Source organism: Dreissena polymorpha, chromosome 1 (assembly GCF_020536995.1).
Source record: "Dreissena polymorpha isolate Duluth1 chromosome 1, UMN_Dpol_1.0, whole genome shotgun sequence".
NCBI classification, from domain to species: domain Eukaryota; kingdom Metazoa; phylum Mollusca; class Bivalvia; order Myida; family Dreissenidae; genus Dreissena; species Dreissena polymorpha.
In genome coordinates this window covers 27,970,023-28,042,111 of record NC_068355.1, presented here as the reverse complement: position 1 = coordinate 28,042,111, position 72,089 = coordinate 27,970,023, and the positions used below count along the sequence as shown (strand labels likewise).

General features: G+C 35.8%; 1 protein-coding gene and 1 pseudogene across 1 annotated transcript; one reads left to right on the top strand and one right to left on the bottom strand.

The window, feature by feature from the left end:
- Positions 1-12,818: 12,818 nt before the first annotated feature.
- Positions 12,819-14,187, bottom strand: LOC127864958 (uncharacterized; annotated as a pseudogene).
- Positions 14,188-23,386: 9,199 nt separating this feature from the next.
- Positions 23,387-55,690, top strand: LOC127864942 (uncharacterized). Its single transcript, XM_052404834.1, has 4 exons — positions 23,387-23,457; positions 42,822-42,884; positions 43,880-44,689; positions 54,607-55,690. The coding sequence occupies exons 3-4, from the start codon at positions 44,355-44,357 to the stop codon at positions 55,673-55,675; spliced, it is 1,404 nt and encodes a 467-aa protein (XP_052260794.1). The 5' UTR covers positions 23,387-23,457; positions 42,822-42,884; positions 43,880-44,354; the 3' UTR covers positions 55,676-55,690.
- The last annotated feature ends 16,399 nt before the right edge of the window (positions 55,691-72,089 follow it).

Genomic DNA, 72,089 nt, shown 5'->3' with positions numbered 1-72,089 from the left:
AGCACTGGCGGATATATTACCATGGAACTGGAGATGTTAACTGACTGACCCTCGGGTTAAATTTTTGATGCGTCAAAATGACACACGGCAGAAAAAAGGGTTGCGTCAAAAATGAGTCATTTTTAATTTGCTCGCGTCAAATCGCAGGATTCTGCTTCTATTGAAATCGCTGGTCCAATATTTGTTTTGAAGTTAAATATGCATACCGATGTTGATGAAGATTAGACTAACAGTGTAACTTCTGTGGTATAAACATGCTTTTTGTTTGTTTAATATATTAACCAATTTTGTTAGCTCAAATGACCCAGTGTCAAACTTGGCTGAGATTTAATTTATACAAATCTTCTGACCAAACTTCATTAAGATTTGCGCATAAATTTAAGAAAGCGAAACAGTTTTTCAAATTCAGCCAAGTCATCATTAGAACAAATGACCTGACCAAGTTTCTTGAAGGATGCACAGTAAATGTGATTTCTAGAGTGGTAACAAGATTTTACTATAGCCACTGGCCCATATAAAGAAAACTGCTATGCCCTCAACGGCCATGGTTTTAAACCGACAGAACATTTTTAACTATACCCAGAATTAATAAAACCTTATCAAACATTAGTAATTTGAATGACTATACATGTATTAAACACCCCAAAAAACTCATGAATGTAAAATCAAACCCCGTTGTTGTTTACTTTTCAACCCCAGTTTGTGAGAAATAAATGGGTTTCTAAAATTTATCGCATGGAAATGGTATATACAATACTAATAATTCAACTTGTCATAAAAAATTCGAGTGCACAATTATACTTACAGAGTAATCTGTCATATCTATTACCTGTCAATAATACCCGAAAGGGAAGTTAGACAGTATACAGTCTTGGCCAAACATGGCCGGACCGACGGCCTGTCTGTCAAATTTACAGGACTGATTGTCCGGTAAAAAAAACAAAAACAAATTCATAGGTTTGTATAGGTTTGTTTATGGCGTTGAATGTTTTCTGAGGTGCAAAAATAGCAATAGCGTCTTTATACACGTGCTTTTCCGTACCAACGCTCTTTGTGCTGACGGAATTTTCCGAGGGCACCTGATTGGTCTATTTATGTGCATCTTAAAATGCGGGTCAGGACGGTCCAAATCCATGACGGCCTAGTCGCTTGACAAGATAATCATAAATCTGATTATTACAATTTAATCAATTTGTGTGGTTTTAATAGCAATAGTAATGTATAATAATGATCATTGTCATTCAAACCGTTATTATCTTGGCTATCAATGTCCATGCGTGAAACAGGCCGGTTGTCATTTATCGAGGCCGTTGTAAGTTTAGGCTGTATTGACCAGACTAATACCTGACATGCGCGCTAAGCATAGCTTAGACTAAAGCCACACACTTTGAAATGAAATACATGTTAATCAATACATAAAGATGCAATTTGAAAGTGTGCAAAATTGTCATTAAATCTATAGCCTTACATGTGTATATTCTAATTGGCATAGATAAAATTAAATCTATAGCCTAGTTAGAAAATAATATATTATTGTTTAAATGGTACCGCTTTTAAACCGAAAGTAGGATTTGTAGACATATATGTCTATTTCGACAAATGCAATTATTTTTAAGTTTTAAAGCGCAAAAAAGACTGATTTCTACCTTGTAATCACCAGATATATTCTAAATGGCAAAGATAAAAATATGTTTATTATTTATACATAAATTTACTATGCCATGCAGTTAATTTTTAGGTGTGTGGCTTTAAGTCATTTACAAAGTTGAGCATATATAATCATTTTTCTACAAATAAATCATCCTCTGAAGCCCCCACTGAGATTCAAACTCAGACCTCTTTCCTCTGTGAAGGAAAGTATTCTATCTTGAAATACAAGGGCATGTAAGAGGAAAGTTAGCTATTTTAAATCTATCAACAAATAGATTTGAACAATATTTATATGTTATTAAAATATGCAAACATCCCATAAGTTTATTTTTCACATGACCTTCAAAACAGAACAGACATCTCTGAATCTGCAATACATTACATTCTTAAGTGTTAACAAGGTAAATGTTACGACTAACAACAGACGACACACAAAAGGCGATCACAAAATCCAGAGTTTAAAAGAATTTACGATACACGAGATACGTATTTCATACTTGACAAGAGCGAAGGAGTCATAAAAAAACTTAATTTATTATTAACAACCAATTACCTCAATTTTAACTTAAACCCAATGCTTTAAACAATAAAGTTACAATGATATGAACTTCCATTTTCTGTTCTTCCTTCCCTTTCTCAAATTTTATTTAAAATCACACTATTTTTTAATTATAAAAGTATAAAATGCTAACCATTCTGACGTTAAACACAATATAGGAAACCGTACAACCAACTTGTCGTCATTAAAGTCCAGAGTTTACATGAAATTATGTTACACGAGATATGTATTTCATACTACACTACGCGACCCGTTATTTTTTCCGCGATTCTCGCATCACCGCATGTACATGTAACATATATTATGTATACACTTACATTATACATTGCAATAATAAAGCTTTTGTTGTTGTTGTATACAATGGGCGTATTAGCTAAAATACTCCCGTTCCGACATGAATTTGATGAAGTAATGTCGGAAGCTTTAACGGCTCCAAATTAATATAACAGCGCAGAATGATCATGCAATAATTATTGAACATAACATGTAAACATTATTTAAATATATTCCAGGCCCAAATACACTACCACTTTTCAAATTCCATATTGTTGCCATATACATGTAGCACTGTCTAAATTGAAAGTTGCATAGTGTTTCGTCATTGGTCGGTTATAAATACCTTGTTTCTCTATACATGGTATTTGATTTAGACAAAACTAATAATTTGGTAATTTACGAGAAATATGATATAAGCTCTTTAAATACGCTCGTCCCGCATTATGCACTGTACTCTTTACACTTCTGAAAAATGGCGTAGTCATATGGTTCTGTTAATGAAATTCTCAGACATATTTACCGATATAAATGTGACGAATCACACGAAATCGCGGTGATTTTCCACTCAAAAAGCAAACTGTCCGCCTTGACTCCGCAAATTAGGCAACAATCACGGGTCTCGTAGTGTATACATTGTATATACAGAAGCGAAGGAGTCATAAAAAAACTAAATTTAGTATTAACAACACGCTTACATGTACATCAATTTTAACTTTAATCCTTTGCTCAAAACAATAAAGTTACAAAGATATGAACCTCCAATTTTGGTCATCCTTCTCTTTCTCAAAATTTATTAAAAACCACACTATTTTTTTTTAAATTTGTGTATCAAATGCTAACCATTCTTACCTAAAACATGATTAAGGAAACCGAAATCTTTACGCAGCGAGTTATTTATTCTTATGGAAGATTAAATTATGCATGACAAAAATACAATCGGAAATATTTTACAATCTTTTGATGCTTTAAAAAATATTTTACTGTTAAATAAAATAACACGTCTGATTTGTCGTCATTAAAATCCAGAGTTTTAATGAAATTACGTTACACAAGATACGCATTTCATACCATATTAGAGCAAAGGAGACATAAAGAACTAAATTTAGTATAAGCAACACGCTTACCTAAATTTAAACTTTAATCCAATTCTAAAAACAATAAAGTTGCAAGATACAGTAACATGCACGCACTTCCATTTTCTGTGATTTTTTTGCGTTCCATTTCTCAAAATTTATTTACAACCACACTAATTCTTAATTACATTTGTATACGATGCTTAACATAACAAAGCCGTAATCCTGTCGCTGTAAGTTATTTTATTCCTATGAAAATTTAAATTATGCATGGCAAACACAAAATCCAAAATAATTTTGGATTCTTTCTATGCTTTAAAACATATTTAACTGCACGACTGACTTGTAGTCATTAAAATCCAGAGTTTAAATGAAAATACGCCACACGAGATATAGCTGTATTTCATATCAATTCATGTGTGCTGAACAAAGGGGCAATTATACACTAGGCTTACAATGCTCAAACCAAAAGGTTCCAAATTGTTGCAAACAAATAAATTAAACATTCACATTTATCAATTATAATTACAAGCTATTTGTTTTTGTACTGCTATATATTGTGGTGTGGTCAACTTATGAGAGAATCAGGTGAACCACTGCCCTAATCAGAAATCAGTCTGAATTAATGTTACTCAGCTTTACATATTCTACTAATTATTAATTAAATAAAAAAATTAAATCTTGACAGAACCTTGTCAAGTTGACGATGCTTATAATTTGAGAAGTTAATGATTTATAATCATCGAGGGGGGTATTCCAGACGTAAAACATTGCATCATTACATGGAAAACAGCTGCACAACTGTATGCGAAAAGGTAAAACAGTAGGGTTATGGAGGTTTCGGTAAATGACAAGTTCGGTAAATTGATTTATAGAGTAAAAGCCGTGGAGGTTTCGGTAAATTGATTTTATAGAGGAGGTATACCTACAACGAGGTGTTAATGACACCTATTATCGGCTTACAATAACATTAGGGGCATTTATTTGCAAACTGTGGATTAATTTTGATGTACATTAATTGAGTTGTTTGGCACTATTTAAATTATCTGTTTAAATGTACGATGTTTGCAAAGTGTTATTATTAATTATCCAGGCTTGCAACATATTAATATTCTAATCGATGGAGGTAAATTATATATTAAGGTCATGATCGTTTTGTAATTTATATATGTTTTTAAACAATTAGTTGATAAAAACCTTAATTAAAGAGTATTAGTTAAAAAAAATATAATAATGTGGCTCTTACAAGAGGTGGCCTCCACAGGATGGCATAGACGCATCAACGCACGAGCGTGTTCAGCCAACCTTGGTCTTTACAAGTTGGCCAACCTTCTCAGAGAGGAATCTGAGACAGTTGATCTACATATACGGCTGGTGAGCCAGCACCTTCTCACGAAGATCAGACGGAAGAAGTATGTTACGATACACTGCAGACTACATCAAGCATGGGATGACTACGAAGAGGAGAAGCTGACAACCACTGAACTTCTGAGGATCATCAGCCTCATCAATGCCCTTGGACCATCCACAGCGGTCCACCACATGCTCGACGACGACGAGTCTTGAACGATGAACAACTGATATGGTTGAAATGTAACATTAAATTGAACAGTGTCGTACATGTATTTCATTTGTATTTGAAAATCTGAATGATAATAATGTGTCTTATTAATATTGTAGTGCGTCAAAAATGTATCTAATTAATATGTGATTACTCCCTCATTTTTTTTAAATGACATGAAATATTCAAATATATATATTGTATCCAAGGTTTAGTTGTTGCTTATTTATAATATATGGTAAATAAAACGGATTACAAAGTAAATCAGTTATTATTTTTTTATTGAACCGATTTGTTTAGGCAAAAAATGATATCAATTATTTTGGCCGTAAAACCCATTGTTCCAGTACAGTAGCCAGGTGAATTAATTTGATAATATAATGATCATCACGGCAGCTTGCTATTACACAGTGTATTCATTCGGCTGACGTTGTGTTAGATGTCATTTTTATCAGTTTTCAATTATGTGTATCTCTTCGCTTAACTCAACGTTCAATGACACGCGCACTTAACATAATTATAAAACATAACGCGTATCATTATATTACTTTTTATTAATTAAGTACACGTATTAAATTTTATATATTGTTTTTTCTTGTGTTTTTCTCAATCAGAAAGAAATAATAAAACATATAAATAAATATAAAATTCAACATGAAATCATTTTTATTAAATCATAAGAAACTTTTTAAAATAGCATTAAACTTAATTGAAGAGCTTACATTGATTCCGCCATAAATCATTATTTCTTATTACTATTATGTTACTATTATGTTATTTAAATAAAAGCACCAATTTAAAAAACAAACAACAGTATTGCGTTATTTAAATCGTAAAATTAACTAGAAATTTCCTAACAGAATTCGTTTTTCAGAGGTAGCTCATTCATTTCCCTTAATTCTTTACCTTAGGCATAGCATTAATTACTCAACTCAAAAGTAATCCACAGTTTGCAAATAAATGCCCCCAATGTTATTGTAAGCCGATAATAGGTGTCATTAACACCTCGTTGTAGGTATACTTCTTCTATAAAATCAATTTACCGAAACCTCCACGGCTTTTACTCTATAAATCAATTTACCGAACTTGTCATTTACCGAAACCTCCAGCACCCAAACAGTATATTCTATCGAGAACTAACTTGCATAGCAACGTCCGAAATGTGCAAACTCCGACATCTATTTCGATATTTATAAATTCAAGATGTAACGTTAACTTAACTGTTGTACAGAAATCAAACTATAAAACTTGTGTTTTGATAAAAAAAATAAGCAAAGCAAACCAAAAAAACTTACCCTTTTAACGGCAAAACAATTAATTTATCCAATATTCAACACATGTATTTCCATTCAAATTATGCCCTTGAACTTTAACGGTTGATTGCCGTTTCGTTCCACTATCAGTTCGTGCCACTTATATTTGTGTTGTTTATTTTTCAAGTTAAGTTTCGTAAGAAATAAATGTGTTTGAAAACTTTCTTGTATGGTAATGGTATATAAAATTCAACTCATCGGACAAATTCAAGAACACAATGACACTTACCAAGTTTTCTGAACAACCGTACACAGCGCAAAATGCGGGAGCCGCGTGATGTCTATTTCCATATCCACGGGTGTGTTTATGTCAAATGCTAGTGTTTTTCAATAGATCGTATACTTATCTAAAAAACGGCGAAGTAGCGTTCACTTTAATTATTTTGATGATGTTATTTTGTAAATACTTTCTCGCTTTCTTTTCGAACGCATTGGCAGCCATTTTGAATGTTGGTTGTATACTTCCGAAATTATGTGTTTTAATGACTCTCAAAAATGTTTTAAGTGCAGAAATTGTAGTTTTAAGTATCGATTTCTCGGATTTATTTTATATATTTTGTTCGCTTATTTGCGTTTAAATTTGATTGTTTGTTGTTTACTTGCGAACTATTTTTCATGTGTACGCTAGTGGATATGTAATCAGGTTACCATATTTACATCAATGAAATTTAACTGTTGTTTGTTTTTGTTTGTTTTGTTAATATTTTCTAAACGGGTTCAGCTATGTATGTTAAACACAATATCAACTTATTTATTAATTTGGGAATAAAATCGCAATATGTATTAATTAAAATCAAATTTGAAGTGTCTATCGCGTGAATTGCCTCCTTGGGTTGAATTGTGTTTGGGTTGCTATTAACGCTATTAACGCTTCCGGCGAGAACTCATTTTATAGCGATTGCGCAATAAAAAACACCACTTTTTCGTAAATTTATCAAAAACTGGACTTTTCCCAGATATGACGAATACGCCATCGTGTAGATCGAGTTCTGGTCCATATACATGTCAAATTTCAGCACAAGTGTTGGGCCAGTTTTCAAGACTCCCAAATCGCTGCTATACGCTGGAGCTTAACGAATTTTAGCCCCCTTTATCATTCGTTCGATTGAACGTCATCAATGATGACGTCCAATACAACACTCATTCCATATTAAGAGTACTCGATTCATTGAATCCATACATATACACATTCGAACTTTACATCCCTATAAGTACTTGACTGTTTTGTGAAATCAAGTATCTAATTTCAACTATTATTGTACATGTATATGACAATTAAGCACCTTGACAACTGAATACAAATCCATTTTATAATCAATGATGTATAATATTAATAACAAGGACAAATATCAATTCACATGAATTGCAAAAATATCAATTTACTTGAATTGCAGACTACCTTGTCTATTAATCATTCAACCTTTTTAAAACAATATTGAATATTGTTTGACATAAGCCGAACCTAACTACAATGAGTCGGGTGGCGCCCGATGATACCCCTGCCACAGAGCAGCTAATACGAGTTATAACTCGGGGGACAAGGTGCCTGAGCTACTTTCAGCGATACAGGGATATTGAAGCATAATTCCCTATATGCCAAAACAATGTTAGTAATTTTAATAATGATGCCAGTATAATTTTCACGAGAACATCTCAGGAACAATCTGAAGATCAGTGTTGGAACAAGAAACAAGAAAACTGTAAATTAAATTTTGTATGTAAATAATTGCTGTACTTTGTTGCTAATGTCATTTTATTCTAATGTTTATGAACACTGCCTGTTTGTTTATATTGATCTTTTTATTATTCATGATCATAATGTTGTGTTCAAACTGGTTGGGTACTAGTAAAAATAAAATAAAAATTTATTGTTTATAGAAGGAAATGGAAAATGAAAAAAAATCATTAGACAACTCTATTTCTGTTTCTTCGATGACTTTACAATTTTGCTTACTTATTACTTGACTTTATTTCAAAATAAGCACTAGTTAAGATGTTTTTACCATTAATTAAAAGGAGAATTTGTGAAAAATCAGATGAAAAGGGATTATGCACATTTAATAATTATAATTAAGTTAGTTTCAACATGTTTTATTAAGGGAGGTAAATATGGTGAACTTCTATGTTTGTATAGTTGAGTTATCTTTCTTGAATAATTACTTGTTGAGTAAGTGATATGCATTTTTCAGATGTCAGTTGTCTGTGTTCGGCTTCTCCCATTTAAAGTTTAAAAATCCGAGTGTCACTTGTGTTCGGAGGCACAGCACTTTAAATGAACACACATTTTTTAGACTTTTTTTGTCTTTATCAGGTGTAAATGAACACACATTTTTAAGACTTGTTTTGTCATAATCAAAATAAAATGTACACACATTTTATAGACTTGTTTTGTCTTTGTCAGATGTAAATGGACACACATTTTTAAGACTTGTTTTGTCTTTATCAGATGTAAATGAACACACATGTTATAGACTTGTTTTGTCTTTTATCAGATGTAAAATAAAACACATTTTTAAGACTTGTTTTGTCTTTATCAGATGTAAATGAACACACATTTTTAAGACTTGTTTTGTCTTTATTAGATGTAAATGAACACACTTTTAAGACTTGATTAAAAATAACAATACATTTTATAACTTCATTTACCAGCACTTTAATAAAACAGGTCATAGCGTAACAAATATTTCAATTCAACCTGTGGAGCAACTTATTTTTAATAATAGTACTTCAAGTCAGTGCCAATTAAAAGAAAGGTGTCTGTCAGAATTTGAATGGATTAAACGTTTGCAATCAGCTTACCCACTTGGATTAAATGATAATATTCTAAATGTTGGAACAATTTCTAAAAATAAATTGATTAATTCATTTTCTCTGTTTAGTAAACGTCTAAGAAATAAACGTTCACATGGCATTAGGAAAAATGGTAACTTAAGGCGTAAATTTAAACGTCTGCTTTCTTTAAATGATTGCTACACAGTATTACAAAACGGGGGTAAACATAAATTACTAAGTGCACTTTGCTCTCTTTCTGTTTCTTCGTTGGCGCATATTGATAAGGAATGTAAACTTATTTTACTTCAATCTGACCCTCTATATGAATGTGCTTGTATTATTGAATCTTTCACTGACTACTATCTTAAACCTTTTATTGAAAATGTACTTAACAAAACTAGAAATCGTATCAAAATTGAGTTTTGTAACAAAGGTCTTGATTTAATTGACCTTCCTAAAATATTCAATGATAAAATTGTACGTCGGTTGATTCCCCCTTATTTCCGCAATACTGAATCACCACTTATTTGCTACAAATATAGTAAACCTGTAAGAAGTATCGTTTTTAATTATAATTCTATTTCCACAGATATAAATGTAATAAGAAAGTGTCATACATTATGTGACTGTACTAGTTCTGAATATATATATGGTCCAGTTGGACATGTAATTACTGGGGACCTTAATTTCATTCAAAATAAAAACCTTAGAAATTTGCTACGCAGAGGCCCTAAGTACAGACTGCCTATTCCTGTTGATTTTGATGCCTGCATTAAGAATATCGTAACATCCTTACATGATTATTGCACTAAATGGTGCAGGAAGGAAAATGCTGAAATTACTGCACTCAATGATAGGAAAACAAAAATATTTAGTATGGCCATGAATAAAATATGTTTTTTATGATCCACATCCTTTGGCCCTACCACATTCACCTAAATATAATAAACAAAATCTCTGTAAATTGCTTGAAGACTTAAAATCTAAATTCGTCTTAGTTCCTGCTGATAAGGCTGCTAATAATGTTATCATAATATGACGAGTGTTTTATGTTCAAACTATTTCACAAGAACTTTCACAAACTACATCATATTGTGAGTACAATAAGCAACCTAATGAAATTATTACCGACCATATTGCCCAATGCATAAAGTTAAATGTAATAGTCAATATTACTGACAAGAAATTGCCATCACTTTACTGGATACCTAAATTACATAAGACGCCATATAAAAGTCGTTTTATCGCTAATTCAGTGTCTTGTACCACCAAACAATTATCAGTGTATCTTACATCTGCATTGAGTGCTATTAGATATCATATAGCTAAATTTTGTAATAAAGTTTATGAAAATAGTAATATTAACCTATTTTGGTCAATAAAATATACTTTAGAAGTTATTGATAAAATTGAAAATAAAAAATATAAGGTGTCACAGGTAAGTACTTATGATTTTTCGACACTATATACAACGCTTCCTCACGCTTTAATAAAATCCAAACTTGTTTCTTTGATTGAAAAATCTTTTGCTAGAGAGAAATGTTTGTATCTAGCTTTAAACACTAAAACAGCTTTTTTTACTAATCAGATCTTAGATAATTACATCATTTGGACTGGTCTTGACTTTTGTGCAGCACTTACTTTTCTTTTGGATAACTTGTTTGTTGAATTTAATGGTAAAATATTTAAACAAATTATTGGCGTTCCTATGGTACTAATTGTGCGCCACTTATAGCTGACCTTTTTTTATATTGTTATGAAAGCGATTTTATGTTAGAATTATCTAAAACTAAGCAAGCAGATTTGATTAATTGTTTTAACATTACTAGTAGGTACCTTGATGACATACTTAATTTAGATAATCCATTATTTGAACAATATACTCACAAAATCTTCCCAAAAGAACTAGTCTTAAATAGATCGTGTATATCCAATAAAGACGCTGCGTATTTAGACTCACAATTAACTATTAATAATAATTTGATCAAAACTAGTTTATACGACAAACGGGACGATTTTAACTTTTAAATTGTGAATTTTCCGTTTCTAGATGGCAACATCCCTAAAGGACCTTCCTATGGTATTTACATTTCGCAGTTGGTACGTTATGCCAGAGCATGTTCGTGTATTAAAGATTTTAATAATCGTAATCTAATATTAACTAAAAAATTGCTAAAACAAGGCTTTTTGTATCATAACCTAAGAAATAAATTTGCTAGATTTTACTTGGTGCTTTAATTTCAAAATATAATGTTTCTTTAAAATGGAATTTAAATAATGGAATCTCCCATCCATCATTTTACAGAGATGTTTTGAAGCGTGTCCGCAAATTAAAATATGTTAAACCAAATGTTCATATTAAACTTTTCAATTTAATTAACTTGTTTTTATCAAAAGGATACGATGCTTATGTACTTAAAAACACGTGTTTGATGGTTTTCGATTCACTATATCTTTCTTCCCTTAAAATTTGGAATCATTAGTGATATTGTAGGCATTTTTCACTGTTGAATAAAATTGTGTCATTGTGTCGTATGAACAAATCTGCATGAATACTACATTATAGGCATTTTTCACTGTTGAATAAAATTGTGTCATTGTGTCGTATGAACAAATCTGCATGTAAACTACATTTGGACTCAAATCGTACATCAAATCATTTCTGTCTTCAGTTGTCAAAACACCTATATACTGTTTGATTCCAATAATGTCGCTTTAATGGAATTACCATTTGTATTCATTTGCTTCTTAATATTAAATCACCTAAACTTGTTTTATTAGTAGCACAGCCCCATTAATATTTTTATTTAGTACTGCCCTTGGAATTTGTTCACGTCATTATGTCATTATGGATTTTTGTGACGTCATACGACCGACTTTCCCAGTTGTAATCTACATGCATAGGTCATTGGGTTTATAACGTTCCGTTTTATTTATATTTTCTCTCTGATAGGCGTTTCTTGTTTGATTTAATTACTTTTAATTTGTTTAGCAGTCACATAAACAACCAAGCTATTTAATATGGAATTTTTACACCCATTATTGCTGCTTCTTCCTGTATTTGCGCGATGATTATCTGAGATATTAACTCTATGATTCTATATTCTCAAATCTTTTCTATAAAGAAGGAATGTAGTTGACAATTGTTAATAGTTTTATTTGATCGTTCGTCAAAAAGTTGTAATTCTGTTACTCTTGTATCTTCAATGCAATTGAGTAATTAAATAGTAATTAAATTGAATGCGTTTTAATTCCCTTTTATAATTGTTTAATTTGAGTTACAATGCTATGACGTTAAATTTTATTTACACTTAAATGTATTATGAATATTGCTGGGCCAAGTGTGAGGTTGAGCGCTCTATAACCAGGTTTAAACCCCCAATGCTTTGCATTGACCGTTCCAAGGCGATGACCCCAGCTTTATTCATATTTTATGTTTATGTTGGTTTGTATTGTGCTGTATTGTGCTGTATTGTGCTGTTTTGTACTGTTTGGGCAATCGGTCACTTGCCTTAAATAAAGGACCTAATAATTGTTTTTAATGAAAATTCAAAACTGCTCCAGCAGCTGGAGTTTCACTTCTTTATATTGTTTTGTCTTTATCAGATGTTTCTTTCTCTCTTCACACTTCACTCAATTGAGTCCTAGACTATTATCTCACTTGTTCAAGTGTACATTTTTACAATTTGAGCAACACCCATTTGGGTTTCCTGAGTATTGTGTTTCACTGAAACCGAAGTGTTTGACCAGCAGCAATCTTAGACAATTAACGTCATCTTGGCAGTACTGTATTGTGGAATCTGATATACCCTTCCTAGCCTTTGATATGTCATTATTATTGTAATACAAGATAGCTTCAGAAGATTGACCTTTCCTTCCGGCTCGACCTATTTCCTGCATGTAGGCCTCCAAACTGGTAGGTGGTCTACAGTGAATTTCCCTTGATATACTTGGGGCATCTAGTCCCATTCCTAAAGCAACTGTCGAATGAACAAGGCGAATTGATGGTTTCTTCTTGCACAAGTCACTCACAATAAAGGATTTCATTGCTTTTGTATAATCCTTATGATACTGAGCAAATATTCTATTCTCCGGAATTTCCTCACCAGTATATTGCCTTTTACCTAAATAAGAATTAAGGTACTGGTAAAAATAACCCAACGCCTCCAAACTTTCAACATACATGATAGTTACTGGAAAGTCACTCAATTTATCAGTTAGCTCCACTGCCACTGGCTCAATCAATGAGTAACACTTATCAATTTTTTTATATTTGGTAATCTTGAACTTTTACTTATTTAAATATTGGGTCTGTCCGGATTAATAGACACACAGGTGTATTTCCTATATTGCAAATTGTCTGTCAATTCATTCTTTCTTTGTTCGGTACATGTGGCTGTTGATGCCAAGTGGCAAGCATTAGGGAATATCACCGTAAGTTCACCTAATTTTCGGAATGCTGGTCGAAATTCACTTCCCCTGAAAACAGATAACACATTGACAAGTTTTACAAGAAGCTTAGCTTGTCTAGTCCGTAAAATAAAATATTTCGATGCTGAGCAGGTTCCAAACTGTTGCCATTCTGATATATATTGAGCGTTCTTTTAAAAAAATGAAGAAAACAATTTCGGAAATGCCAAGGGATGTTGGATGAATAAGTGCACAGGATTAATACCTTATAATAACCTTATTCAAACTGTCAGGGCTTCGGATAAGTTATGTACATCACTACATGCGTAAATTACACATATAAATTACATGTTTACGCATGTAAATTAAATATGCAAACGTCTTTCATGATGCTGTATTGCACACTTTGTCTAGGAACCAATGTGACACAGGTCTGCTTTTAAAGATTTTTGACTGACAATGCTGACTTTAAATATCAGTATACAGATACAGATCTCTTGAGAACAGCGAAGTTAAAATAACATTTTTCAAAATTAATATTTACCATTCTGAAATCATATGAACCTCATCAATAGCAACTGCACACACTCTCTGTTGCTACACAGATGAATGAAAGATCTTCTGAATATTCTTTGTGTGTAATGCCTCTGGGTGGCTATAGATTATATCGTAGCGTCCATTCTTCAGCTCTGTCAGATCAAACATCTTTCCGAGGACAGATGTAGTGGGAAATTCTGAAAGATTGATGAAAAAATAAATCAATAAAATTATATACTAACAAAGCAAAACAGTAAATGTAAAAGGCCTTTTAATACAAAAGTATATATTAAGTTATATTAAATTAGTAGCCCCAGTACCTAACGTTTATTGACACCTTAGAAAAGTCTAGTTTATCTCAAGAAAAGTCTTCTGATATACAAAGGCTTGCCAGTTGCCATGTTTGCTAATATCTGCATTCAGATATTTGTGTGCATTCCACAAATGATTTCAGGAACCGTGAAATACATGGAGGATCATATTATAATGTTTGTAGTTTAACCATTATGCATTTGTAAATAACTATGCTGGAGACAATCAAGACATTAAGCTGAAATAAATTAATAAAATCACAAAATTTGGCCAAAATTGGCAGTGGAAGCACAAATTGCATCTAAGAATTATATTATTATAACAACAGACCCGGTTTGAGTTGGTCTGTTCGTGGTTGCAATGGTAAATGCTACACCACTAACGCCCCTAGTACACAAACCTTCAGTTTCTTTGTCGGAACTGTGTTCCTCAATGTCATCCTCATTATCATCAAAGGTCACTATCTCTTCGGCATCATAAGGCAGATAACAGCTTTTCAGGTTTTTGATCTTAAGCTTTGTATCTGAGTGAAGGAGAAATTAATAAAATATTATAAATTTGCATTTCCCTGCATAAGGAACAACTGCATAATACCATTATGACCCCTTTGCTACCTCACGGCACCGAAGGAGATGGATACACCAGATGTACTCTCTGGACAGCAGCTCTATGGATTCTATTTCCTTCTCTGAGGGAAGGTGACCGTTGTTGACACTTGGATGTGTGCTGTCAAGGATCAGCTGTGTGAAGCTATCTGCATTATTCACAAGCTCCAGCGGATCTTCTCTCCCGTGGAGGCGCAGGCACTCAAGGAGACGGGCTTTGAATTTGCCTCTCACAGCATCGGAAATGGGGCACTTGGCTATAAAATGCACTCTGCATTCAGGTTCTGTTTTACAAAGTGTGCAAGTTGGATTCACAGCGTATTGATTGAAAACAGCTCTATTAGCTTGTAGGGTGTAGGTTCCTGTCAGCAGCTTTGTTTTGGTTTCTGCTCTTAGGATGTCAATTTTGTTTGGCCTCACATAGGTGTACAGGTAGTGGGTTTTTTTCCAACAGAGAAAGCATCTGTATTAATGTACTTTAAGGAAGGTTTTTCTTTGATTTCTTCCCGCCATGTCGCAATGGTATGCTGGTCCACAGCACTATTTAGTTTGGCCTTCCACACTTCTTTGCCAGGCGGGCTGTCGAGGAGTTGGTACGCTGTCGGTAGATTATATGTATGGAGAAGTTTTCAAATATATGAGAAGAAACTATGATCTGTTGGCAATTTCATAGCCAGCTGTCTCTCAGCCACCTTGTATTCGACTGTCTCTGATTTCTGGATTATACTGTAGTACAAATTAAGTGTGTTTTTGTGTAGTTGAGCTCGAATAGGCAAAATACCTAACAGAGACAGAGCAGCAACGTTTGAGGTCCTGTCTGCCAGGTGTTGCATCTGCTTTAGGGTTTTTATCTGGAATACTTCTAAGGCTTTGAGGTCGGTCTGACTGTAGGGTAGGACCTCCAGGCCGTATAACATTCTTGGTACTACAAAAGTGGACCAGAGACGGGATTTTACAGATTAATTCGGTCCGTTCTTTCCATTGAAGCCAGCCCCCATCAGCGAGTATGCTGTGCGCCTTCCTAGCTCAACTTTATCTTTTGTGTTTACTTTGCATTTGGTATTTCTGTGTATTCCAAGATGAGTAGTGGACGTATCAAATGGAATGCGAGTGCCTTCTAGTACAAAGTTAGTGCTTTGGTCAGGGCTTTTCGGGTGAACCCTGATACAGCTGCTTTTTGATGGGTTGATGTCGTACCTGTGTCTACGACTGAACTCTTCGACAGTTTTGAGCATGAGATTCATCTTCCAGTCCGAGTGGGACAGTAACGCCAGGTCATCCGCACAAGTAGTATGTGGTATGTTAATGAGGCCGATGCGAGCTCCCCTGAAACTCTCTTCTAAGTTGAGGAGAAGAGGGTTATTGAATCTCTTGTAGTGTTCTGTGGAGAGAACACCCCCCTGGCGCACCCCTTGACATATGTTGAATTGCCCAGACAGTATTCCCTGCCACTTCACACATGAGCTTGTGTTTGAGTAGATATTGCATAGGAATAGCCATTCAGCTGGATCTATTCCATCTAAAATTAGATTGCGCAATAGTATATGATGGTTGACGACATCAAAGGCTTTGCGTGTGTCCAGTGTTATAAGGTTCAGCTGGTTTTTCCTGGATTTGGCTTCGAGTTGGCATTCCGACACTAGAAACGCCGATTTGGTGGAAGAGGTGCCGCGCGTGAATCCAGATTAAAGGCGAGACTGGGTCGTCATGAAGACTGGCCGGTGTCTTGCGTTGAGGATATTTTCCACAACCTTGAGTAGAATTGACGTGACAGTAATCCCTCTGTAATTATCAGGGTTTTGAAGACTTCCTTTTTTGTGTACCGGGGTGATAACACCTTTCTTCAGACTATGTGGGATTTGATTTTGCTTCAATATTGTGTTAATTAACCTCACCAGTACAGGATAGATCGCTACTCCACCATACTTGAGATGTTCGGCAGTCAGGCCCATGTAGTCGGCTGCCTTGTTGTTGTTCAGTTTTGCCACGGCACACTCGACCTCGGAGACGTCTGTATCTGCTATTGAGACCCCTCTTGTCTGGAAGAATATTTGTAGGTGGTTCAAGTCGTCAATGGCTTGTTTCAGATAGGAATCGTCATATCTTTGATCGTTTTTTGGTGTTGCCAACGTCTCGAAGTGTTTTGCCCATCCATCAGAAATTTTCTCAGGAGATGTTAGTTTTCTTCCTTCATGCAGGAGGCAGCCGGTAAGATGCCTACTTGTGGATCTTTGCTGGTGGACTAGTTTATAGAAAGTGTTGTCACCGGTAGCATCTCTTCATGGCATTTAATTTCCTTTGGGCTTTACGGAGGTTTTGCTTGGCTTTCTTCATCTCTACGGCTGATGGATGACTGTCACCTCGGGGCGCTCCGTCACACTTCCACACCCACCATGCATGCTTACTGATTCTTGCTGCAGCTTGGATATCAGGACCTCTAGCGTTTGGAGGCCGTTTCTTTTTCTTCGCTGTAGGATTGTAGCTGGGTATACTTTCGACTGTGGCTTGTGTGAGTGCTGCAATGAGAAGATCAATGTCCAGGGGTTGCAGGTTGCCTGGCAGCCTATAGGCTTGGTAGATTGTTGTAGGTAGGTTCTATAAATCTCTTTGTTACACTTACTCCATCTTGGTTTAGGATGTGTCATAATATCGTTAAATTTATCATGGAAGGTGATTTTTATTTCAGTTGAGACCGGAATGTGATCTGATACATTTGAGTGTTGTTGTCCAGCAGTAACTACACTGGAGGAAATCTCGCGTGTCAACGTGTTTTTTAAGATGTAGTCTATCTCGGCGGATTGCTCTCCGATTGCATGGAAGAAGGTGGGCTCACCATCCTGGTCTGTGTGGAGGTTATACTTCTTTATCAGATCTCTGAGAGTTTGGTCTCTGTCATTGGGTGGTTGCCTAGACAAGGAGGAGTTGAAATCTCCACAGATGAAGAGTGCATGAGTGTCGCTGTATTTCTCAAACAGCTCCTCGATTTCTGAGATTACCTCACAGAATTTATCTTTGGAGTTATTTCCCCGACAGGGTAGGTAAACACTGATAATGCAGATATCTGGATCAGCAGCTATCACCATGACGATTATTCTATCAATGCCATCCTCGGGGAGATCAGTTTTTAGGTCCCAGTTATTCTTCGTCAGGATAGCATTACCTCCGTAGCCTCGCGGTATTTGTAGGGGGGATATGTGGTCTCTATAGTCTACTGCTTTAGCATGAGAGATAAAATTTTCATCTACGTCGTTGAGCTGTGGGAGTTGGAATTGAAATAGCCAGTGCTCTTGGATGCAGCATATGTCACAGTTCTTTAAGAGATCCTGGACAATAACTAGGTTGATTTCACATTTTTAACATTGAAGGTGGTTAACCTCAGGGAGATTCTGCTCGAGTTACGGGCTGTGTTTTTGTGTCGCTGTGATGTGGATTTATTGAGCTTGCGTTGTCTGAGTGCTCGGATGGTCTATTTTTGCAGAAGCCCGGCCCTGGCATACAAAAGGAGCTGCAGAGTTTGGGTTGGTGTCCACTTCCACATATCCATCAGGATCGAGCCTTCTCTGGGTGCTCCTATCAGGATTACCATCTGGTGTATGTACCGCGTCGCCGAGGGGGGTGCTTCTTTGGTGAGTTTCACGCGTCACTGCGCTGCCACTTTGGACCGCACCAACCTGTGTAAGGCTTTTTCCCTGCAAGGACGATACGTAGTCCTGCTGCCTCTGTATTGGCTCTGCGCTCAGGTATGTATAGTTACCCCGATCTCGGGGTTGCAGGTTGCCTGGCAGCCTATAGGCTTGGTCACCAACATCATCTCTGTGCGATGAGAGAAGGACTGAATTGTCAGGGTTATTATTCTGTTCGGTTGTACTATGGAGGATGTTAGCATGTGATGGAGAGAGTTCAAGGATGTCAGAATTAATGGTCATTGGCACATCTGAAAGGTTGATAATGTCGGCATTAGTAGTGCGGGATTTTTTTGGGGTCGAGTGGTTGGCTGTGGTGCCATTTGGTCTCATCACCCTCCAATCTTTCACATCACTTCTGCATCTCTTTCTGTCAAGCCATGTGACTCTTTTCGTTGTAGATGAATGGTGGTGATATTGTCTGCCGTCGCCGATAGGGTCACCGAGGGGGGTGCTTCTTTGGCAAGATTCCCGCGTCACTGCGCTACCACTTTGGCCCGCACTATACTGTGTAAGGCTTCGTCCCTGCGAGGACGATACCCTGTCTTGCTGGATCTGTGTTGGCTCTGCACTCATGTATGTGGAGTTACCCCGATCTCGGGGTTGCAGGTTGCCTGGCAGCCTATGGGCTTGGTCAACATGGTTCAGAGGTCCTGGCTGTGCATTGACGTCTTGGTTGTGTGTTACCTGGGAGCCAGTATGTGGGGCATAAGGGTCTGTGGAGCGCGGGGTTGGGGGCTATCTGCTGGTGTGATGGTGGTTCGGTCCTCTTGGTAGACGTAGTCTCGGCTGTGTACTGTAGTTTGGGGGTCACATTTTCACTCTCATCACCTCTAGGGAATAGTTCATTCTCCATCGGAGCTATATCGTCTACGATAGCCGGGACGGAGGGGGGATAGTGTGGGGACAGTATGGACAGGTGTCTGCACGATAGGCAACTGTAGGGAATAGAGGCCCCATCTTCGTATAACTTTTTAAAATCACGACCTAGCTGTTCACATTCATAATGAAACCAACCTCCGCATCCGTCACAGGCGATCCCGTCAGTGACGTCACTCTGGCAGTGGGCACACACGTCTGATACATTGGAGCCTTCTGCTGCTGGATGCCCTAACGATGGGCGGTCCTGAACAACTTGTTCTGTAATACTCTTCTCCAGGCACCTATCTATAACTGCTGCATATGTTCTATCTAGGGAAGAAAAATTTGGGTTTTGTTCCAGGTTTTTGATGATCTCTGGTAGGATCTCGTCCTGGAAGTCCTGTGTGCAAGCACCATTGATAAGGAGAGAGCACTTCGTGTTGTAAATATTTATGGTAAATTTTGGGCGTGCTGTTCGGGTGCTTTTTTGCGTAGACTATGTACCTTAATTGTAATTTGTGGCAAGTTACCAGCCACGTCAACCGATTTTTCCACAATGCAAGCAATCCTGAATGTTTTTGATAATTCTTGATCAAGGGCCAATTTCTCAAGCTCAGCCTTTAAGAGCTCAAAGCAGCCAGCACTGCACTCAATTTTCAGCTGTCTACCTCCATCTTTTGGAATAATGTTCATGAAAGGGCGGTCACAGTGCTTCCTCTTTTTTATCAGATTTTTGTGGTGGTTAAGTTCGTAGTCTTTAGATTTTATGATAGCACCTCCGCTTGATTTGTTTACAGGGTTGTGAGCGGGAGATTGAAGTGGTTGCTGGATGTAGCTGAGGATAACGTTACTATTGTTGGAGGCCATTTTTACCTTGTTAAGCTGATGGGGCTGTGGCTGAGATGCTCAATGTCCCTCTCGGGGTTGCAGGTTGCCTGGCAGCCTTTAGGCTTAGTCGATCAGCGATGGAGGGAGAGTTAGCAAGGGCATCCAGTAGTCTGTGTTGCTCAATGTCCCTCTCGGGGTTGCGGGTTGCCTGGCAGCCTGTAGGCTTGGACTATAAGTGGGGAGATTTGTATGGGCTTCAGGAAGTCTATGAAGGGATAACAGGGTAGGATTTTCAGAAGTTATAATGATGATGACGATTCTGTTGAGCCTGCATCAGCAATGTACCTTGCTTGACAGCTTTCTGGATTGCTGTTCGGGAAGGACTCTGTTTGATGTAGCGGCCGGAGGTAGCTAGGGGCCAATTGTCGCAGGTAAAGGGTATTGCATAAAAAGCGTAACTCAAGAGGGAGCTCACTCAATGCTGGGCATGAATTTGTGGAAGTGTCAATAAAAGATTTAACTTAATAAAAGAGTCCACACAAACATTCATGATACACAGATAAAAGCAAATGGTTAATAAAATGGGAGCTACATGTAACTTATTGCTGGGCATGAAAATGTGGGAATGTCAATAAAAATTCAACTACATAAAAGAGTCCACACAAACGTTCATATTACGCAAATAAAGTCAAATGGTTAATAAAATGGGAGTTAACACATTGCTGGGCATGAAAATGGGGAAATGTCAATAAAAATTCAACTACATAAAAGAGACCACACAAACGTTCATAATACGCAAGTAAAGGAAAAATGGTTAAAGAAATGTCATATATCTCGCTTTTCTTCTAAAAGGTTCGTATGCTTGTTCAGTTCATGCGACTTACACATATGATAAAAAGATAAAAATTTACAATGGTAAAAGAAAACGTGAAATGTGGGCATATGGCGGACGCGCGGGAGAAGCAGAGAGGAAAGCCAGCTCTTTTCTGAATTTCAACACTATCTAGGTAGCGCAGTTCATGGGAATGAAATAAACTGTTATTTGAGAAGTCCTAGATGGCCCTTGTGGGCAGCCCGAAGGCTTAAGCGCTAGAATGTCGAATTAAAAAATCATAAAACAAGATGGCGGACGCGAGGCGTGCAACAAAAAATACCAGTCCTTCAGAATAGGAGGTTTTTGTGTGACGTCACAAGAGGGGTTTTCCGTTACTAAAAATAGATTGGCCGTCAACTTCTCGATCGCGGCCTATTATATTGTATCAGAGTAAAGGTCGTCGGAAGACTTAATACTTACAATTTCACAATTCAAAACTATAAATACCCGTATTCTTTTCTAAGTAAGACTTTAATAAATGATATTTCAAAAATTATAAAACATATAATAATTTGAATATTATTATAAGTGGTGTGGATGCGATAGTGTTATTTTTCATCAGAGATTGAAATTAAGTGTAAGGGGTGTATTGAATCAGTCATAAAACAAAGCTCTTAAGTAGCTCAATTAATTTCAATTTTGAAATGCAGTTTTAATTTTCTTTTACATTGAATGATTTTCGTTTCGTTTACATTGAATGAAAAAATTCATAATTTAAGCATTCCAATTGAAAAAACACCTGCATATTTTGCAAATTGAACTGTCTTTGCATGTACATGTATATTGAAAACCCTTCTCTAGTGATAATGAGCGATACAAATCTAGCATTTTATGATACCATAAATCTACACATTTAATTTATTTTCCGCAAGTATTTTATATCCGTATATAATGACCAAACGCGATTGCTTGTTTTCATGATGATGTTTCGAACACTGCTGCAGTAACGCACGATCTTTACACATTATAGCAGAGTTTACATTTGCAGGTACCCGTTAAATACGTTAATTGTGTAGCAATAAATTTGTAAAATATTTTAAATGTATAATTATTAAACACTTTATTGTTATGTTTAAACTGGCTAATATATATAGTTAATAGTTCCTAGCTGTTAATCCATTTCGGACAAATGTCTATTTTTTTAAATATGTTCAAATATTTTATTAAAGCAACTGTTAAGTTTTTGACTTAATATGCTAAGAGATGACATGGAGGTATCATAAATTGTGTTTAATGACCAGACACATGTGGTTTATGCAGAGACCCCATACAGAGTCATACAAGTATAGGTCCCTGAGTTTATTACACTGTTTTCTTAGTAATTGTCTGGACAGTATCCGATCATATCGAGATAATCGGTTTGTGATAAACAAAGGGGCAATTAAACACTGGGTAAAAAATGCTGAAACAAAGAGTGTCAAAACTGGTGTGAACAATTAAATAAAAGCATTTTCATTTATCAAGATGATTTATTTAATCTGTAACAAGGTAAGTTTTTACAGACAAATAGGTTCAAATCAGTTTCTATATGTTGATTACATAAATTCAATCAATTTTTTGTTTGTTTTCGTCCTTATTTGGGTTCGTTCATTGGATTCAATTTAATCTGAAATAATTTCAAGTTCTGAGTTTTTTTTGTTCTTCAAAAGGGTCGCGAATATGATTGTAACCTTATCACGATGCGGTTCATCACATGCAAACAATAGCAGAATGGCCGCAGTTTTGACGGCCAAAATTTCAGCATGCGCAAACGTGACGTCATTATCGGAATCCCCAAAACCTCCTATAACACAGTTCTTTTTCCTCCTCCGTCACTCCTGGTAGTTGCAGACTCATATACGCGTGTCCAGAATTGATTATAAGTATGAATTTAAGCTATAAAAGCAGTTAAATTGACTGCGAGATCTTATTATTTTTCAATTTTCCTCTCTCCGTCTGAAACACGTCCGCCCTGTTCGCTGCCTCGATCTCATTATTATTTGTGACCGGATCGACTTTCTCCCGATTTGTTTAGTGGTTTATAACCCGTACTTATTATTTTAACTTGATAGTTTTGTGAGTGTGGTCACGTGATCAAATCGGAGGGAATAGCTGGCAGCCATTTGTCTGTTATCTAAAAAACGATTTCAAGTTCACTCTAGTGGTCAGTATTGGTTCTTGTGTTTGTATTTTATTGTATGTAATTAAAAACGGTTGCAATGCATTGTTTTCTTTGTATTTCGTTTGAGGTTTGAACCATAGGTAAGGCGCTCGATGTCAATAACAATTTTTTTTTTAATTTATTGATTGTTTTAGTTATAATGCATACACATCTTCTACTTCAACTTCTACTCGATATTTCCTACAGTCAATTACTGAATATGACAGGAAGGCGTCTGTCGGGGGACAGAGAATGTTAAAAGTCACGTGTTAAAAATATATATAGGCCAGTTCATTGTTAATGTTTTGATTCCCGATTTTCGCGCATGCGCAATGCACTGGTAGTAAAAAGCATTGCTTACAGCTTAGTCAGCGAACGCAAAGCATATGGATAACAAGACTTGTTTAGTCAATACATCGAAAAGAAACTAAAAAAACAACACCTAAATAATATTTAAAAAATATAATGTTCAGTGCCAAAAGAATGCATTATTCATTAACACATTTATTTGCATTTTAAAAGAACGCGTCATTAGGCCTAAAAAAAAAAATCGTTTGTTTCCACTGACATGGCCAAAAAAATTAGGGTAGGTAGGTAGGCAAATAATTTTATTTTTAAAAATAATTTTTTTTTTAGAAATTGTCGTACATGGTGCATTTTCTTCTCATGTTTTGTGTATAACTGTATGTACAATAAATTTGATGATGTCTGTAATGCTATATGACTATATTTAAATGCTTTTATGAAATAAAAACTTGCTGTTCATTAATATTGAATGTGTTGCTTTCCTTAATTCCGAGTTTAATGTTGACTTCTGGCAACGGCTTAAATATACCATTTTATGACCAATAAAAGGCATAACTATAACAAGTCACAGAGAGCTTGACCCTCAGTGTCTATAGGGATTCAGTGTTGTTATACTTTCTGGTCCTTTGGGTTCATGCAGTGTATTCTATATTATTTATTATTTATAATATATTAAATACCTCAAAAGCAGTGCTACGGGAACGCCAGTGGTGTTGCATTTAACATTATCACCATGGAAAGACCCAATCAAACCGGATGTGCTTTTATATTTCTTGGATGCAGTTAATGTTCCCAAAGGACCACATTTTCAGATTTTATTATGTACTGGTGGCGTGGGGTCTATCTACCCATGAATTTCAGGAACAGAACAGAAAATTTATTACGACTTGTATTATATACATACAATTACACACACAAAAATCAATAAACAAGCACAAAATCAAATCACACCAAGCACAGAAAAGCAGACATTTAATGCTTCTTGTATCAAACTATACTTATAAATTTAAACAAGAAATGTGTTTGTTAGAAACACCATGTCCCCTACTGCGCCGCTTTGAAGCTAAATCTTTGACCTTGAAGGATGACCTTGACCTTTCACCACTCAAAATGTGCAGGTCCATGAGATACACATGCATGCCAAGAATGAAGTTGCTATCTTCAATCTTGCAAAAGTAATTGCAAATGTTAAAGTTGGGGCAAACAAACAAACAAACAAATAAACCAACATACAGGGCAAAAACAATATGTCCCCCACTATAGCACTATGACTGTGCTTGCCCTGAAAATGATAACATTTTTACTTATTAAATATAACTAGAATTTTGACATGGACAATTATGCTTGGACAGAGACAAATACACTATATATACAGTAGACAAAATGAAAAATGGCTTAACTGTTTGCAGTCAGAAGTCCTACCATAATGATCATCTTTACATTCAGCTGTGAAAGTTGAAGCAAAATTTGTCAAGCAGAGGAGTTGAACACACACAATTTTGTAATAATAAATTCAAAAGTGAAAAAAAAGACAAAGGACCATAATCCTGCCAGAAATAATTCTAGGCAATATTCATTTCTTGGAGATCCAATGTAACAGTTTAGTAGAGATGCACCCAGTCGTTAAAGAGGATTTTAAAACATGAAATCTTTAAACTTTGTATTCCATTGTGGAAAAAAAATTGCTATCTTGAATTGCCAATTAATACAAAACCATCCAGCAAGCTATTAAAACAGTCAGTTGCAGACCATTTGAATGACTTAAAATTGTCAAAACTTTGGCAAAGACACAAACTGGTATTACTTTTTCCTTCAACAGTACAGCCAAGTTACCATTACCGGATCAGTAGCGTAATTAAGTTGTGCTGGTGAAAAACAATGAACGGTTTGAGACTTCTTTAACACCAGTTTGATTAAAAATTACCGTTGCTAACTGATTCAGCACATTGTCTTATTTTTACACGCAGACAAAATCTTAAACATGAATCAAAACTGAAATGGACTTTTGCATGCCGAAAGACTACTAAATGGCCTTTAAAATAATGGGTAAACTTCTTACTTTCCAACAGAGTTATAGCAAGTGGCCACAAAAAATGTTCAACCTCGATTTGGAAACGAGACAGAAGTCAACAAAGTCGTATATACATGTCAGCAAAACATACCGAAATGTTTGACAAAGAGACGCTCCAATTACGACTCAATCAATGCGTTTAAATAATAGGCCTTGAAGATGCTATGTGCAAAATATCATCTAACAATTTCAACTATTAATCGCAAAACGCAGTCTTGAACATCAAAGTGATCCGCTATGCGTAATGATCCGGTAATGGCGCTGGGCGCCGCCATCTTGTTTATGTTGAAAGTTTAATGTACGGCGCCGATAACGTTGAACGCTTATTGAGCGCGCCGAAAAATACGCGGTCCGATTTTTTTCGAATTTTGGGCTCAAAAAAGATTAGGACCGGCGGCAAAAAATTAGGTAGGGTCGGGCCACCGGAAACAAACAACTTTTTTTGTTACGCCTTAGCATAAAAGTAATTAAGATTGTCTGAAGATTGAACGACAGACAATTCGACGCAACAAAGAGCTCTATGCATTAGCCGTATAATTATTTGCAGAAAAGCTTCAATAAAAATAATGATACAACTAATTATAAAATTATAATTATCAATTGCATGCGTAAACTAGAATAATAAAAAATTAGTGATAGCTAGAATGTGTCAGTGTTTCATTGAAAATAAACGTACTACAAAGCCCTATTAAAAGCGAAGTTCATGACGGTATTTTCATGTAATTTTAATTTGGATGGGTGTTGTTCAGAGAATGACTTGAGGAATATTAACATTTAACCGAAAAACACAACCTCACATGATGCAAATTGAACTGTGTATTCATGTATTTTGTAAACTCGTTACTAGTGATCGAGTATGAATGACAACTATCTAACATTTAACACACACGCACAAACACACACACACAACATAATATATATACATATATAATATAATATATACACATTGTTTCATTATTATTTACCCCCATTGATGTCAAACGTAATTTCTTGTTTTTATGATGTATTTTGTGCATTGCCGTAACATTACATCTTCATACTGAATGACGTATTTATAATTAACCGATGCCTGTTAAATATGTTAAATATTTTTTATTTACATTTTATAATTCATAAATACTTTATTTTTTTATAACTAAAACGGGCCTTTTTCTTTACCGTGTTCAATTTCTGATAATCTATAGACTTCAAATTTGTACCATAATTATGTAACATATCTAATTTAAGCAACTGTTAAGTATGTCGGTGGTAAATTTATTCAACCAAATGCCTAGTTACTTAATACTACCAGAATGAAGACATGGTGGCATCATCAATTGCGTTTAATGACCAGACTGTCATCTGCCACCTAGTGTGATTTATGACACCATGTTGTTAGTTAGGTCTGGACAATATCTGATCAAAACGAGATAATCGGATTAGGCAGAACAAAGGGGCAATAAAACACCGGTATACAAAGGCTTAAACGATTTTAAGATTGATGCAAATAATCAAATGAAAACTATTGCGTTTAATTTAATTAAATGTTTATTTAATGTGTCAACATGTTAGTTTTCCCTGACCAGGGTAAAGGTCCCTTCCCAGACATTATGGTTAATTTGTAAATGTTTTTTATTTGGATTTGATCTATTTATTCATTGTGTTCAATCTTATTTGTTTCAGTAACGTAGAACAACTTGTTGGCATGTTGAAAAATAAAATATAAATATAATCGTTTAAATTTAACCGATCACGCTCTATTTCTCCCCATTGATTGTATCTTTCTTTTGACTACCAATATAGCCCGGATGTAAACACGCAGGTGCGCGTGACGTCACGTGTGAACTGGTCTATACAGTTAAGTCCGGTAATCTTGCGCGTCCGGTAATCTTGCACACTTTGCATTTGCGAATCTTGCAGATGACAAATGGTTTTCTTTAGTGATGCAAGATGGAATTTTGCATTTTTAATAACGGATTTGAAAGGTACGTATTTCATGCAAAATAAAATTCTATCATTACATTTAAACACCGGTTGCATCATCCCTATACATCGTAAACACTGGCCCACTTACGAAAAATTTGAAATGAATCACAAATTCCCTGCAGTATTTAGCGTTTTCATACTTTAAATTAAGAATTCATAAACTACGTTAGCGTTACCGATCGCCAAAATCGCCATTGGCGATTACAATTCCTGGCTGGCGATTAAAATTAAGATTTTCATGAAATTGGCGATTGAAAAAAAAGACCCTATGCTTTACAAATGCACACTCTAAATGCCTGTTTTCAGACCGTATAAAACGCCAGAAACATCGCCAAGATTACACAATCATTACCCTTACCGGAAAGACCCCAGGGGATAATGACGACGGCCTAGGTCGATAATCCACATGGCTAATGTCTTAAGTGGACATGCTTTACACTGCGACCAGACTTTTCGAGAATTTGGGTTACTTGGAGATTTACATGATAATCACTGAAGCAAGCCGTGTAATGGCCTATGCTCTAGATGGTACGATTCAACGTCATCGAATCGACCAGTACGGAATTGTCATTTAATCAGATGGGCAGAGTTATGGCATTGACCACTTAAAACTAATTTCCAAAGAAACAACGATTTTGATTGGCTAAAAAAGTAGATATGAGTAACTTCCCTTTACGGTAGCTATGCGATATGAAAGACCGATTTCGAAAGCGAGTTGCAGATTCTGGGAAAAATGGATGCTGTGAACGAAAATGGAAAGTCAAAGCAACAGAAATTAACACAATTCTTTAGGAAAGAAAGCAGACAGAATAATGTAAGCTCAGGAAATGACCAAATGTTAGGTTCGCGATCCGACGACGTCTAAAATAGTGCAGACGTGAATGCAGAATCGGAAACATCAACCTGTCAAGTCTCACGGTTTCGCCGTGAGTCTCACGGTTTTTGACATGGAATGACGGTCTCATGCTGACTAAGTTATTCTCACGCATTTCTTCAAAAACAAAAAAAAAATGAAAAAAAGTATTGTTTGGATTTCATAAAATGTTGTATAATTACTACCGAGACGGGAGGGCTGTTTAAGTGGTTACTTACCTAAATACCACATGTACCGAAAACTGTTTTACGGTGGTAATGTATCATTATCACTTCGCCACCGGTGTCTGTGTAAACAAAAAAATCTCCTGCAAAATGTCAGTAAGTGGCTCACCAGCGAAGAAAATTTTTCAAGCAAAAAAAGGGCTAATTTCAGACAAAAATAGTCTTAATTTTGCTCAGGAAATTTTCAGGTGGGGCATGCCCCCGGACCCCCCTAAGTTTGGCGACTAATTTTTTTTTCCTTAGCGCCAACCTAGATAAATCCAACGTGTAATTTAGCTTTCCATTGCACAATGTCTGATCAGTTATGGTATTTTTGGCCATGAAAATATATTGCATCAGACCGAGATATTCAATTATTTCCCGTAGTCATTTTTTCCCGCCATTCTGTCAAACCAATTTGGTATGATCTCCGCATGCGCAATGGCCTAGTTTTGATATTTTCTGTTAACTATGGAAGCATGATCGAGATAAAATCAAACCCGTTATGCATAAACATTTGATTCACGCATACCTGTATTTTTATATTAATTGTACACTATTACTAGTGACTATATTATTTGTTGATTTTTAGTGAACAAACACTGCACTAGAAATCCACATTTAATTTCAATGGTTTTACAAACTGATTTAAAAAAATATTTTTCTGGAATGTTTTTTGTCAATAATTGGACACCATATGTCTAAAATTTTGCCTAAACGAGGTCATTACAGAAAGTGCGCAAGATTACCGGACACTGTGATAGTTTGAAAAGGAGGTGAGTCATGTTTGTTTAGAAATCTAATCGGACAGTTCTTCACTGAATTAATCAGATATTTTTGTGTTAATAAGCACATGAATTTATTATTTCCATAATAAATTTAGATACTATTTTGTCAATTTATAAAAGAACATGTTTTTAAACCAATTGACCCTTAACTGTGTAAGATTACGGGACAGCATCGTACAGTATGTACATGGAAGTGATGTTAATTGACATACAAAATAAAATGGTGACGAACAATGTAACAATTACATTGACTACTGATAAAAGTATAAAAACAAGATACTTATATTTATTTTGGGACAGGGGCCAGGCCTGCAGTAAACTGACTGAGGCTGGTGCTTCTCTTAACGTTGTATGGCAGGCCATTCCAATACCTGATTGTCCTTGGGGAAAAAAGAATTTTGATGATAAGTTGTTCTAGAGAAGGGTACCAAGAAGTTTAAATGTCTTGTTGTCAGGGGTTTTTTTTAGAAAAAGGGGAAGACGCTGGACGCTGGGTAAAAGGGGAAAATCAAGCGCGAAAGAGACATATTTGGGGAAAAAATAAAAACTGTTCGTTTCAATGTCTATAACTCGCCTACAGACTGCAGGGTTTTTTTTAGAAAAAGAGGCATGTCTCTGACCTTTTTGTTCTTAAATACATGAACAAGTATGATATTAAAGTCCTAAATAAAGTTGCAGGGGTAGATCTAATAATGGGAAATGTTTTCAACTGGGGCCGGGGAACGATGTCAATATTGTGATTTCAATTTCATGATGAATGGGTTGACGATCTAGATCTGCTACAGTATTGGAACGGAAAGGTGCCGATTGTCTACTTTCACTTTAACAATAATCCGACAGTATTAATCGATGTTGAATACATGTACCTCCAAATCTTGCTGGGTTTCAACGGTTTTTGATGATTCATTCTTAAAAATGCGTGAAAGCAATTAATATTTTCCGAGTCCGAACGTTTTATTTTGTTCGTGTATGAACGCCAATTGTGAGACTTTTTTCTGTTTTAACGTTTTTATCTTGGCTTTCACATAACCCGGATGAAAATTCGACTGGTTTCCGGTAATTAATTGACGAAACACCCTTCTCGCGCAAGACCGGAATCCAGTAAAATTGTCACATGATTAATACGATTAGTTGCCCGGTTTCCATGACGTAAATTAAGAGCTATATATAGAATCACTGAGATTCCCAGATTTGAGTGTTCGTCGGGGGGGGGGGGGGGGGGGAGAGAGAGATAGAGCGAGATCGTTGTACATGGTACAAAATGGATAAGTGTCGACTTCCCAAAAGCAAAAACAAACATTTCTTTGAGGGTAAAATATTATATTTTGGTGAAAAATTATATTTTTGCAGGGGAAATGGTAGTTTTAGGGGAAAAATTCTGGTAGGGGAAGACGCCGAATATCGGCGTCACTTTCTTAGTAAAAAAAAACCCCTGGTTGTTGTAAGATGTTGGTGGTCTACATAGATTAGATGATGTTCAATTTTATAACGTAGTGTCAAGAATGAGTTTATTAACCAGGTTTTCCGAAGGAAAAAACTGGTTATTAGATTGGCGAATGCGGGCGGGCTGGCTGGCTGGCGGGCTGGCGGAATAAGCTTGTCCGGGCCATAACTATGTCGTTCATTGTCAGATTTTAAAATCATTTGGCACATTTGTTCACCATCATTGGACGGTGTGTCGCGCGAAATAATTACGTCGATATCTCCAAAGTCAAGGTCACACTTTGAGTTCAAAGGTCAAAAATGGCCATAAATGAGCTTGTCCGAGCCATAACTATGTCGTTCATCGTCGGATTTTAAAATCATTTGGCACATTTGTTCTCCATCATTGGACGGTGTGTCGCGCGAAATAATTACTTCGATATCTCCAAGGTCAAGGTCACACTTTGAGTTCAAAGGTCAAAAATGGCCATAAATGAGCTTGTCCTGGCCATAACTATGTCATTCATTGTGAGATTTTAAAATCATTTGGCACATTTGTTCACCATCATGGGACGGTGTGTCCCACGAAAGAATCACGTCAATATCTCCAATGTCAAGGTCGCCACAACTAAAAATAGATTTAAAAAAAAAAAAACTTACAAAGGGGGTTAATTTTTTTTGGTCATTTCAAAAGTTCAGTTTGAGTTTTCTCCCTTTATCAGATTTTTTTTTCACAATGAAAACCTGGTTTTGTGACAATTTTGTCCCTTGTTCTATTTTGTGTAGGTCATTTTGGAGTGTGTAACAATCATTTTCTTTATTAATGGTGAGGTAGACCACCGTATCATCGGCAAAGAGCCGTGCCCTACTTTTTAAGGAGTCTGAATAGACGAGTTAACGCGTGACGTCACACGCACCTGCAAAGTTTAGACTCCGCCCGCTGGTTGGCAAAAAGAGGTGGAATTCATATAAGCGCATATAGAGAAGGTTGACATAATCATCGTTTTTATTGATAATCATGAACTGTATCAAATATAATGTTACTATTTATGTCTGAATAAAACATACATTGTAAGCATGCGTGGAAATTCATTTTTGGAACGATTATATTGTTGTTATTATTTGTTATAACTAAAATCGAGCTCTGGAGTGGAACACTATCTATGAGCTCTGTATCATTGGTTACCACAAAAATCTCTACTAAACGCATCTTCACGTCCATTTAAGATACAATATTTCAGGAATAGAAATTCTTTTAGAATAAATTAAATTTAATGAAAGAACACAAATAAGGATGAAAACATACAACAAATAGATCGCTTTTTGTTCGCAACATATAGAAACTGATTTTAACCTTAATATATCTGTACAAACTTACATTGTTACACAACAAATAAATTCATAAATCTAATTGTTTAATTTAATGGTGCACACCAAATTTGACACTTTTGTTTCAGCATTTCTAACCGTGTTCAATTGCACCGTTGTTTGTCACAAGCATATTATCTCGTTATGATTGGAGACTGCCCAGACAATTACACAGAAAACATGCCGGTGTCAATAACATAGGGACCTGCATAGACCACATGTGGCGGACTTTATGATACCTCCATGTCATCTCTTGGCATATTGAGTAGTCATATTGAGCAAGCCAAATATTTAAGCGAAAATACGTAGCATTTGCTTTAATAAATAATTTAACATATTAAAAAAAGGAGATATTTGTCCGGAACGGATTAACGGGAACATGTGCATCTATATGTTAGCCAGTTTAATCATAATAATACAGTGCTTTATAACTTTAAATTTCAAATATTGTGCAATATTACTGCTACACAATTGATGTATTTAACACGGGTACCGGCAAATGTCAACTCGGCAATTTAGTGTAAAGATTGTACGTCCTTGCAGTGCACGTAACACCATCATGAAACCAAGCAATCTCAATGGATAAACAATATTTGCGTAAAATAAATTAAATAAATATATATATCATAAAATGCTAGATTGTTACATGCATCACTCCTTATTACTTGTTAAGAGATTTCAATATACATGCAAAGACAGTTCAATTTGCACAAGATGCAGGTTTTATTTCCATTTGTATATTAAAATTTATTAATATTGTAATTCAATGGAAACGAAACGGAAATTCATTCTATGGAAAAGAAAATAAACACAACATTTAACGATTGTAATGTATTCCGTTTTTATGGCTTTGTTTTATAATTGATTAAATGCGCCTCTTATAATACACTTTTGATCGCTGATGAACAATTACAATATCCACACCGTTTATAGTTATAATCAAATTAATATATGTTTTATAAGTTTTTGAAATATCATTTTTATGTCCCCCACTAAAGTAGTGGGGGACATATTGTTTTTGCCCTGTCTGTTGGTCTGTCTGTCTGTCTGTTTGCGCCAACTTAAACATTTTGCAATAACTTTTGCTATATTGAAGATAGCAACTTCATATTTGGCATGCATGTGTATCTCATGAAGCTGCACATTTTGAGTGGTGAAAGGTCAAGGTCATCCTTCAAGGTCAGAGGTCAAATATATGTGGCCAAAATCGCTCATTTTATGAATACTTTTGCAATATTGAAGATAGCAACTTGATATTTGGCATGCATGTGCATCTCATGGAGCTGCTCATTTTGAGCGGTGAAAGGTCAAGGTCATCCTTCAAGGTCAGAGGTCAGATACATGTGTATATGTGGCCCAAATCGCTTATTTTATGAATACTTTTGCAAAATTGAAGATAGCAACTTGATATTTGGCATGCATGTGTATCTCATGGAGCTGCACATTTTGAGTGGTGAAAGGTCAAGATCAAGGTCATCCTTCACAAGGTCAAGGTCATCTTACAATGTCAAACATCATATAGGGGGACATTGGTGTTTCACAAACACATCTTGTTTAAAGTCTTACTTTACAAAAGAATACGGCTAATTTATTGTTTTGTTGTGTGGTATTGTCAGTATTTAGTCTTCCGACCACGTTTACTCTCATGCTAATAAGTAATTTGTATTTTATAAAGAGGAAATTATATATATGAATATACATTTATTGGTACAAAATATGATATATTTGCACTATTGTTTAAGAGTTGTAGTGTTTATTTCGGATTTTTTATCGTTTAATTGACTAAACAAAAGCCCTTTATACATGTTTTACGTGACTGTAACTAGTGTTTCTGCCAACCAGTCAGTGCGCATGCGCGGAAAATCCCAAATGTAAACAATAACAATTAACTCGTCTATTAATAAAAATCTTCCAACAAAACGTCTTCTTAAAAAAAGGATAGTTCGACTATGTATGTATAGATATTGACAAGGTAAATCACTCGCTACTTTCTAAAGCAACGGAAGTGCGTCATTAATAATTAAATCGCTGTCATCCCGCTCCCTTATTGATATGCGGGCGCAGGCCGGGAACCTCGCTCTTTATACATAATAACAGCCACTTAACACTGTGGGCGCCAGATTTGATTTTTGACGTGCTGATTTTTTTCTGGAAATCACCATGGCAGACGAATTGGTAAGGAATGATTCATGTGTATGCAATTTACAATATCTTTTGTTGATTGCCCCATTAATTGTGAGAAACAATAGTTACAAGGATTTATCACATATCCTATGGATGTTTCTGTTGAAACTGAAAGTAAATAGAGAAAGAGCGAGGTTCCCGGCCTGCTTGCTCATTTCAATAAGCGAGCGGGTTGACAGCAATTTAATAACGCATAATGACGCACTTCCGTTGCTTTAGAAAATGACAAGTGATTTACCTTGTCAATATCTATGTACCAGGGTTGGCATATTGACCGGTCAATTGAGTATTGACCAGGCCGGTGGTCAATACCAGGTTAAAACAGGTCAATACTGGTCGATTTAAAATTATAGCATTTAAACATCACAAAGGAAGACTTTAAGCTACATGTATTCTATATTAAATCAATAATAATTCTGTAATTGATAAACTTTTTTTAGTTATTAATTGTAAAAAAAAATCTTAAAAGTTGTGAAAAAATAACTTACTTATTATTATGGAAACGGCCTCAAATACATAAGGTTCATAAAGGCAATATCTTTATCTCAGTGTATCACATCTGTAACTAAAGTATTATTACTATTGTAGTTACCAAAGTATTTCACTGATCTACATTGTATTGATGTATCTATTTGATAAGCAGATGGACAAACAGACCTCATGTGTTTTCTAGTGTCATAAATCTGGCCCCTAAGCCTAAATTGGTAATAAAATGCATGCTGTGTTATTTCTCTGAGTTTGACAATGAAGCAAATCTGCCCTTAGGCTACAGTACACTCCACGCGTTTTCCTCAAAACACGCGCTAACGCCACGTTTTTTTTCCTGCTAGCGAGTGTAAACGCGGAGTTTGTTAGCGAGGTAAAACGCGGCGTTCCGCCGAGTTCGCTATACCCGCGGCGTGTATTACTTTTGCCTAGTCGGTAAATGCAGACAATTTCCGTTCTTATCAGCGACCGCTGCGCAACACCGCGTTAGCAGTGTGCTACTGGGCATGCCAAAAAAATGAAAAACATTGTCATTAAAAATTGTTTAAATACTGTGGCTTATAAAAATAGAGATAATTGTATAAACGATTCATATATGTTTTTATTCACAGGTACGTCGATAATATGAATGAATATACGACAGGTAAAGCGTTTTGACCAATTAATATTTAATTCATAACACTTATAACACCAGAATAAATGTTCCGTTTAATTTCCAAATGAGAATAATTGTTTGTAATCCGAAACACGCTTCCGATTTTTTATGTTAACACGACGTTTACAAATGCTTCCAATATACAGTCATCATATTTATTTCCCGACAAAAGCGCGCGAAAATATGATGCAATGTACAAGTTCAAGGTTTATGCGTGAAAAGCGTGTAAAGCGTGTGTGTATTGATTTTTTGATACAAACTTTGTAGTGCAGAGAACACTGAATTCTGTTGATTTCGGTTAACAGTTTCTTTGGTATTTTTTAACACAATTATATCTCGAATAATTTATATTTCCTCCAAATTAATTTCAATTCACATATCTTTATCGTTACGGTATTTTAGTATAGTAATTATTGAAACAGTAATTGTATTGTATACTGATTAAAGAGAACATCTGGACGGAACTGGATAAAGTGTTTGGCGTTATGTGTTGTTTAAACAAAATGGATTAACATGTGTAAATGTCACTCTGCCGATTTGGTCCATAATTACTGGTAAACATTGTTTTGAATGTCGACGCAACTAGAATACAACTGTGAATATTTAAGGCAACATCAACTCTATATTTACCACCTATTTAACAATCCAGGGCTTGCACTAAGAAATAAATTTTGGAAGTCCTGACTTCCTGCCCTTTACTTATGGAAGTCCCACTCAAAAATGTTGGAAGTCCAAACCACTTTAATGTTGATGTTAACAGAATGTCAACTGCGTAAATGATCACAAACTCTTCCCATCCATTTTGGGTCACTGTACATCTGTGAAAGTAACTAGATATATCATACAACAAGGCGGAAACTACCCTAGGCTTTAAAAATAGGGAGAAGTTTGGAAAATGAGGGTATAAGTTTGTGCAAACAATATCGACAAAACATGTTAATTTCAAAACTTTTATTATTTCTATCATTTTTCTATGTTCATTTGTAAAAACAATAAATTCTTCTTAAAATCTACTTAAATTAAATTATTTATTAATTGATTAATAATCATAACACATTTAAGTCATTCAACACATTTAAGTTATTTGAGATATGTGCGGTTGCAAGTTTTCATCACATATTTATTGTCATTTTATTATCCTCACCCCTATGACTGCATTTGCAACAAAACACAATCTTAATGAATGGTCATGATGGAGCATCTAGTATATCTATTACTGTTTATCCGAATACTATACATGTCCGAAATATGTACACTTTATAAATGCCTTACCAGTTTAACTTTAATAATCCAAACTTTCCTTGTTGTTATCTGGTTTAACAAACCTTATCAAAAGTTTGTTAAATCCATTTTATGTTTTCTCCATTATTGAATCAACATTACTTGTAATTTGAATCGCCAGCTTTGAACTGAACGCGGGTTGAATGTTACAATAGGTCAGCCATTTGCAATGTCGAAGGTCATGGCGTAGCAATTTAATTCTACTCGGATAAGTTATATCTAATCCAGGAAATGTGTTTTCTGAATGTTTCTGACTAGTAAAATGACATGTTGGTATAGAAAATGAATTGTGATTCCAGTTTATATAAGATGGTTATTACTCGTAATTATCGGTGAATTAACAAACTGAGAAAACTCGCGGGAACTTATACGGTAGTGAATCTACGTAATTAATTAAACTTTGATCAGTTTTGTTTTTCTTTAATTATTTTTGCCGTCTTTCTTTTACCGTGCCGTCTGCCCCAAACCAGCAATTATCTCCTAATCATTAGACAACATGCGACACGCGCAAAGAGGCACGAGTGTGTTGTTATAGCAACCAATATTAAGCGACTGGTTTGTCACGGTCAATTTGCGATCCGCGCGGGGGTAAATTGTGTAACCGTTAGATAAACAACACACAATAAACTTGCTAATCACCTGCGGGCGGTATCAAATATAAGGAGGCGAAGTTTAGACTGATCGAGACGTGTGCAAAACACATTGAGTCGGCAGAAAGCAGTGTTGATTGAAGTATTATTTTAATCGACAGCTTACGTTACGGGTTGCTATTTTCGGCGTATGACCAATTTTAAGGAAGTATAGTGGACGTCATGGGTTTTTGTTATCGGCGTATGGAAACCATTATCGGGCGTAATTTACGGCCGTACGCCGCTTAGTGCAAGCCCTGACAATCAATGGAATAACCTACCTACAAAGATAAAATAAATGCATTAGTGAGCAGAGAATTGACTTTGTTCCGACAATTAAAACCATTCCTTTTTTTTATGCATTGTTGAACGTGTTTACTAGAGTAAGTTATGCGTTCAGACAGGAAGCGGCTTTCCTTTTCACACATATTTCCGAGACTTTTAATAGGGTCCTCGGTCATTTGTTTACATGTTCAGTATAGAAAAAACACCTGCGTACATGAAAACTTTGAATTAAATTATCAAAATAAAAACAATGTTGCAAACTGTGATTATATTAATTGGTAAGTATGAGTTTAAAGACGACGATTTGTTTGTCATAAATCAACGAGTTTTCTATACAACTACTTCTACAACCACGTGGGGATCGATCTATCTTGGTTGTTATTTAATGGTATATTATATATACATATAAATAAATATATATATATACTTGTAATAAATGTAATTTTATGTGAAAATCAGGAAGTCAAACAAAGTTAAATTTATCGTAATCTCGTTAAACACGGAGTTTCGCCGCGTTGCCAACGCCGAGGGCCGCCGCCTCGGCTTATCAATTTTGCCGATCGTTCAACGCGGTGTCCAAAATCATGCAAACGCCACGTATTGCGAAATTTCCTTAATCTCCACGGCGTTACTGCACGCGGCGTTACTGCACGCGGCGTATGGAGGGAAATTGGGGAAAACGCGTGGAGTGTACTGTATTTCATATCACTCAAACAAAAGGAGATATAACTTGCTTTTAATTTAATAGTAACATCTAACTTGTCTCTTTTCTGTATTAAGAAGTTTTTTTCTCCTTTCATATTTATAAGTTCAATTGGTCTTCAAATGAATAAGCAATCAAAGTTCTTGATTGTGCCAAAAAATATGTTTTTACAATTGTGGGTGTACTCAAGACTCTTCAGTTATTTAGTTATTTTAATAATTATTTCTTTTTTTTTATATCGATGGAAAATAAAATATTGTTTCACTATTTTGTTTAAAAAGAATTCAAAGAAATCTAGGCAAGAATACATGACAGGTAAGGGTCGTGTCAAAAAGGTGCCATTTAAAGCCCTATTATCAGTTTTTGGTGCCCCAACCTATTTAAATCTCAAAAACATTGAATATACTTTTGATAGTGCACATCAATATTGTCATATTGTCATTCTTGTTGAATCAAGCACAGTATTATCTGAACATTCATTATAAAACAAAATTAAAGTTCAATCGACCAGAAAAATCCAATTGGCCAACTGCAACTTTGACTAATTTGCAAAATTTTGAGAGATTGGCCAACAAATTGCATGAACAATATTTATAAAATAGTGGGCATTAATAGCTAAAGACATTATTGGCAACATGTCTGTTTAATTTGTATTATCAATCTTGTTTAATTTAGCTTGGGATATTAATCAAAATTGGGGGTAAAGTTCAATCAACCAGTATTGACCAGTAATGACCACTTCAAGAGTATTGAACGGGGCAGTTTTAACCGGTAAAAACCACTAGTTAAAACCTGGGGCGGTCGATTGGTGCCAATCCAGCTATGTACATAGTCGAACTATCTTTTTTTTTAAGAAGACGTTTTGTCAGAAGATTTTTATTAATTTAGTATGTGTATGCATTCAGTGTTTTTTTTCACTTATAGGGGAATGGTGGCGGGGCCCGTCCAAAGGGGAAAAACGCGTCGTTTTTTAGGAAAAGTGGAAAATTACAAATTCAGTCTTTTTTATGTAATGATATTTATCATATGAATACACATGCACAGTCCAACCCCTCTTAAGCAGCCAGTCAAGGGAAACGGCCGAATTGGCTGCTTAAGCGAGGTGGCCTCTTAAGAGGGGGTTGGGTCATAGGGAGTCTGGAGTTGATGAGTGCATGGCCAACTGTACAATTTTGGTATAAACAAAATAGTAATTATGTGTACATATACTAAACAATGTAGACTTAAAATAATTGTACTAGTATTTCTTTCTTTCTAAAATCAGCTATTAAACAAAATGTTCATTCAAAAAAATAATATTCATCTTTCTAATCATCATCAATATCATCATCAGAATCAAGTGAATGAAAAAGAATCATTCTCATTATTCATTGTTTACACAATGCGCGTTGTATGGTCCCAATGCACTTAAGATTGGAACAGTTGTGAATCAGTTATGCGTGAATAACTCCCGTGTCACTATCAATCGATAATTTAATTGGTTTATTGCAGTTTTATGGCTTTGTAATACCTACCGCGCGAATTGGTCCCGACAGTGATCTCCTCCAGTTACTTTAGAGACTGATTATAGCAACCCGGTGTAATCCTCCTGGCAATCGTGCTTTTCATGCACAAATTATAAAAAAAACATTTTTTCGCCGCGTAAAGGGTTTTATCAGAATTAATATATTGAAATAATTGCAAATATAAAAACAAATATGAATGCTTTGTTTAATTCCCAAATGAGAATACCGTAATAATTGCGGAAACAAAAAGATCAAACGGTCCCATATTGCTTTTAACCCGATAACCCGATAATCTGCCGCTAATTAATTGCAATTTGCAAACTGGCTGTCAAAATGTTTATTACACAACACGCTTCAGTACTAGAGAGCCTAAAGCGCAGTCTGGAAGTAAGTATTGATTTTATCGCCGTTGCGTCGGTGTAATTTTGCCAATGTACATGACTGACTTACTCGCGCGAGACCACTCATATGGGGGAAATTTAACATTTGGGATGCAAAATAGCTGGCCGCTGGCCGGAGAAACGGGGTTACCGCTTAAGAGGGGTGCATTATAGAGTGTTTATCGACAGTCGTGGCACACACCGGCCGCCTACACGGGGCGACCGGCGATGAGAGGTGACCGGAAGTAGGGGTTGAACTGTATGTATGAATGCAATATTCACAGCTGAATGTCTCTGTCCTTTTTCTTAAATACATATCAATGATTGTTTCAACATTAGTTTCAGACAGTTCAGCCGTCATGCACAGTCTCAGTTTTCCTAGCCAATTTCAGTCTAATTGGAATTTTTTTAATCGATAAAATGGCAAATTTGAGCATTTTTTATCAATAAAATGGAGCAAATTGGAATGTTTTTATCAACAAATGTTGACACAATATAGATACATCAGGCCTTTCCCTGGCCATTTTGGGAAAAAATGAGATTCACAGTGTTCTCCGTAAAAAACGGAGTAGCCAGCGATAGTAACAGAGTAGCCGGCGATAATGCACACGGCATGCCGTGTTCACAAGCCGCGAAGCGGCGAGCGGGGTAGGTTTGGGAAGGGTATCCCCTCCGTTCAGGGGGGTATGGGGAAAAAATGAATTAATGGAGTGAAATGCCGATCTGGCGCATTTTAGGGTGTTTTTTTTATGAAAGTAATAAAGCATTTGTCATAGAAAATGAAATATTTATTTGAAATCTCTAAAATTAAAAAAATGCATTTTAATTGCAACTTTTTTTATTTCAACAATCTGAATCAGAGTTAGAGTCAGAGTCATGCGCTAGGTCAAGGGCTTGGTGTGCACGCTTATATTCAAATACATAACTATTCTTTATACAAAGGCGTGTACAATTATCCATTGCTAATACACAGTATTAATTTGAAAAAAAAGCGCGTTATATATCAAACGTGTCCGACACAAGTATCTCGTACAATCATCTTTATAAATATGACCGATTTTGTACTGGTATAAACAAAGCAACTCCACGTAGCAGCCGTTAATGAATGCAGAAGAACATTACAAAGTCTACCGATTACATGCAAGGTGCTGAGTTATAAATGATTTCTGCTGAGTTATAAATGATTTCTCACATCAACTAATAAGTTTTGATCGTATATATAATGGGTCTATTTATGGATTTTTCATTCTACCTTGAATTCGCCTACAAAAATCTGCGAGGGTTCTTTGACTTGTGTCTACTTGGCACTGTGTAAGTCTTTTTTTAGGTGAAGGCATCGTGACGTCTGCTTCTAAACAACTATTTCAAACAAACGCTTTAAATACAGCGCATTAATTGGAAAATGACCGGTCGAAGGTTAAATTAGCCAGCCGTAAACTTACTGTAGTTAGCTAAAAATACCTGTGTTCGTAAATATCCGCCCTAAACGAGCGTGCAATAAAGCGGTGAAAAACTGTTACGTAAAGATACGAACTATCGATTGTTTATCCGTGCTTGTCTCTGCGCGAAAATAATGCGCATTTGAATATTAACTTCGAGCTAGTTTGTTTAAACACAAAAGCGAAAGTATGGCGTCAAAATTTGTATAAACACAGGCGTTTTTGTGGCGTTTCGAATGTATATTTTTGAGAAAAGTAGCCGGCGCCTAGATTGTTAGTAACCGGCGAAATCGCCGGCCGCCGGTGCTTCTGGAGAACACTGGATTCATGTGAAAAGTGACAACTGATTTGGGAAAAACTAATTTAACTCTTTATGATAATTCAAAATCATTATAATATTATATTTATATACTTTGTAAGTTGTTTATGAAAAAAAATATGAGATATATGTATCATAAGACAGTTCTTTCTGAAAAAAAAATAATTTTTTTTTTGTTTTTTTTAAAACTTCTGGAGGAGATTTTTTCTACAAAATAGAGGGAAAATATATACCTTTTTTTTTTAAGGGGAATGGGGCCGAATATCGGCCCCGAAATTGCCATAAAAAACACTGGCATTATATTAAACAACGGGTAGCTAAACAACAAATAAATTTAAAAAAACAAAAAACATTGTCATTGACATCCAGCGCCTATGGTTTGAAAATTTTTAATGTTCAAATCACGTGATTTCGCGAATGGCAGCAAATTAATAAATTCACGTTAAGAAAGCAACTTATACACTCAGTTGAAACTGTTATCTGTTTGCATGCTCGAATTTACAGCACCGGCAGGTTAAAAGAGGAGAGACTGAAGTGAAAGAGACAGGGACTCGATTCCATAAATTGGTAAGAATTGTAGACATTGTATCAATGTGTTGAATGATATATTTTTATGCCTCCCTTCGAAGAAGAGGGGATATATTGCTTTGCACATGTCGGTCGGTCCGTCCACCAGGAGGTTTCCGGATGATAACTCAAGAACGCTTGGGCCTAGGATCATGAAACTTGATAGGTAGATTGATCATGACTTACAGATGACCCCTATAGATTTTCAGGTCACTAAGTCAAAGGTCAAGGTCACAGTGACAAAAAACATATTCACACAATGGCTGTCACTACAACGGAGAGCCCATATGGGGGGCATGCATGTTTTACAAACAGCCCTTGTTCTGATAGCGTTTGCTGTTGTGCGACATGGTGGAATAAGTACGGTTTGCGGTAGATGTCGTAAAGCGAAAGTCGTGATAGTTAACTACATACTGTTTGCGGTAAAGGAGTAAAGGCTAAAAGAAAGTAAACACGCGGATGTGGCAGTTCAGGAAAATATAGTAAATAAATAAAATTCGTAACGAAAGACGTATTTAAATGAGGTAGTGATTAAAATTTAATAACACTTCCGAGAGGGGAATTTTTCCAATATTTGGGGGAAAAATATATACTCTAGAGATGGGGGAATGGGGTCGAATAACGCCGAATATTTCATAAAAAAAAACACTGCCTAGGGTCATGAAACTTCATAGATACATTGATCATGACTCTTAAATGACCCCTATTGATTTTCAGGTCACTAGGTCAAAGGTCAAGGTGACAGTGCCAAAGAACGTATTCACACTATGGCTGCCACTACAACTGACAGCCCGTATAGGGGGAAATGCATGTTTTACAAACAGCCCTTGTTTTTTTGATGCTGCGTTTTGTGTAATAATTCTTACACATGTATTGTTGTCATTGTTGTACCTAAATCTTATATGCGTGGTTGAGTCATATAAACAAATGTTAAGGCCACTTGAACAGAACTGTTGTTTTATTGTTTAGTATTTTATTGTTTTATATATTTTCAGATCCTGATTTGTACTGAAGGATTAGCTGCTATTTGAATTCTCGTCTGTATGTACATTTTATTTCATTATGGACTGAAAAGCATTCCTACATTATTAAATGTAGTGAACTGTGAACTATCTTATTTATGATGTCTTGTTTATTGGGATACAACACAGCCGTAGCCATCCGGGTTACAGTATTATAGACTATTTTAACAGTATTATACTTTAACTACATGTACTTTAACATGTAAAACTTCATACACTAGAGTATCAAAATTGGCGACAGGTTCATTGTCTAATGTTGTGAAACGTTGGCCTTTGGTTGAAAAGTTTTATTGTGCATCTTGTGTTTGAATTTATCCGTGTTTCAGTGTTAATTTTAACTTCTAAGGTTGATAAACTTCTGGAACTAGCTTTATTGTTTTCATATTTCACAAGAAATATACTTGAACGATATGAACAAAAAGGTTTTAACATTATAAACAGTAACAAAATGGCAACAGGTTCATTGTCTTCAGTTCCAAAACGTTTGCGTATGGTTGAAGACTTTTCTTGCACATGTTGTTTAGAGCAGAATCTTACGGAATCTGCAGACATTTATTGTGAACAATGTTTAAGGTTTTATTGTAAAAAATGTGTTATCCTGCATAGTCAGTTGTTTACAAAACATATGACATGTGGAAGGGAGGATATTAAGAAATGGCCAGTTTCTAAGGCAGTGGAAGATTTTCTCAGGAAGTGTGAGGTGCATGCGGATGAATCACTGACACAGTTTTGCCATGACCACGGTCAGCTGTGCTGCTCTGCATGTGTTGGAACAATTCACAGGTATCTCACACATTTATATTCCTTTAGTTATTAATAATTATGCCCCCCTTCGAAGAAGAGGGGGTATATTGCTTTGCTCATGTCGGTCGGTCGGTCCATCCACCAGGTGGTTTCCGGATGATAACTCAAGAACGCATACGCCTAGGATCATGAAACTTCATAGGTAGATTGATCATGACTCGCAGATGACCCCTATTGATTTTGAGGTCACTAGGTCAAAGGTCAAGGTCACGGTGACCCGAAATAGTAAATTGGTTTCCGGATGATAACTTAAGAACGCATACGCCTAGGATCATGAAACTTCATGGGTAGATTGATCATGACTTGCAGATGACCCCTATTGATTTTGAGGTCACTAGGTCAAAGGTCAAGGTCACGGTGACCCGAAATAGTAAAATGGTTTCCGGATGATAACTCAAGAATGCATATGCCTAGGATCATGAAACTTCATGGGTAGATTGATCATGCTTGCAGATGAACCCTATTGATTTTGAGGTCACTAGGTCAAGGTCACGGTGACCCGAAATAGTAAAATGGTTTCCGGATGAGAACTCAAGAATGCATACGCCTAGGATCATGAAACTTCATGGGTAGATTGATCATGACTCGCAGATGACCCCAGATGACGCACTGTTTATTTGACGCTAGAATTTGTTAATGTAGCATTAGCATTAAAATTCGGAAGTGTGTTGCGGATTACAAATTTAAGAAAGCTCATTTCAGAATCAAACGAAACATTAACATTGTGCGTAATTTATTCAACGATAATTTGTTAAAGCGCTCTTAGTGCCATATCGCTTATTAAAACGTGAAAATAATTAATATGAAAGTAGCACAAATCTATGTTTCTATGCTACACAAATGTACATGTAGATGTATATCTTTTCACTCAATCTGCCGCGTATGTATGCGGCGGATTTACTCTGTGAAAGTAGGCTAGGTTAAAACAGACTGCGTCAATGCGCAGATCGATGCCAAGTGCCTCAGCAATACGCCCGTGAACACTCGACACGCCCGCCGCAAACTAAATTGTGGGCCGTGGCGTAGCCGCAGATTATGTTTGTTCCGCGTTGGCTGTAATGTAGATCAAGTATCTAAAACAAATGAAACCACTTCTGTCATATTAACATAGTATAATTTAAAAACTGTAAACTGTAAGCGGATGCTTAACACTACACTTCTACAGACAAATATTGTATGAAATAAATATTATTTATTACCAAAATAGTTTTTTTTAGAGTTGGTCAATGTTAATTTGGAGTAGACAGATAATACTAATAGTATTACTATACACAAATTGGTTTCATACATTAAAACAATTGTTTCACAAAGTACATAGCATAAAGGGATATGCTATATGGTTTTCAACACATGTTAATTGTTTAAGGATAATATTTTTTCGGGTCAGGTAAAAAAAGCCTTCAAAGTGCTAACTGTAAAAGTTGTATGGCCATAATTGGTATATAAGTTGCGATTGAAATTTCACAAAGATTATAGCAATATGGGATTATTAGCATTGTTGGCAGATATAAGAGAGTAGCCTTTTAAAAATTTCAACATGTATTTCACACCCATGTCCCCGACAGGTTATTTTTTACTTTTTAAATGCTGCGTATAAAACAAAACAGTGTTCATACCTAGCTGTATGATGCCGCAACTGGAGGAGTGATAATTGCGTTATTGGTTATGCAATTAACAGTTTGAAGCCATGGAGAACTCATAACTGATTGTAATGTAATCGTCGTATTTTCTCGAGTCTCTCGATTCCCCGATACATACGTTTCAACTGTCTCAATCACATTCATGCAACTTCTTCCGTCTTTATCCATTGCTCGATAATCCCGCATATGCCCGATTTCCATTTTAAAAGCGAATTCTGGTTAATATTGATGATAAGAGTCCTAAAGAATGTCATACACGCTGTATTGTAACCGTTGCGCTGTTTCAGTTCCTTCATTATTGAAACAATTATTGTATTGTATACTGACTACACACTTAAGTGTCATGTACAGTTCATGATCTTCTTCAACGACCAATAAACAACTTAATTTATATTTATATTAAATGCAACATGTACACATCATTTTCTGGGAATCAAGAAAGTGAGTTTATTTTGTGAAAATAAACCAATATCTGTTTATTGAATTTGTCAAACTTTTTTATATATATATATATATATTAGCAATTCTAATGAAAATAAATATCGTTATTTTAAATGTTTTAAGCAATTTAAATTTTAAAAAAGAAAAGTCTTTCTCTGAGAGCATATATGGGTAACAGCTATACAATCATTGTTTTGACAGACAACGCATGCTTATCTTAAGTTTGTTTCTGGTAATACACCGGATATTGGATGTTTGGGGCTTGATTGGATAATAAAACAAAGATGCAGTCGGCGGTTTTCAGTAGAACTTTTGTACAAACCAACCAGGGCTCAACATTAACCTAAAAACCAACTTGCCCTGCTGGGCAAGAACTTAAAAAATCTACTTGCCCTGAACGTAAAGCCACTTGCCCAAACAGGAAATATCACATTAACTTTAAACCTCATATTTTTTAATAAAGATCAAAATGATACACCACAAAACCTTTTTTATTTTTGAACATTTAACAAAATGATTAGAGCAATTAAAGTGTAATTAAAGTCTAAATTAAATGCTCTTTGTTCTTTTTTGCACTTGCCCAGGCGGACAACTAGATTATAAAATAACTTGCCCGGACCCAACTTTTACTTGCCAGGGGCAATAGGACAACCATTAATGTTGAGCCCTGCCAACTTAATCAACAGTGCACATGCTTATGTAACATTTAAGGATCATTCAACACGGGTCCAAGCAACTTGCATGGACCATAATACACAGTCCTATGGTTACATTTAGTAGCACACGTGGTCAGAAACTAACAAGTTCGAGTAATAAAGCAAAGAGATTATGATCTGAAAAATTGCATGGGGTCCGAAATGAAACAGAATGCCACCAAATCAAACAATTCACCGCCTAATTTTAAGTGTAACAAACTATGTTTGAAACATTTAAAATAACGATAATTCCGAATGATCACAGCTTCCATTTTCAAAAGTATAGGCTTTTCAACATTGCTCAAGAAATTGTAAAGACAAACAATTAGTAATGTTTCATTAAATGATTTTATTCAAATGGTCAACATTATTTATATATATGTGTCGTCTGTGTATTTGAGCAATTCTCAAGCAAATAGATATCGTTTATTTCGACGTTTAAAGCAAGTCTTGTTTCCGATTTTAAACTATAAAAATTTCCTCGGTATGGTTACTGACCTACACAATCATTGACAGATGACATCCGATGGTAATTGTATGAAGTATGCAGAAAAGCTGATGAAATGTTAAAACAATCGCGTAGAAGTAAAAATATCAGGTTATTATCTGTACCTGTTTCTTTCGAAGTGAATACTCGTTGTGGCTGCGGAGAAACTTCGAGAACAAAAGAATCTGTAGCCGCGAACTTTGTTGGTTTTGCGTGAGCCGTACTGTACAATTGTTATTTCAACAAATAAAGATATTGTTTGTAAATCAGGATTTGACATTCAGCAAGTACGGTGTTTACTTTCATATTGGAATACATTTTCGCGATCTAATGTGATCGTCAATAGTGATGACATTAGTTAATAAGTTGAAATTTAAATCTAGTTGTCACCGCGAATCAAGGCGATTTGCGGTGTTTTCGCAATGATTCTACAGCTGATCTTTATCGCCAGATGGTCGCCGTGAAATCACCTTGAATCAACCACAGAGTGGATTCACCACAATTTGCGGCGTCACTGCGATTTGCCATGTCGGCCCTAAAGCGGTGGTCGGTGATTTAGGCAAAAATCGCGGGGCGCGTAGTGTACGCTTATATCTTGCTTATTTTGTGAAAACTTTCAAAATATTCTTGTCCTTAACTCTAGGATCTAGGGCTACCACATTTCGTATGTAGTGAGATACAGTTGTCCTCTACAAAGTTTGCTCAAATTATGCCCCTGGGGTTAAATTTGACCTAGCCCAGGGGGTCACAAAAGTGTACATTTGCTTAAATAGGGCCTATATTTAAGTATTTGCACACGCCAAGAATATTTTCAGCCTTTTTCAGCAGTAGAGCAATACAGGGCCATCATGGCCCTCTTGTACTTGTTTGTTAACTTGCAGAAAATGCACTTCTTGAAAAAAAAAGAATGAATTTGCCTTTCTTTTTGGAAATTTTCAGACAGCAATTTGGAATTTCGTAGTTTTTAGCCGGATTTTTTTCAAAAAAATCTCGGCTTATAGATTGATGTTGTCGGGCGGGCGGGGTGGCGGCGTGCTCGAAAATGTTAAAGTTCTTATTTCATGGTATAACTTTGGTATGCTTGGACCTAGAGTCTTCAAACTTGACATGAAGGTTGGCCAGGATTAACAGATGACCACTGGTCATTTCAAGGTCATTCATTTGAAGGTCAAGGTCACTGTGACCTTCAATATAAAAAATGTTAAAGTTGTTATAACTTTGGTATGCTTGGACCTAGAGTCTTGAAACTTGACATGAAGGTTGGCCATAACTAGTTAGTAACCACTGGTCATTTCAAGGTCATTCATTTGAAGGTCAAGGTCACTGTGACCTTGAATGTAAAAATGTTAAAGTTCTTATTTCATGGTATAACTTTGGTATGCTTGGACCTAGAGTCTTCAAACTTGACATGAAGGTTGGCCAGGATTAACAGATGACCACTGGTCATTTCAAGGTCATTCATTTGAAGGTGAAGGTCACTGTGACCTTCAATATAAAAATGTTAAAGTTGTTATAACTTTGGTATGCTTGGACCTAGAGTCTTGAAACTTGACATGAAGGTTGGCCAGAACTAGTAAGTAACCACTGGACATTTCAAGGTCATTCATTTGAAGGTTAAGGTCACTGTGACCTTGAATGTAAAAATGTTAAAGTTGTTATAACTTTGGTATGCTTGGACCTAGAGTCTTGAAACTTGACATGAAGGTTGGCCAGAACTAGTAAGTAACCACTGGACATTTCAAGGTCATTCATTTGAAGGTCAAGGTCACTGTGACCTTGAATGTAAAAATGTTAAAGTTCTTATTTCATGTTATAACTTTGGTATGCTTGTACCTAGAGTCTTCAAACTTGAAATAAAGATTGGCCAGTACTAGAAGATGACCACTGGTCATTTCAAGGTCATTCATTTGAAGGTCAAGGTCACTGTGACCTTGAATGTAAAAATGTTAAAGTCTTATTTCATGGTATAACTTTGGTATGCTTGGACCTAGAGTCTTCAAACTTGACATGAAGGTTGGCCAGGATTAACAGATGACCACTGGTCATTTCAAGGTCATTCATTTGAAGGTGAAGGTCACTGTGACCTTCAATATAAAAATGTTAAAGTTGTTATAACTTTGGTATGCTTGGACCTAGAGTCTTGAAACTTGACATGATGGTTGGCCAGAACTAGTAAGTAACCACTGGACATTTCAAGGTCATTCATTTGTAGGTATGTGAAAGCAAAACAATAAATAGTATTATTTCATCTAAGTTTATTTTCTTACATTTGATAATGAAATTGATGGAAACTTCAAACAATATGTTACTAATTTGCTAATAAAAAAATTGAGATCAAACTTTCCTAATTGTCAATTCAAGTTCATATTTGTGACCTTAAATGTTATTGTTGTTCATGTATATGCATGCATTCAAAACATAACACAAGGTTTGCTCATGCCTTGAAAAGTACTTACATTTGATTTTGACCTTTGAACAATATTTCAGTAATTTAAGTATTGCATTGACAAAAACACGAAAGGTACTTTCCTGTCATTTAAATCAAAAATCCGGCTTCAATGCGGTCATCTCCGACCGCGGAACTCTTGTTCTTCAATTGGGAAAGTTTACCTTTTATAGGTACTTTATAAAGAAGAAGAAAAATCGCTGGGTTGCATTTGATAAGACGCTTATCACAGGCTAGAATGATAATACTCGGACTATATTTAGAAATAGAGGACCCTTTTGTAAGAAGCAGGGTCATTTTGCTTTGCATCTGTTCTTTAGTCCGTTGGTCCGTAGACCAATTGTGTTCTACAATATATCTAAGGAATGCTTTGACCTACAGCCAGGCAACATGTTTTATGTTTACATTGAGAAAAATTAAGAGGTCAATCCGTTTTAAGGTCAATAGGTCAAAGGTCACAGAAGATTATAACATGAAATTATAAAGATTTAGTAGTCAGTTTTAGTTCCTGTTATACCCATAATAATATTATAAGCAGATTTTCAATTATGATAAAAGTTATATTACAGTACTGCCATTATTAAATGCATTTAATCATTGAATTTTAACCCCTTTAAGACAACTGCATTAATGTCAAAAAATTATGAAGAAACATATGGAGTTGCACAAGTTTACCTGACAATTAATATGTTACGGTGACTCAACTTAGAAAAATGGTATTCGGATGATAACTCAAGAATGCTTACGCCTAGGATCATGAAACTTCATAAGTACATTGATCATCACTGGCAGATCACCCCTATTGATTTTCAGGTAACTAGGTCAAAGGTCAAGGTCACAGTGACTTGAAACAGTAAAATGGTTTCCTGATGATAACTCAAGAATAATTAGGAACATTTTGAACAAACATATGGAGTTGCACACGCTAACTAGACCATTCAAACATTTAACAATGGCGTCTTTACTTTTCCACAAATAGATCACATGACAACAACAAAAGCAAAATAATCACAAGAGGTTAAATAGCAACAAATATTGGGAGATAGTAGACCAGGTTGCATGTCATATGTCGCTCATCACAGGCTAGACTGTACATACTGAGTTTGGGAATAGACATTAAATATACGTCATGCTAGTTTTTTTGTGGGATGGAAGAGCATTAATGATCTTTTCTTGCTTGTGTTATTATGGATAGTGTGGTCAAGGTGTACAATGATACTAAAACTGAAAACAATATAAACTACAGTACAGGCAACGTGTACTTTGACAAACGCCACTCGTCGCGGTGTTCATTTTACGGTGTTCGCTTACCAAACGACCCCCGCGATGGGTGTTCAGATCAAATATTCGCGGGGGCCGTTTTCAATAAGGTGGACACCGCGAATCACCGCGGACCCATTATATCTACCGCGGTGTTCATCGTGTTCGCAAAAAAAAAAAAATTAAATATAAACGTAAATTATTGATCCCTTTCATTTAAAGCGGGTATATACGTTGTTGTCAAATATTTATGAATTTATATAAAATGTGTAATAAACTTATTATATATATATTTAAATATAAATTAAAATAAAAGTTAAGAAGAACGTGTCGAAAAATGCGAAATAAGCCAGATATTTAATTCTGAAATTTAAAACGGCTGTGCAGCCGAATTCGCTAGCATGTAAACCATACATGTACGATGTGAATCTAAACTTAGTTTAACGGTTTATTTGAATTCCTGCAACGATATCTATTCATACGACACACGAACACTAACTCCGATCCTAATGCAAAGACGAATGCTTCGGTTATTGTAGGAAAATATGTACGTCACAATCGACTCGGGGCGCTTATTTGTCTTTGCTGCATTTTATGAAATTCGGCTTTAATGTGTAATTTTTCTTGCCTATTTTGTGTTATTGTAACATATTTTATCAATGTATTACAATTAAACACACATAAAAAATCGTATATACCCGCTTTAAGCGATAATGAATACAAGTAAATATAGTCTATTTTTATGTACATGCTGGTCGAAGGATATTTTAAGTATTTAACGTAATATTATGCGCATCTAACAATATATGCAATGTTTATAGGTGTCTATCGCAACCGTCGGTTATTTTTTGGTGTTGTCACTTTACATAAACTTATATCTATGAATGCATCATCAACATTCTAAAACGATATCCCGGAAAAATCAAAAAATCATTTGAATATCAATTGTACTTTCGTTATGATTAGGGGTACGATGTAAACCTAAATTTCATTTTAGTGCAGATTCATTCATACGACACAAAGACACAAATTTGTTTTACGGATCATTTCAGCTTAGAGGACTGAACTGTCATGAAAAATATCGAATATTATATTTTTTTATTAACCACTGGAAGCAAGACGAGTTGTAGATAATTTAAAGTGATGGGCATTTTGTTACTGTTGAATTGAGCTGAAAAAAAAACGGGTGAAAACAATAAGTTATAATGAATGTGGTATCTGAAATTATCTACAACTCATCTTGTTACCGGTTGTTTATAAAAAAATTATATTATTTTCGATATGTTACATGACTCACCCATCCCTCTAACCTGAAATGATCCGTAAAACCAAATTGTGTCATTGTGTGGTATGAAAGAATCTGCATGAAAACTACATTTAGACTCGCATCGTACATCGATTCATTTCTGTCGTAAGTTGTCAAAACGAAAGTACGGTTGATATTCAAATGGATTATTTTTCTTTTCGGGATATTGTTTAATTATGTTGATGCTGCATTAACAAATACAAGTGTATATCGAGCGAAAACACAAAAAACAAACAACGGTTACGATACACACCTACATTGTATATTGCAAATACTGTTAGTTGCCCATAATATCACTTTAAGAACGCATACATTTGCACATACATGTAGTTTATTATGTTCATTTGTACATTGTACATGTAAATTTAAAACTCTTGAATGACCATCGCAGACAGGTATTACATGTATCAATGGCCGCGCGGCATTGCGGTGATCACGGGTGTTCCCGTTAATGATAGCGTGCAATCGCGGCGATTTTGGGTGTTCGCTGAACACCGCGGTCAGTAGCGTGTCCGCCCCCCGCGAAATGTCACCCATCGGGAAAATGGACCACCGCAGACACGCGTTTTTGTCAAAGTACACGTTGCCTGTACTGTACTAGAAATGTATTCTTAGTACATGGATACCTCTACAATCCAATTTGTCCCACAACTGCACAAATGTCTTTAAATTATGAACAAACATATGGAGTTGCACACGTTAACCTGACAATTACTATGTTACTGTAGAAGTATCCCTCTATTTGAGTAACGCTTCTCACAATTGAAAAAATATTATTGTTTGGTTAAAGGGATTGTCACATAACTCTTCTTATGTAAAAAAAAGCTTTAAAAAAATATCAAGGTGCATAATTTCACATGGTGGGCTATACTTTAAGAATAGTTCATCCCTCTATCAGCTGTACTCTTTGAGTTACTCACAACACAATTTTAAATGTGATTTCTTTGCTAAACAGGGCCATAACTCTGGGTATGTTGAAAAAAGACATATCAAACTATGCATGTGGGTAAAATTACACAATGATAAATATTTATGTAAAGTGATAGTCCTCTTGTAGCAAGCAATACTGTTTATTTTACACTGCACATATGTTAAAATGTCATTTTTGTATAAATATAAGACATTACTACAATTATGATGAAAACAACAGAAACAACATATAGAAGTGCGCATTAGCTCACATGCCTGGTTACTGTACTTTAAAGTTGCAGGAATACATGTTGAGTTATATAAGCCAGAAAAGTCACGCAGATGGATGGAAAAGTGCAAATCTATATACCTCCATATTAACCCTTTGAATGCTGGGAAATTTGTCGTCTGCTAAAATGTCGTCTGCTGAATTTGTAAAATAAGCATTTTCTTCATTTTTTTCAAAGAATACTATCAGAATAGCAAACAGTTTGGATCCTGATGAGACGCCACGTTCTGTGGCGTCTCATCTGGATCCAAACTGTTTGCAAAGGCCTTTAAAATTCAGCTCCAGCGCTTTAAGGGTTAAGCCCAAGAAGCGTTAATTTATTGTCCATGTATGTTTTTATTTGACACTTTATACTTGTTTGAAGCATTACTTAATATCACTTACTATTCCTTAGTATGTACATGTATTAATTGTTTATTTCAGCCAGTGCAGTAAAGTGACCCAGATTTCGGAGCTGACCAACTCGCAGCCCACAGGCCTAGAGGGGCTGTCAGTGGAGCTGGAAACTGTCCTGGGGGAAATTAAAACCCTGCAAATCAGTCAGAAGGCCAGCATTCAGTCATTGCAGAGAACATACAAGGAACATAGTGCAGTTATGATAGAGCAAATGCTTGGCAATTTAAATACTTATATAGATGAATGTGATAATAATTCTGTGGGTACATCAGGCGGAAATGAGCAATATTTAAAAGAAGAGATGTGTAGGAGTGTTCTCTCTATCGTGAATGAATTTGATAATATTACTACGAAGGAACTTAACGAGATGAAAGATGAAGTTTTAAGTATTAAAGAGTCAGTTACAAGTTCTATTCATAAATGCACCACTCTTCACAATGACTTGTCACAATTCCATGAACTTGTTCAGAAAATTGGAGATAATAAGGAGCTCTGTCTTATAGCCAGCATAAAATGTAAGCATATAATACAGCAAGCATTGACTCTGCTAGGAAAGTCAGGCAAGGCGTTTTACGTCCAGCGGAAGTCTGTGCACAATGTGAGAATACCAAGTGATTCAGTTACATGTGATATCTCAGGCATATGTGTTCTTCCAGACGGACAGGTCCTGGTTGCAGACTTCCATAATAAGAGAGTCAAGCTTCTGAGCCAGCAGTACCAGGTGGTGAGTCACTGGGATGTGAATGCTTATCCACGGGCCATATGTTTGATCACACCCAGTGAGGTTGCAGTGGCTGTGAATGACCAGGATAGCAGGATACATGAGGTCCAGTTTATCACTGTCAACCAGGGAAAGCTTGTTCCTGGCAGGAAGTTTCAGTTACAACATGAATGTACAGGTATTGCCCATCACCTAGGAGACCTTTTTGTCACCTCTGGTCAAGAACTGTACAAATACACACTGAGTGGCAAACTGATCTGCAGACTCTATGAAGCTTTTGGTTATAATGCAGGTAAGAATCATGGTGAATCCATCCTTATAACATTTATATTATGTACAGGGATTTTTCTAGCCATTGTGGGAAAAGGAGTCTAGTCAAATTTTGTTATTAGCTCAGCTGTTTTCAGAGAAAACCCGAGGTATTGTCATAGCCAGCTCGTCGTCCGTCGTAGGCGTTGTGCTATAACCTTAACATTGGCTCGAAAATCAAAGTGCTTCCACCTACAACTTTAAAACTTCATATGTAAATGCACCTTGATGAGTTCTACACGCCACACCCATTTTTGGGTCACTATGTCAAAGGTCAAGGTCACTGTGACCTCTAATATAAAACTTTAACATAGGCTCTAAATTAAAAGTGCTTCCACCTACAACTTTGAAACTTCATATGTAGATGCACCTTGATGAGTTCTACACGCCACACCCATTTTTGGGTCACTAGGTCAAAGGTCAAGGTAACTGTGACCTCTTACATAAAACTTTAACATAAACCTTAACAATCGCTCTTAAATCAAAGTGCTTTCACCTACAACTTTGAAACTTCAAATGTACATGCACCTTGATGAGTTCTACACGCCACACCCATTTTTGGGTCACGAGGTCAAAGGTCACTGTGACCTTTAAAATAAAACTTTAATATAGGCTCTAAAATCAGAGTGCTGTTACCTACAACTTTAAAACTTCATATGTAGATGAACCTTGATGAGTTCTACTCACCACACCAAATGTTTGGTCACTAGGTCAAAGGTCAAGGTCACTGTGACCTCTAAAAAAACAAATCTGACAAGCTTTCGCAGCCGAGCATTGGCACCTGTTATGCTGTGCTCTTGTTTTAAATCCATACAATGACAAATTTGGAAATTTTTATCGACTTAATGAACCGAATTGGGATTTATTTTTTTAATTAGCAAATATTGACCCATAAGGCCTTTATCTTTTTTTTTAAATCATATAAATTATAGTTATATACTTTTTGAGATGAAAATAAAATAAAATTCAGATGTCAAAGCAGAAAACCCGCTGATGTATTATAAAAAAAATTGTTTTATAATTCATATGTGCCCTTGAATACTACAGTGCAATGTAGCCAAAACAAGATTCAGAAATATTGATTTATAAACATGAGTAATGAAGTATTTTGACTGTCACTACATGGCATGTCTATAAATAGAAATTGTGTTCCTGGGAGAGAGACACTTTCTGACCCTGTCTTAATTTTGTGTTTGTTTAATGATTGTACATGTACAATATGTTTGATAAATTGAATAATTTCATAACACCATATAACAAAGGTACTCTTGTGGTTGTATTCTTTTATGAAGTGTTCAAATGTATGTATTAATTTCATTGCAATTATAGTAGTAGATCTATGTTCATTGAAACATTTTGCTGTTGAAATTGGTTTGGTAACTAACTAGCTAGAAAAGTGTCAATAACTGCTGTTTTGAATATTATTTTTTTTTGTTATAAACACTTGAAAAACACAAATAATGTTGTAACACGGCACATGAATTATAACTGCTTTGGTCAATTTCACTTATTTCAGTACATAGTTATCACATGTATACATGCATGGGAAATCTATTCATGCTGCACATAGTAACATGGTATAAACATGTTGATTGAACTGTGCAATTGTTTCTGTATGTGTAATTGTTTCCATCTGTGTAATTGTTTTACTTCAATTCATATCTTACTCACCAGTCGCATTTCAACATTTCAAAGGTTATCACAATAGCTCTGCTACTGAAGTTTATTGTCACGCTTAACTATTGAATCATTGAAATGTATGCATATATTTTAGATGTGTAAAGGCCTCTTTATAGCAACATATGCGTAATACAATATCACTGCAGTATGTTTAATAAGATTATTTAACATTGACAGTAATTCAATATCTTGATGTTACTCTGTTTTGCAGTACACAAGTGTGCTGTGAGTTCCACAGGAGACAGGCTGTACATCACCAGCCTCTGGCAGAACAAGCTTCTCACCCTGGCCAGGGATGGCACACTCCTGGCTACATACACAGACCCAGCACTAGAGCACCCAACTGGTCTACATGTGACCCCTGCAGGCCAGGTGCTGGTCTGTGGATACATGTCCAACACTGTACTACAGGTGGGCTGGGAGGGAGAGAGTAAGCTGGCTACGCTGGCTACTCAGGTGGATGGAGTGTGGTACCCATGGTCAGTCTGCTACAGCAGCACAACATCATCTATCATTGTGGGACAGTACAGCAACAACAACATCCTGGTGTTCAGAGTGGAATAGTGTGTACATGTATGTATTAGTTGTTGTAATTAGTGATTAGTATTTTAATTACAATGTGTTGTTTAGCATACGAACATAGTAGTGTGTGATGTTACAATACAACATTAAGTGTGTAGTTAAAGATACAAATAATTTATGTGAACATATTGTTATCTAATTACACAATGTGAGGGGTTTTGTTAGAACATTAGATCTAATGCATATTATGTTATGGTGTCTTAACATTTGTGTCATTTTGGTCCTAACATTTAGTTCTTGTAAACTGTGCATGAAAAAACAAAGCATTTTAACTGAAAATTTCATATTTGTACATAGATGCTCATGTACATAGCAACTGAGGCTATTTTTAGACTTCTATAAACACCATGCCATGTAAGAAATGTATATGGATGAATATTTTTTAAATAAAATATTGTTAAAGTAATCTTTGGAGGAGCATATATTGATATTTTACGCAATGTTAACAGAAAGGTAACACTTGATGTGAGATTTATTAATTTGCCATATTTTATGCTGTTGAACATCTGTTATTGATTTTCATTACATTTATATAAATTTGTGTGAGTCCTAAATATACATACAAGAAAAACATCTAGCTATTTTGCTGCTCCAGTCGCTGCTGAGTCAGGACAAGGATGCTGAGGATGTGGTGGACAAGGATGACCTGAATACACAGAAGGTAACAAAGATGTTTTAATTATCAGGCCTTTTCATGGCCAATTTGGGAAAAAATGCAATTTCGGGATTTTTATTTTTTTCGTGCGAAAAGTACATTGATTTCAGAAAAACAAATTTAATATAACTATTTCTAATACTTAAAATTAAAAGAATAAAATCATATTATGCTAGTAATATACTTTTTTTTAGATCTTATTGAAATATAATTGAGACATATTAATCATAAGGCACATATTGTGCCCCCCTTTTGAAGAAGAGGGGGTATATTGTTTTGCACAGGTCGGCCTGTCGGTCCTTATGTCCGTCCACCAGATAGTGTCCTGATGATAACTAAAGAACGCTAAGGCCTAGGATCATGAAACTTCATAGGTACATTGATCACGACTGGCAGATGACCCCTATTGATTTTCAGATCACTAGGTCAAAGGTCAAGGTCACAGTGACTCGAAATAGTAAAATGATTTCCGGATGATAACTCAAGAATGCTTACGCCTAAGATCATGAAACTTCATAGGAACAATTATCATGACTGGCAGATGACCCCTATTGATTTTCAGGTCAAAGGTCAAGGTCACAGTGACTCGAAATAGTAAAATGGTTTCCAGATGATCACTCAAGCATGCTTATGCCTAAGATTATGAAACTTCATAGGTACATTGATCATGACTGGCAGATGACTCCTTTAAATTTTCAGGTCACTAGGTGAAAGGTCAAGGTCACAGTGACTCGAAACAGTAAAATGGTTTCCTGATGTTAACTCAAGAATAATTAGGCCTAGGATCATGAAACTTCATAGGTATATTGATCATGACTGGCAGATGACCCCTTTTTATTTTTAGGTCACTAGGTCAAAGGTCAAGGTCACGGTGACCCGAAACAGTAAAATGGTTTCCGGATGATAACTCAAGAATGCTTATGCCTAGGATCATGAAACTTCATAGGTACATTGATCATGACTCACAGATGACCCCTATTGACTTTTAAGGTCACTATGTTAAAGGTCAAGGTCACGGTGACTCGGACACAGTAAAATGGTTTCCGGATGATAACTCAAGACTGCTTACTCCTAGGATCATGAAACTTCATAGGTACATTGATCATGATTCGCAGATGACCCCTTCTGATTTTCAGGTCACTAGGTCAAAGGTCAAGGTCACGGTGACTCGACACAGTAAAATTGTTTCCGAATGATGTCTCAAGAATACTCCTAGGCCTAGGATCATCAAACTTCATAGATACCTTGACCATGACTGGCAGATTATCCCTATTGATTTTCAGGTCACTAGGTCAAAGGTCAAGGTCACAGTGACAAAAAACGTATTAACACCATGGCTGCCACTACAACTGACAGCCCATATTTGGGGCATGCATGTTTTACAAACAGCCCTTGTTAAAGAAAGAAAAACGCTTTGAGTATGGGTCAGTTTCACATACCCATAAATACGCCAGGAAAAGACTTGCTTAATGTATTAAGAATGCAAAAAAGATGAGGTGGAAAAGAAAAGTATGAATTTACTTAAGATAAAATATCCTCTTTACTTGTTTGTATAGTGTAAACTCATATATATATTCATCCGAAATTTCGTGGTCAAAAAGACTTACCGACACATTAGTTTATTTTGTGGATTTTTCAGTTCAGAAAAATAAATGATGAATTTGTGTCACTTATTTTTCTGTGTGTGATAACTTTGTGGATCAGTGAACCCTTAAAATCAACAAAAATAATGTCCCTCAAATAATAATGGTCTACAGTGTAACCTGTGTATTAAGAATGTTAAAGATGAAACTGACAAGAATGATATGATTTAACAAAACATAAAATGGCGTCTTTTATTGTGTATATCATGTTTGCAGCAGGACTTGTTTTACTTGAGGATCAATAACTCAAACTCTTCTTCAGCTCGATGCTTTCCAAATTATCAAACAGGAACCTCAGTTACACAAAACCCTGAGAATTTCTGTCATCCTCATTAGGCCTTGAGTTTTTATAAAGTTGTGAGATATTTAATAAAGCTTATAATAATGATTCCATGGAATGCATTTGTTCTCAATAAGAAGGACCCTGGCCTCATTCCCAGAACAATGTAATAAAAGCTTTAGAGTTAGTTTTCATGCATGCAATGGCAACAATGTAAGGTTGCATGGGAAACAGGACTTAATGCATGTGTGTAAAGTGTTGTCCCAGATTAGCCTGTGCAGTATGCATATTCCATATTGGTTCGCTCAACGTTACAGCTACTGCTCAGCAAAGAAGACAACTGTCTGGTGAAAGGCTGGCCATTTACAGTCCAGTGATGTGGGGGGGGGGGGGGGGGGGGGGAACGCGGCCTTTCCATGTCTGGGGATTGCATTAAAGTTAAAAATAATAATTATGAATTGACAGATTAATAAAGTATTGACAAACACTTTAAATGATGTTTGAGTACGATATGGTTTGATTGAATCAATTGTCATGTTATTTTGGATAAGGAACCAGTGAAATGCCAAGTTCAAAATTCATGAGAATGAAGTTTTGCCTTTGAAAAACTTCAACTCTTATTAAGAGACATGGTTTGTTATAGATTGTAATATAAACCTTTTGTACCAGTTCATATTTCCCATGTTTTCAGGAGAGCCCCGGTTTTGATATAGAGTTGGTACGGCAACAGCACCAGTCGGGTCCGTACAAGCCTCAAGTCAAGCACAACCCCTCCCCTGACCCCTAGCTTCTCCTATTTGACTTCCAGCTTCAAAGGGTCAGCATCGTTGAACAAATTCCTCCTATAAAAAATTTTGAGCACAAAGAGTTTTCACACATGGTTCTCATCAACCACAATTTTCGTGTCGAGTGATCCGCACTTGAGCCTGTTTGGTTTGTTAGACCCGAGTGCCAGAGATGGGACAACCGTTACAGACACAAGGACTTATTGCAGCAGTTATGGCAACATGTACAGTCAGTTCTCAATGTTGGACTTCACAACTAATATCACGATAAATACAAAGTTGGATAACTCGTTCCATTCTTTTTGGGACAAACAATACAACGGAAAGTATCAAGAGAAAATCAAGGAATATTTGTAGTTTTAGTCGAAAGCGTATGCTTACCACTGGCATACTCCTGGACAGTCCTAACTTTACGGACAGTCCCGGTTTGTCCTCACAGGTGTCCAAACTGTCCAAAGAGAACGCACTTTTGAAGCAGTTGCTAACTTAGAAAGGCAGCACCTACTTTGTTGTGAACACTCAGAGCATCCATGGCCATGCCTCAGGCGGGAAGTTCGACCAACAGCTGAAACAAGATGCTAAAGGTGAACCCATCAGGGTTTGTAACTTCCCACTCCAATCCTTAACAGCCTGGCATTGAGTCGGCGCTTGAGAAGGCGTTGAAAAATGACAGCAGTTTTGTTTTGTGGTCAAGTATGCCCTTTGGCTCTCAACCTGATGTTAGGTAGAACTCAAACTGGGCCCTTAGCAATATCAGCGAGGCTAGAATGTCATCTCTGCATCTTGAGCTTCAGGTGAGACCTTACAGTGTTATTTATTTGGTCAAAGCATTCCTAATCTCAAAAAGTCTACTCCATATTTTTCGATAATTACTGGCTTAATTCCCAATTAAATGTTTGCCAAAACAAATACTGTTTTGAATGGGTTGTGACATTGAGTTCATTTCCTTATTCAGCTCTATAAGTTGAACATTTATATTTATAGCACTGATTCTAAATTTTTAAGTATTCGTTAGCAAAATGTTGTATTGCGTCATATTTAAAGTGGTATAGTGTCACGTCGAAAAGTGCTTAAGTTATTCCTGTTTTTTAATGTACAGATAAATATGGCAACTTGCTACATAATGTACTTTACCATGTATTCCTCACTGTTTAAAACCCCAAAATTTCGATTTAACATGTTGCTGCGCGTTATTCAATATTACAATGCTATTGTGAGTGCTAACTGGCGAAAAATAAATCATTATGCAATCCTAAATATAAAATATAGACTCAATGTGTTGCATTAAAAAGCAGGTGTGTTAAGTAAGGTGTTTCAACATACATTGTCAAGGCATATTCATTTGTCACTAAAAACACTCTATTTTTAGCTCGACTATTATATATGAAATATATATAGTGGAGCTATCCTACTCACCCCGGCGTCGGCGTTTCCTTTAGCGGGCAAATACTAAAGTTTTCGTACTAACCCAATAATTTTCATTGTCCCTTGACATATTGCTTTCATATTTTGCATACTTCTTTACCAACATGACCCCAACCTATAAACAAGATCAGACAACTCTATCAAGCATTTTGTTATAATTATGGCCCCTTTTCCACTTAGAATATGAAGCAAATATTAAAGTTTGCGTACTACCCCAAATATTTCCTATATCCTTTGACATATTGCTTTTATATTTTGCATACTTGTTTACCAACATGACCCCCAACCTATTAACAAGAGCAGACCACTGAATCAAGCATTTTGACATAATTATGGCCCCTTTTAAACTTAGATAATTTAACATTTTGCTTAAATTGCCATATCTTTATTTATGATCACATTTTTTATTACTTCGACAAAACAACTCTTACCTGAATTCCACAATGGATTCCACCCAAACAATACCCCATGCCCCTACCCAGAATCCCTTATCCCCCAGCCTCCCCCCCCCCATTTTTATTTAAACATCATCTAATAAATTACCCCTTCCACATTATACCCCCCTCTCACCCCCCCCCCCCCCCCTACTACCCCCCCCCCCCCCCCTCCCCCCCCAACAAATTTTGTTTTCCCTATTTTACTTTTTAAAAGATTGTCTAATAAATGACCACACCCCACATTATACCCCCTCTTACCGCCCCCCCCCCCCCCTGCCCCTCAAAAAAAATTTTTTTTCCTTTTTTTTATTTTTGAAAGATCGTCTAATAAATTATTGAATATGAACGATTTTCCCATGATGGCTTACGTTATACTGTCAAGCACTCGAATAGTCGAGCGCGCTGTCCTCTTGACAGCTCTTGTTAGTTTACTTTTCATTTTCTTTTCAGAAAACATTATAAGCAAACAAGACAAACATCATGAATGTTTAGGCAATCCCTAATCACTTATACTACAACTCGCTCAGGAAATTCAGCATGCCACCTTTTAACATCTTCTCACAAGGCGCTAAATCTACACTTCCAACAGCTGAGCCTTGGAGAGTTCAACTTCCATCACGACGAGTCACTCGAGGTGAAACAATCTGATCCACAGATACAGCAGGCGCTGAGTGACTCGCCTCTTAAAGTGACTGACCACCATATGTTGCTCTCCAATAATTTGAACCTGACGCCCGAGGAGCATTGTTGTCCTACATTCCCGGTTCAGGGTGATGACTTTGGGGATCAGACTCGCACAATCTCTGGCTATGGCCCTGTCGCAGCAGCAGCAAAAACAGGAAGTATTTCAGCTTCGCTCTGAGAAAACAGGGCTTAATGCATGTGCCTAAAGTGTTGTCCCAGATAAAGGTGTTAAGTCTGCCCGCTTTTATCAGTGACCACACTTTCCGAATAGGCCTTTAAATGAAAAATTCCATAAAAGCGGAAAGTGTCATGGCTGATTAGTTTGTGCAGACTGCACAAGCTAATCTTAAACGACTTTTTACGCTTATGCATTTAGCCCGGTTTTTAAAGAGTTTAGTGTTGCACATTAAGTTTACGTAACATCAGTTCTTTTCTGACCTTTCTGAAGAAAAGTTACTATTACCAATTAGGAATTTTGTGTTTTTAAATTAGTCAAACTGAGTAAATAAATACATATATAAGAGTTGATTTGATATCAGTTTTAATCCTTAAGGGTCAGGGCATATTTTCATTCATTTTTGTTCCAAAATTCAGTCTCTAAACCAAAATTTTTTTGTGTGTTTTCACTTGTATATTAACAAAATTCCCCTTGCATAAATTAAACAAAATACTTATTAAATGCTGTTTAATTTAAATTAAACAATTATTGAAATGCAGTCAACATTCTATTAAATAATTATCTGCATTTATTATAAATAAGAATATATTTAAATTAAAAATTTTAATAACCACCTGTCCAAGTTTTAAGTATAAAAATATGCTGCTGGAGTAAGAATATGCCCTGTAGATATTTATATATTATACCCCTGTTAATTGGGGTATATTGGAATCACCTTGGATGGATGTCTGTCGGTCTTTCTAAATGTCTGTGGCCTGTGGCTGTTCACTTAAAAATTCAACGTTAAGCATTCAAACTATTATGTATTTTCATTCTCATATGAGGTTGTGCATGTACATTTTGTATCAAACTTCACTGAATATTACAAAACTAAGACAATCTATAACATCATGTTACAAATTATGACTTGCACCATTGGGTGATATTTTTGTCACAATGGTTACAAATTCTTGTTTGACTAAAAAGCAATTACACCTTTTAGCTTATAGTATTTTTATACAGATTAGAAGATGTTGTTTTCTTCAAAGAATTAAAAAAAACATACTTTGCTTTGGGATATGGTCAGCCATATAACTTGTTAATTGAATGGTCATGAAATAATGTTCATGTCCATTCTCTCAATGATTCTATTACGGCAGTTGTCTGTTACTGGCATTAGTTTATGCATTGAGTTAATCGAGGAAAAGGTTAACTTAATGACAACACTACTCCCACTAAAATGCATTTTTATTAGCTCGACTATTATGAAATATATATAGTGGAGCTAACCTTAGTAACTCACCTCGGCGTCGGCGTTCCCGTGAGCGTTGGAATGTTAAAGTTTGCGTACCACCTCAAATATTTCCTATGTCCCTTGACATATTGCTTTTATATTTTGCATACTTCTTAAGCAACATGACCCCAACCTATAAACAAGAGCGGACAACTTTATCAAGCATTTTGTAAGAATTATGGTCCTTTTTTCACTTATAATATGCATATTATTGATAAATTTATGCTAAAGTTTGCGTACCACCTCAAATATTTGTTATGTCCCTGAACATATTGCTTTCAACTTTTGGATACTTCTTTACCAACATGACTTCAATCTTTAAACAGGAGCAGACAACTGTAACAGGCATTTTGTAAGAATTATGGCTCTTTTTCCACTTAGAATATGCATACTATTGATAAATCTATGTTAAAGTTTGCGTACCACATCAAATATTTTCTATGTACATTGTAATATTGCTTTTATATTTTGCATACATCTTGAACAACATGACCACAATCTATAATCAAGAGCAGACAACTATATCAAGCATTTTGTAAGAACTATGTTCCCTTTTTATACGTAGAAAATTGAAACTTTTGTTAAGTTTTGTGTTTAGGTTCACTTTATTCCTAAAGTATCAAAGCTATTGTTTACATACTTGCAACACTCACTAACTATCGTAAGGGGACTGTGCATGCAAAGTTATGTAACTTTTAATGGCATTTTGACAGAATTATGAGCCCTTTTATACTTAGATAATTTAACATTTGGTTAAGTTTTTTGTTTTGGTCCATTTTACTCCTTAAGTATCATAGCTATTGCTTTCAGACTTGGAAAACTATCGTAAGGGGACTGTACAGGGCAAGTTGCATAACTCTGGTTGGCATTTAAACGGAATTATTGCCTTTTTTTGTCTTCGTAACTGAATATTTTGTTAAATTTTGTGTTTAGATCCACTTTACTTCTTAAGTATCAAGGCTATTGCTTTCAAACTTCAAATACTTTCTAATTATGAGGGTACTGTACCTGGCCAGTTAAATTTGACATTGACCTTTGAATGACCTTGACTCTCAATGTCAACTTAATAAATTTTAATTAAATTGCCATAACTTCTTTATTAAGGATCAGATTTGATTCATACTTTGACATAACAACACTTACCTGACATAACACAATGACTCCACCGAAACCATCCCCCACGCCCCACCCCGGAATCCCCCCCCCCAAAAAAAACTATTTTTTTTAATTTTTTTTATTTTTAAATTTTTGAAAGATCATCTAATAAATGACCACACACCCAAATTATACCCCCCTCTCTACCCCCACCCATCCCCCACACCCAAAAAGATTTTTTCTTCTTTGAAACATAGTTAAAAAAAATCCACAAATATTTATTTACTTTATTTTGGATGGATTGTCCAACCATCCCACCCAAGCTATTGCTATCAAACTTAAAATAAAATCTTATTAGTTTGTTTTATGTCATTACAAATGTTAAAGAGATTGTAGAAAATATACCTGAACTCAGAATCGTCTATAAAGTACAACTTTTTTTAAACATAAGGGATCAATATGTTTCAATTATGGTCCTCTTCAACTTAGAATATGACTATATTACCTTGACCTTATTGAATATGAACAATTTCCCCATGATGGATTACGTTATACTGTCAAGCACTCAAATAGCCGAGCGTGCTGTCCTCTGACAGCTCTTGTTTGTGTAGAGGTCTATTAAAAACTGATAAAATTCCAGGATTTCTAGATTTTCCGGTTCCTACAGGACCCCATACAATCACACATCTGTACACATCTGAACAACAATAGGCTCTCTGGCCAGTTGGGCCCCCACATCCAAAAACAATTCCTGGGTGTAGGTGTCGAGCTCTTGGGTCAGGAATTTTGGGCAAAGCTCCTACCCCTAGGGTACAGCCAGTCTACCCATGGGACTCCAAACTTCCCTGCTTAGAGGCAAGACCACATCATTTACAAGGTAGGTTGTTATGCAAACAGTATCGCAGTCATTCAAATAATTTTTGAAAGAATATGGATTAATATTAATGTCCCCACTATATGAGGTAAGGGGGGGTATGAAGATTTGCCCTCATCCGTGATTTTGTCTGTCCTTCCATCCTTTCGTCCATCTCTTTCCCTTGTGTGGCCGCCCTAGCTAAAAAAAGTATTGTGCAAGAGGGATTGAAACTTTGCATTTATTTAAAAAAGCATGTGAACTTGGGAACCTCCATATTTTGATTTGATATCTTTGACATAATTGAAGTGATGTATTTTGTCAGATTTTTTGCTACTAGAGGCCTGAAACTGTGGATGCATTTTGGATACCATGGTATCTGCTGTTCATCCTTTTGCGATGTATTTCTGTTTGTAAATGTTTTGTCAAGGGACATTTTCTCCTGAAGCACATGAAAGAATTAAATGAAACCTCACAGGAATGTTCCTTGGGTGTTCATTTTTTTCTTTGTTTTTGAAACCCATAGCCAAGAGGTTTAAAGTTTGGTGTGCAACAGTGTAAAGTGAGTCCTTTCAAAATATTACCAAATTATGTCTCTGGGGTCAACTGGAATAGCCCTAGGATTTCCCAGTTTGACATAAACATATTTAGGGACAAGAAATCTTTGTCTGCAACTTCAAAGCCCAAGTGTTTCATATTTGGTATGGAGCATACTCTAGAGGTCCTCTACAGTGTTTGTTTGATTAATGCCCCTGGCCCTAGTGGTCATTGACAGGTAAATCCTTCGAAAAAACATTTGGTTAAACCACAACACCTCTTGGTTTCATATTTGGTCCATGTAACTGATGCCATTTCCAAATGTATTGAATATATTTCTGGGATTTGTTAAGATCTTTCTATCCGTTCACAGGTGCCTTATCCTCACAAGTTCAGTCCCAGAGAAAAATGTAACCCAACTGCAACACAGGCAATACATCTCAACAGGTAAGTCCCAGTAATAGTTTGTTATCCCCCGCCATAGGGGGAGGTATATTGTATTGGCGTTGTCTGTCCATCCGTCTTTCCGTCCGTGATTCAGTCAATCTGGCACTTTTGTGTCTGGAGCTATATCTTGGAAGTGCTTTGGTGGATTTCATTGAAACTTGGTATGAGTATGTATATGGATAAGAGGATGATTCACGCCAAATGGGCATTGTACACTATTTGTTAATAATGGAGTTATGACCCTTTGTATCTTGAAAAAATGCTTTATAATATAAGCTTAGAGCTTTATCTCCTTTAACACATGAGCCAGAGCCATGAAACTTGCCAAAGTTGTTGTCAATCATCTGGGGGTGCTTCACATTCAACACTTATAATCCTAGGGGCTAAGGTCAAGGTCACACATTATTTAGTCATTTCTCTACTAATTAGCAGAGTGTCAAATATAAGATCCAGGTTGCTAGGCTCGTGGTCAAAGTCACACACAAAGATCAAAATCACACATTTCAATTAAATATGCCTTATTTGGTAAGGATTCTACCATACTAAATTGATTCACAAAATGGCCTGATTTAATTGTCCTCAAATATCAGGCAGTGCAAGACCTATGTGTTTGTGACCAAAGTCAAGGTCACTCATCAAAGGTTACACATTTGTAGAAATATTTATTACTTAGCCATTATTTTACTATGCTCAGTGGATTCTGTAATGACATTTTACAATTCTTTTTCATCTTCTGCCTTGCTGTGTGTCGTATGAAAGATTCATGTCTAGGGTTAAGGTTCATGTCTAAGGTTAAGGTCAACGTCACACAATATACTATATGCAAGGGTCAAGGTTACCGAAATGCTTCATGTAAGGTCCTACGCTAAACCCCTTAACTGACCAGCATTTTTTCCAGTAGACTGTATACACCTTTGTACTTAGAAATTACAGGTTAGAGATTTTGTGCTCCAACAAGGGAGAGCATATTGTCGCTGACTTGTCTGTCCTTCCTTCTGTCATAATTTTATCTGGAGGAGGAGATTGTTTTGGCGTTGTCCGTCCATCCAGAAAACTTTTTTGTCCAGAAGCATATTGTGGAACTTCTTTTGTGCATTTCAATGAAACTGGTTTGTACATAAATGCATTTCATTTATAAAAAAATATATGCCTAAAATGTTATGTTGTAAGTTTTTGATTTTCCCAAATACTAATAATACACACATGTTTGGCCCATGTTCAACAACCATTCTTAGTTTCTTGTACATTTACATTAATTACTCCCCCCCCCCCCCCCCCTGCACTTAAGGTGGAGGGATATAGAATTGGCGTTGTCTGTCAGTCCATCCCTCTGTCACAATTTTGATATTGGCGGGGGGTATAAATTCAACGATTTGCTTGTTTCACCACTTTTGGATTGGGGCTGGGGCCCTTTGGATTCTGAAAAACTGTGTTGTTTTAAGTAAAATGGAGAAATTGGTATTGTGATTGTTTTTACTAACAATTGCTTTAATATTGAGGATAAATGTGTGTTCAATGTTATATTTGCTATGGTTCAACTTGTATAGCTGATTAGGAAAATGAACTTAATATTGCAAAAAAAAATATATTGTTTTGGAATCCTTCAATTGTTAATTTTATTCAGTCATTTTGGAAAAATCTATATTTTGTTACATTTTAAAAGGGGCAGAATAACAGCCCCAAATAAATATATATAAAAAAACTGAGGTAAGTCCCTTGCCATTGGAAAAGGGATCACTGTGGCACAGCTGTGACCACCATCCATGAGGCCCATTCATAATAAGACTAGTTCTGGGAAATCTGGTCTTAATGCACGTGCTGGTTTAAGTCTCGCCCCAGATTAGCCTGTGCAGTCTGCACAGGCTTATAATGGACTACACTTTCCACTTTTGGGGGATTTTTTGTTTAAGGATGTCTCTTTTACATGAAAATCCTGTCTTGGCCAAAAGTTGTGTCCCTAAATAGCCTGTGCCGACTGCACGTGCATTAAGCCCAGTATTCACAGAATGTGGCCCTTATAACTTAAATACTTTGATGTATTCAAGCTGTAACAAATTGGTTAAACCCAAATGCAAACTCAGTTTTCTGCACTTCACTTAATTTACCAGTATATCTTATTTCAATAAGTGTGAAACTATTGCATCTCATATAGAAATGTGAAGAAGATACAACAGTTTCACGCTAAACCCTAAAATTAAAATTGACCATCAAGAGCAACAACATACAAATTATCTATATGCACCAAGCAAACTGACTTTTTATCTCTTTACAAAATCAAGTTTCATATAAAAGGTAATTATCGTAATAAAACTGCCATTTATATGGGAAGGGGTCACTTGTATTTTTGCCTTTGCATTAGATGGTAAGAATGTTTATCTGGACAATATATAGGCTGATTTTGTATGGAGGTCACATGCATCTAAAAACTATGTAACTATGTCACCAGGTCAAATATTTAGAAACCCTTGATGCCAATATAGAGGCCACATTTATGACTCAAACTTTGAGAGAATGCATATCTTGACAATGGCAAGTTGGAATGAGGGATTGTGCGTCCAAAAACTAGGTGACTAGTTATTATAGTAGAAAAATCTTCTTGCTACTCTAAAGGCCACATTTATGAGTTGATTTGATGACACTTTGTCAAAATGTTTATCTTTTCATTTTAGGCTGAGTTTTAATTTATGTGACATGCATCCAAAACTAGTTAATCTTTTGAAATCCTTGTTTTCGCAGTAGAAGTCACATACATGTCTCAATCTTGATGAAACTTTTTCGAATGTTCATCTTGACAATATCTAAGCAAAGTTCAAAATTGAATTCCGATCTTGCACCAGGTCGAGTCTTCTACCAACGTTTAACTCAGGTAAGCGCTTTAGGGCCATCATGAACCTCTTGTTTCAATTAACAACTTTCAGAGGATTTTCAATGCAGAACCATTTAGACTGTTTTCTACTAAGGAACTTTGAGATTGTTTTAAAAGAAAATGTTAACATTTAAGGAATATAGAGTGTTTGGGTCAGTGAACTTGAAATACGCTTGGCGTTTAATTTGAGACAAATATGCATGTTTTCTTTTCATTCATGTTTAAAGGTCCGTCAGTCTCTTGTGCAACAACCGAAGCTAAAGATGAAGCGCCACAGAGAGAAATAGAGGTCACAACAGTAAGACATGCAGATATTTGCTGCTTCAGTCTCAATAGCAACATCAGCAGCAGCAGCAGCAGTAGCAAAAGCAGCAACAATACCCACAATTCAACAATCAACAGTGCCATTGCTGAGCTCTTTCAAATGTATGAGGCTTGGGAAAACGTATATCGAGACTCACCTTTGGTGAATGTCTCCTTTAATTGTTGACTGGATAATTACAATGGTGCTTTTCTCTAAAATAACGCATGTGCCTAAAGTGTCGTCCACACAGGCTTATCTGGGACGACACTTTCTGCTTTAATGGTATTTTTTTGTATTTAGGTAGTCTCTTCTTGCAAAAATCTGGTTTAGGCAGAGTGTTGTCAGTGATAAGCCTGTGCAAATTTCACAGGCTTATCGAAGTGGATACTTTTCACACATACATTTTACTACATTTTCACAGAGTCATAATAATGGAGTCATTTTTCTGAAGGTTAGTCATTCAGAGTGGTGCTTTGTTTGCATATAATGTTATAGGATTGTATTGTATCTGATTAAACCACGTCCATATTTCTCAAGGGAATTATAATGAAACTTCAATTGTGTGAACCCATTGGAGTGTGGGTTGAGGGTAAGTTGACATTTTGTGACAAAGCTCTAACTTATCATTGGCCCAGTCACAACTCTCTTGCACAATATTTATGTACTGTCTCTGTATCTCATCATACATGGGAATTCAGAAGCTGTGTTACTTATATTATAAATAACTATGCACCGCAGTCTATTGCACCTTCCGCT

What these genes read in the sequence shown, in the direction of transcription:
- LOC127864942 (XM_052404834.1), top strand. Translation starts at nt 44,355, where the DNA reads ATGGCAACAGGTTCATTGTCTTCAGTTCCAAAACGTTTGCGTATGGTT. An exon ending in TGTGTTGGAACAATTCACAG is followed by an intron (nt 44,690 to 54,606) that starts GTATCTCACACA and finishes TGTTTATTTCAG; the next exon opens with CCAGTGCAGTAAAGTGACCC.